Consider the following 72,089-nt stretch of genomic DNA (forward strand, 5'->3'; position numbering starts at 1 on the left):
TGTTTGTAACAATTTCATTCTTCACAGTCTTCACTGAGGGTAGTTCTCGAGATGAACATAACCCTGTCACTACCCTAATAAAATTCTTTGTGATCTTGTAGGGCTTGTTTAACCATATGAATTTGTATGCATTAGGCTCAATATGTACCAGACTTGTTTGAGTTCATCAACATCAAAAATTGAGCAAATTGTGCAAAACCCTTATTCTCCAATACTTGAAATTCTGGTTTCAAGTTGCCAACTCCATCTGTCATCTACTTGGTGTATAAATTCAGCATCTACGTGCTTCCAAACTCCTCAATATTGTAATGTGTGTAAGCCCTAACATCCTCAATATGCAAAACGTCATGAGGTGTGGATGAGAATGCGCTCTTCGAATCGTCCTCCATGGATATGAATGGATGCTTTTTGAATTTAGGTCAAGCCCTTTCAATGATGTCAATGACTAATGAGGTAGGAGTACCAGATGTAGCCATTTTGGAAATTTCAAATTTCAAACTCAAGGGTTTCACCGATAAATACCTTTACCACCGTATTCGTTTTTCATTGGGGATATCTTATTTCATGCTTTGATCACTAAAAAATTTATTTGCAGAGCTCTCTTATCTTCGTCTCTTTGAATGCAAAGTGATAAATGAGGTGATTGAAATGCCTTTTATCTTTCGCATACCTAACTTTTCATTGTAATAAATGCACTTTACCCTAATACTTCTAAACACTCTGTATCTTCGGGAATTCCCTTCCAGATCTTCAAATATGCTCATACTCTTCCGAAAATCCATCAAATAGATTATTCATCATCAAATTCAACTTCTAAAATCTACCAAAATCAGGCATAGATCTCAAACAGGGGGTTTATAATATTTTCATGGAAACTTCCACCAAGGTTGGATGCCTTAGCTCAGTTAATGGATGTAGTTCTAGCACCAAAATCAAGTGTGAATCAAATCGCTACTCCTGAATCACTCTTTTTAACCCATGTCTTCCTCATCTGATCTATGATCTCTTCAACTTTCATTTTTTCCTTCTCATCTACCTTCACATTCTTGTTCTTGTTTACCAAGCCATTCCTATTCACATTTCTACTTCTGCAGTATTTAGCAATGTGACTGGATTTATTACAAGCATAGCAAATAATATTTCCTTGCATAGGCCTGAAGTTTATCTGATTTCCTCTTGATCTGCATTGATTAGCAACATATGTAAACCTACCATATGCACAACATCTGACATTTCTTCTTTTTTTTAAATTGTTCATCACACTTCTACATTCATTTGACTTATGAAAATATTTGTTGCATTTGAAACATTGACCAGAGAAAGAGGGGCCATTATTATTCATCCTATTTTTACATTGACTAGACATATGACCAAATTTATTGCAAATAAAATAGTTACCATTGAACTTATGAGCATTAGGTTTCCTTATCGGAGGCCTTCTTGAATTGTTCTTTTGTTGTGCTGATTTGGAGCTTTCACCTTTCTCAAATCCAAGACCTCTTGTGTCATTAACATTCTTCTCACTTTCAAGCATCTCATCAAGCTTGGTTGAGCTGATTTGTAACTTCTCCTTGTACTCATTTGCAGCATCAAGATCAAATTTAAGAAGGATTTGCTTCCCAAGTTCTTCCTCATATTCTCTAGCTTCTTGCAGGTCAATCTTCAATTGTCCATTCTTACAATCAAGTCTGCAACATTCATCAAATTTGTCTTTCAATAACTGAGCAATATTTTCCTTACTCTTCTTTCTTTTTTTAATCTCCTTTGTCAATCTCATTACAATGGCTTCCATCTCATTCTTCTAAACTACATTCTCTCTAGCAAGCTTCTCACATTCTTCTGTCTTTACCTTCAAAGCTTGATCATCAATGCTTTGGCTTTCTTTCTCTTTAACTTTTCAACAAGTTACTTTCTCTTTTCTCTTGACTTGTTCAGCCGATCTTTCAATGAGTCAATGAAGTTCTCAGCATCCATAAGGTTTACTTTCACTTGTCGGATCTTAGCTTGTGATTGATCAAAATCTTCAAGAGCAACAAGAAGTTGTTGTCTAAGACTACCGGAATCCATTGATTCACTTTCCTGGATCCTCCTCAAACTCTTAGGCTTCTTCTAAGGGAGTAGACTCTGATACCAATTGTTGGAATCAAGGAACACTAAGAGGGGGGCGAATCAGTGTTCCTTGATTCCAACAAGAAGATTAAGAGAAAAACTAAAAAATTTGCCTTTATAGTTGAGGCATAACTCAAAATGGATTCTAGCTAGAAACCCTAAACCACCTACGGTTAGGTTACAAAATATCTCAGGGGGAAGGATCAGATTGACAATAACAATTTGATGGTGTGCAAAATCCCTCTACCAAATGATCATCATCTCTAGAAAGAAGCAAAAAGGTCTGCAAGAGAAGACATCTCTGTGTATGAATGCACTGGGATAGTGTTTGCAGGCACAATGAGCATGGGCGGCATTAAAAAATCAACCTTAAAGTCCTACCTTGAGTGATGGTGAAAAGATCCAGTGGTTGGACTGAAATCTGATCACAAAACGGGCATCAACTGGGTAGAAAAAAGGACCTCGACCATCGGGTCGACAACTACCCTGCATAGAGGTTTAATTCCCAATGTCTCCTGCAAGTTTAAATTTCAGTCGTTGATCTGAGAGATTTGCGCAAAGATGGATGCACAAGGTCTCTCCATGAAAGTGCCCACTAGGCCCAATTAGAGATTAATGTTGGCATTGAAGTTGTCATTGATGTCAACATATGTGTGTGTGCATGGCTAGGTTGATGAAGTTGCATAGTGACATGCTAGACACCCACTAGATGTAGATGCAGCAATCATGGAGAGGGGATTTTATTGCTGAGAGATGATGCAGAGAGTAAATATAGTATTAGAAATGGATAACTCATCATGTCGATCGACGGCAGACAAGTGAAGTGCATAACACATCGTCTTATACTACACAAATGTTGCAAGCCGTAGAAAAGATGAAATAAAATGAAATGAGTTGTAGAGGTGATCTTATGTGGGATTCATGTACTTCAGTGTTGGGATCACATTCCACATTGATCTCATAGTGTCGAATTTGATTTAAGTTAGTTGCAGAGTTAAAAATGCAAGAATCCCTAAGGTTGGCATTTTTTGGTGAGACCCTATCTCTGTCTTACTGATGTGGTCTTCATGTCACTATGAAATTGTCTTTTGGCATGACCAAGTTTCTGACTCAGCAACATCATCTATTTTAGTTGCTCATCGTGCCTTGGTGATAGGTGGTGATGTGTCAAAAGGGATCTCTTTCTCATGCGCATTGACATCTTGTTGGCACCAGTGTATTGGTTCACTCGGTTCATGATGTGTTTTTGTGGGGCCCTAGATTGTGTGGCGGCAAAGATGGCATGACTGATGATGTAATTTATGAGTCGAATTGTCTCTATGATGTGGCAGAAAAGTGGCTTTCGACTATTTGTCTACAAGGATGACATTTTGTTCATATCCATACTATGGGTCCGATGTCTTGGTGGTGGTGGCACCCCTCTATCTTGCAAAGTGGTGGATGAGAAGAGTGAGACCCTACAAGATAACTCATGTAAGAAGATAGTGTTCCTTTTGCTATCCCGCAGAGTCAAAGACTATAAAGATGCAGTCATGTGGAGTAACAAGAAGACAGAAGCTAAAGGCTTCCTACCATCTTGAGCTATGAAAAGTTGAGGTCGAGTGATCATGTAAGATAAAAATGTCATAAAGGTCGAAGATCCCCCGCTATCCTGAGAAGATGTTTGTTAATCCTTGGTTGGAAATGTGGGACAAGAAAATTAAAAGGAAAATGTGTTCCCCCGCTATCTTGCACCACGCAAAGTATGTGCATGGTGTCTGTGTGGGATAACTCCAAGTTGGGCATAGCGACACTCGTTATCCCACAGCTTTTTTGAGTTGAGATTGAAGGTCTCACGGGGTAACAAAAGATGAAGCAAGAGATGCTTCCCACCATCCCATGGCATGATGGATGTGTGAAAGGTGACAATGCAGGGTTAAGAGATAAAAGGCAGGAATTGGGCTTCCTGCTATCTCGCATCATCAAAACATGAAGAGAGATAGTCATGCAGGGCAACTCAAGGAGGAGCGAGATATTTATCCTGCTATCCCATAGTGCTAAGGAAGACAATATGATGGTTGCGCGGGGTAACATGAAGATATCAGTGAATGGTTCCTGCTATCCTGCACCATTCAAGATGGATGAGGGATGGTCGTACGGGAAAAGATAGTAAAGTGAGAGAAGGATCCTGTCATCCCACACCCTGCAAAAGGATGGAAAGTGGATCCCACGGAGTAAGTTAAGACAGAATGTCAATCATCCTTCTATCCCTCAGTGATAGAGTTTAAGATCATCATGACCATTTGAGGTGTTTTAGTTGACACATTGGCAGCCCGATAAGGACGATAGTCCACATGGCATTTGACTATGGCTGACCAGGTGACTTGGATGTCATTTTGATGACACCTATGTATGTTCATAGGCACAAGGGTTTTATGTGAAGGTCAACTGACCTTGACCATCTGATCTGGATGAAGAATATATAGACATGTGGGTCCCTGGTGAACAAAGAATGAATCAGATATGCATAAGTCGGTGATGATGGAAGTAGTTGTTGATCCTTTACAAGTAGGTCAACTAAGGATAGAGGATGCATTAATGTCAACCAAGTTGCAAGTTGGTTGTGTGTCTTGAGATGATCTATGAAGAAAAGATCAGATCTCATCAGACAGATAAAGATTACAAAAGTTAGTAATCAGTGTACAATGCAGAATTGGAAGAACGAAGCAACATTTAATGGTGGTCAAACTACAAAGTGTGTTGTAAAATTTTTGAGGCTCGATAAAATCTACCAAACCTCTTCCGTCAAGAGAAGATTACTAAACTTAGTAATCTATACACAGAGAATAATCTGAATATAGAAGGATGCCAAGAGGATGTATTTATTATTAACGGCTATATGATTGAGAAGATTACTGAGAATCCAATCATTTGGCAAAAATGATCTCTTGGAGATTGAGGAGATCAGATTTTTGAATCCAGTCTTGGAGGGAAATCCTGTAGGTACAGAGATGATCAAAAATAGTGTACAGATGATGAGATTTGATAGCTGTAAATGAGGTAGCTGAGTTGGCAGATGTACACAAGTGGTTGGTTATCAAAAAAAGGATAGTAGAGAATGTAGTTGGATGGATGTGTAGCAAGGTGAGTGGAGAAGAAGGAATTTTTGGAGTTACAGTTGTGTGGGAGCCAAAAAGTTGAGGAAGAGATAGTAGAAAGTAGTCGCAGAGTGAAGTATGTAGTAGAGAGGAAATATCCAAAACGGAGTAGAGGAAAGTTGTTGAGAAGCAAAATGGCAAGGTAGTCACTCAGAACAGAAGCAGAGTGAAGAATAAAATTAGACAGAGAAGAACACAAAGGTGTAGTGCAGAGACCAATGATAAGAGTGTGTTAAGTCAAGGCAGATAATACAGTGAATCATATACACTATGAGAGGCAAAGAAGAAGAATTGATTTTAATAGAAGTCAAAGGGCTAGATGCATAAATAAGAAGAAGATATAGAATAGAGAGTAAGGATTGATAGCAAACCTCAGAGAGAAGAGAACAGAGATTGAGAGAAGAAAAGCGTCTAGTCAATCTCAAGAGCAGAATATATGTGAGTTGCAAAACATCATTTGTTACAAGGTGCTTAATTTGCTTCAATACTTGTTCATTGTAATTCTCTGAGTGGGTGCTCAGAGAAGGGGTAGGTGCTCCTTTGGGTTGGTGCCCATAAACTACTAGGGGTTGGTGCCCATAAATGTCTATGGGCTGGTGCTCCTTTGGGTTGGTGCCCATGAAGCTAGGGGTTGGTACTCCTTTGGGTTTATGCTATAAACTTTAGGGGTTGGTGCTCCTTGGGTTGGCGCCCTAAACATAGTAATCCATTTTACCTATGAGGCTAGATTGGAGCAGTAGACTCCAGCAGCATTTCTCACTGAGGATTTTCCCCACCGTGAGTTTTCCTCGTATGTTCATGTGTTATGTGATTTCTCTATGTGTGTTTAATTAAATGTGTTGGATATCTCTGCTCATTATTTTGTGACTATAGTTATTAAAGCTTAGATCTTTTAGAGAGTTAAAAAAAATTATTACCACTAATTCATCCCCCTCTCAATGGTTCATTGTGTTCCTTCAATTAAAACATCACCATCGGATGTGGTCTTTATGAAGATCAAGCAACTGTCAATGCTTGACATGGCAGGCCAGGTCCACCATTTCTATCACTATCTGGTAGCATTTGAAAAGTCAACGCTTATGTCTTTGTGAAATGGTGAAGAGATATCGCCATTTCACGGTCTGGAATCTCCTCTTGTAAACCATCATTGTGAAACAACGAAAACCCCATGTGACTGGGCCTCACCATTCCCATATTGCTATTTTGCAGGCGGGGTCCCACCCTTGGTCTTATGTCTTTGCAAAATCGTGAAGCATTCTACTCTGACATCCGATGGCATGGCCCATGACATATCATTGGGTCCCGCCACAAGGAGGGTTTCACCAAAACCAAGCCCATCGGCAAGACCAAAACTACATCCTGTCGGCCTAGAAAATCTTTTTCAAAATAATCCTTTGCCATTTTGTAAGTCAAGTCCCACCACGGGGTGAGACCGTTGCAAAATTGTGATAACACTATTTTTGGTAACCGCTAGCTCCTCGTAGTTTTAGCCTCGCCTATCACTATTTCATTGAGTGGACCCCACCATGGGCCCCCCTCTTGGTGAAATGGAGAAAACCCTTATACTTAGCTACCAAGCCCATTTCAATGTTTCATGGGGAGAATGGAATATTCCTAGATTCTTTTTGTGAAACAGTGAAGCCACCTTCCCTTTTGCCATTTCACGGAGGGGGACAAAATGTAAGTCTCCCGCATCGTGAGAAACTCTTGAATTCACTTGCCGGTAAAAGGGAAAAGATGGGAACCGGCCCTGGGATGACTTAAAACCCTCTAGTCAGTAGGAACTTAAGTGATTTGACTGACTAGGGCGGTCAACATAAAATTAGAATTTAGAGCCCGAGAAGGAGGTAAAGGCATAAAAGCATTAGGGCTTTTAGGGGGAGTTTTAACAAAGTGTTTTGCAGTGTCCCTTAGCCATTGAAGGATGTCTGAGATCGGATATTTTTGGGCTACGGTTGACATAAAAAAGATCAACAATAACAGATCCCCTCCTCTACACATTCATTAACTCTCAAGTCATTAAATTCATATCTGCAAAAATAAAGAGTAGAATAGAGCATTCATCGCACAAGGACACCAATATTTTTATATGGAAAACCTAATGAGAGAAAAACCACAATGAGGATCAACTCACAATATATGAAACAAGTATTACAAAAAAAATTTAGGCAATTGCCAAGGAGGCTCACTACAAAATAGATTTCCAAGCTAAGGTGCATTGTCCTAAGGCAACATACAATGACTTACAGCCTGAAGATCACTTCTTTAGGGTAAAATAAAATAGCATGACAATGAACAACATATGGTGAATTGTTGTATAAGATACATCTTAAAAGTATCGATAGTGTAGTCCTCTTTGTAGCCCAAAATAGTTTTATCACTCTAAATTTGCACACTTCATACACCTCTGACATCTTTCTATCTTTACTTCACACAATATGGTATTTCACATCAACTCTCACATCTCCACCGGGATAAGTACTATTTCACTCACATACAAGTTGTTTTTTCTTCCTTATATATATATAAATCTTTACCTCCCAAAATCATCAAGTAGGTCAACTCAATAGGACCTAAAAGTGAAAGGTGTGACAAGGCATAAGTCAGTTACAAAATATAGTGCATTAACAAAAAAATAGGTTGTGGATCAACCCAAATAATAGTTTGCCTCAACAAAATGATAACACACCTTTTCCAACACAAATAGAATAGATCAAGATCCCCCTATAATCAAAGGAACACACCTAATCGGCCCTAAACATCAAAGTTGTTTATCAAAACACCTCCAACCAACATGAGAGAATCCCAACACATAATGTGGACCAAGACAAAGACGTGAAAACCAACTATAGCCATTTTATGATTATCCCATGAAAGGATTAATCATCAATTGTTGATACAAAAGAAGTAACTCACTGAGAATGTAACATTGCGTAGTCATGGCAGATTGTGTAACAATAGCATGCGAGAAATCATCCATCAAGGCACCAATAGACTTAAAATTCATGTCATGGATCAACTACACCATCCTTATCATATCCTTGTTATATGGAGCCTAATAAAACTTAGAAGTTAAAATTTCTCCACTTCCATGGTCAAAAAAAAAGTCAAATTTCCTTTATATTATTGAGAGATTGGATAGATTCTTCATAAACCCAATGTGGATCTCTCTTCATAACTATTATGTTAATGAAATTTTGCCCCTCTCTAGATTAGATCACTTCCCACTACAAATTAGCTTAGAATTTGGTAGGGCTCATCATAAACCTAAGTCCTCCTTCAAGTTTGAGAGAATTTGGTTTAGGGACTTGTCCTTCCTTCTTCTCCTCAAATTCTAGTAGCAAAATTACCCTTTCATCTAGGGTTCCAGAATGTATCAACTTTGTACAAAAACTTCAGATTTTGAAAGCTCACATCAAAGTATGGAAAAAACAAGTTTTCAAAAATATCTTTACCTCCAAGGATGATCTTGAGGATCCGCTATCTAAGATTAATGCAGATATTCTTGAAAATGGTATCAATTCAGCTTTTTACCAAGAACAAAAAAGAATCTAGCATGCCTATGAGGAGGTTAGCTCTAGAGAAGAGATTATTTGATGCCAAAAGTAAAGAGAACTTTGGCTCAAAGATGGGGATAGAAATACTAAATTCTTCAATTCCTCAGCTAAATTGAAAGCCATTAATAATTCAATATTTCAGATTAAGGATTCATCTGGGGTCCTCCTTGTGGAAAATGATAAAATCTAGCTTGAGGTTGTGCAATTTTTCACTAACCTCTTTGCAGCTCCCCAGGTTAATATAGAATCTAAAGCAAATTGGGTGAAGATAGAATCAGAAGTAGGTGATCTATGTGATCTCCTTGTCAACATTCCTCCTTTGGTATCTAATCAATATAATGTAGATCTCCTCAGACCATTTTCCCTTGAAGAAGATAGGAAAATGGTTTTTTCTTTGTCCCTTGACAAAGCCCCTAGTCCAGATGGACTAACTACCCTCTTCTTCCAAAAATGTTGGGATTTTGTGGGCCCCAAGGTCTGTTCATCTCTTGAAGAAGCTAGAAGGAATGGCAATATCCTCAAACAATTCAACACAACTTTCTTAGCTCTTATTCCTAAAAAGAGTTGCCTTGATTCTTTTACTAATTTCATACCAATTTCCCTTTGCAATACAATTTATAAGATATTTACCAAAGTTATTTCAATCAGATTTGTTACGCTAATTCCTAAAATCATCTTAGAAGAGCAAGGAGGATTTGTTCCTAGAAAGGAAACTTTTGAGGGTGCTTTGATTGCCCATGAAGTTCTTCACTCTATCAAACAGCATAAATTGCAAAGCATGGTTATAAAACTAGATATGTTAAAGGCATATGATAGAGTCAACTAGAAAGTCTTAGAGTAGTTGCTTTTCAAGTCTAGATTCTCAATCAAATGGAGTAAGTCGATCATTTCATGTGTTTCAAGCGTCAAATTTTTCATCCTAATTAATGGGCAGCCATGTGGTTTCTTTTCTTCATCCCACGGTATCAAACAATGTGATCTATTATATTCTTACTTATTCATCATTCTGGTTGAGGCTCTCAATCAATCTATTACTACTAAATACCACCTTTAGTTGTGGAGGGTTCAAAATCCCTTGCACAAAGGTTGTTGTTATGCATATTTGTTGATGATACAATTTTATTTGGTGAAGCCACTACACAAGAGGCTCAAACCATCAAATTAGTGTTGGAGAAGTATTGTGATGTCATAGGTCAGAAAATTAATGCTACCAAATCAAAGATATTTTTTCATAACTACGCTTCAGGTGTAACTTAGAGGTTATCAAAGTTTCTTGGTTTCAAATAGGAATTGCTCCTAAGTAAATATCTTGGCATTCCTCTCTTTGTAGGGAAAAATAAAAGATCATTTTGGGATTCCATTTCAAACTCAAATCCAGAATGGAGTATCATTGTGGAAAAACACTTGGCTTTCCCTAACAGGGAAACTCGTGATCAAATTTGTCTTAGCTACCATCCCTGACTACACCATGTCAATTCTTCCTATTCCCAAGGGATTTTTGGCTGACATTGAATCTAAAATTAAGAGTGTATACACATAAAATTGGCTATGAGCAATTAAATAAATATTTTATATTTATTTAATAATTATTCTTCTATTAAATAGTTAATTTGAAAAGATTAACTTATTTAATTCATTTCATGTCCTTCTATTAATTAATTTAATTGAAACATTTTATTAATTAATTCGTTATATCATTTTCTTCTAATCAATTAATTACATATCTAATATTTAATTATTACTCTATCTACTATCCTATAGTCTCATTAATTAAATAATTTCTTAATTATTTAATCCCTTTTCCAACTCACCTTTCATTCTCCACGTCACTTCTTCTTTACCAACTCATGCATCATGTGGCTAAATTAAATAAAATAAAATCATTTATTAGCCACTTATCTCCAAATTCCAAAATAAATGAAATATTCTGTACGTACACATATTTCCTAACTTTCTTCATATTCTCTCCAACATCCCTATATCCTAGGAGGACTTGAGTCCACTTATCCTCCCATTCCTACATCTTCTCCAACTATCCTATATCCTCTCAAGTCTTCAACTCAATCAAGGTGAGATGAGTGACACTTGTCTTGTCCTTCCCCCTTTCTCTCAACCTTCAACTTCTTGCTCATAGCCATCCAATTTGCAAGATTCAATCATGATCGTTGATCTATGCCACCTAAGCTCGTGCACTCAAAAATCTATAAAAAGAGGTCTCCTAAGCCATTTTGAAACTAATAGCTAATCATAGAGTCATTCTAGGAGTTTTCATCTTATGCATATCATAGTATCAGTTAACTATCAATCCATTCTTCATATACCATCTTGGAAGCTACCACTGCTTGTTTGAGAGCAAAATCATCTGAAACTAGGAACAGTGGAGTTAGGACACAATGAGATGTAAATCATGAAAGGTATAATCTTGTTTATTTCATTTACTTCATGTTACTTCATTGGTTGAAGTTAAGTTTCATGTAGCTTTCATTTTTTATATTTTATGATGGACTAACAAGTTTCAGGACATTTCTTTGGAGTTAAACTTTAACCTCAACATTTTTGGCACCCATCGTGGGGCTCAGGCCTCATACTTACCTTTTCTAATATCTTGCCTTATTCTTGTGAAATCAATTTAACACTTTTTTAAGTCAGTTTCACACATCTGTGAAATCTAACAGTGCATTTGTTGAGTAAGTTAGCGCTTTTATCACTTAGGTTAGCGTTTGTTTTCAATAGAATATCGCTTTTAATCATGAATTCACACATTCAAGTAGTAGGATAGTGCCTTCGTCACACAGGTTAGGCTTTTGTTTCTTAAGATAGCGCTTTTGCCTTCCAGGATAGCGCTTTTGTTGTTTAGGATAGTGCTTTTGCTCGTTAGGATAGCACTTTTGCTCATTGGGATAGCACTTTTGCAGTTTTAGCACTTATGTTCTGTCAATGGGTGAAATTAGAATTTTTATAATCTGAAAGCTAACAACTTTGCAGGTCCGAATGTCCAAGACTTGAAAATTTGAAAACTACTGACATTTCCTCACTTAGCTAAATTAAGGGTTTTCCAGTAAAACATCATATCTTATTCATCTAGCTTAACTAGGAGGATAATCAACGACATGCAACTTGCATTTGAGTGTTTTCCTTAAATTAGTTGCACATAGATTCTTAGAAGGCTTAAAATAAACCTTTGTCTTCTATGTTTGTTGAAGTAGTAGGCAAGTATGCTCTCACCCTCATACGGTGATCAAAAAACCAGACCTACTTTCTTTTATGTGTAATATTTAGAGGGTCTACCTTCCCGAGCTATCTTGAGGGGGTTAGTGAGAGGGGAATGACCCAAGTGGAAATGGGCTAACACCTAGTCCTTCTGATCCATTCTAAATAAATTGTGTCTGTGACAAAAGTCACAGACAACATGTGTTGATTAGTTCACACTGACACTATGTTTCCCCATAAACCTTATGGAGTGTAACCTCTATAGGTTGGGAACCTTTTGTATTTACAAAGTGTAAAGTGACGCATGTATGGCCACATGACGAGAAGCCCTTACTAAAAACCATTTGTATCTAGCTACCAAAATTGTTCTAGTTGTCAGCGCAAGAGGTCGGACCTCTGAAGGAACTCACACACATGCGGTTCTTTGTAGAGATATGAAGTTTTCCATGGGGATTTTTCATGGAAACTGGAGCTTGGTTGTCTTGGAGAAGTGAGCACCGAGGGTGGAGCCAGTGGGGTCAAGCACCTAAATATCCGCTCTAAATAGCGTAGCCTTGGGGGAAACCCATGTGAGATTCAATAATTATTATCTCGACCTACCATAGGATTCGTTCTTGCTTGTGCTTTTTGTTTTTCACTCTTTTGTGTCTATGAAAACATTCTCAAAATTGTCAAAAACTTGAAAAATAATCAATCTGAATTGAGAAAAAAGCTATAATAGGTCTTCAAACTAGTCAAATAATCAAGTTACCAATCCAACAGGCTATTTCCAAAGGTTTTCATGAGCATAAAATATTCAACAAGTTAGTGATTCAACCATCTCAAGTGCAAAAATCAACATCATTATCAGTTTCTCATCAGGTTATATCAAATCCTTTATCATGAAACTTGATCATATCAACCTTTGTTCATTATCTTGGATATATCATTCCTATTTGAACCTAGGTTATATCAAAATAAAGATTGCACTCACATTGGAATCAAACAGACTTGTAAACCATCATATGTTTATATGACTTTTAAATATTCTTAAGAAAATAAAACCTAGTTATAAGGCTACTCTAAAGAGGATAAGATTATTGTATATCAATCGTAAAATCTTGTTAAAACATAGGACATTCCTACACTGTTTTTGTCACTATTTGCATGGTTAAGGGACAGAATTTGATAGAGAACTTTTGCAAGCACGTGCCTTTCAACAACAAGACTCTTTATCACAACACACTAATAACAGTGGTAAAATTAACAAAGCTTATCTTCCTAAACCAATAATCACTTATTGAGTTGTATTTAGAAGGTCAAAACTTGGGAAGTTTTCTAATCAATCACATGCCAGTTTGGACTAGAGCTCAATAGGAGCAATTCAAAAAACAACAAAAACAAATGGAAGAAGAAAATCCAATGTTTCATCAATTTGGATACATAGATGTTGATGAAGAAGTGGTCAATAACACCATTAGAGACCTTGAACAAGATTTTAAATTTGACAAACTAATGGAAAATTTATTGGAGAAATAAAAGGAAAAATACCTTCTAATGTTGGCAAAATCAGGAGCTAAATTGCCATAAGACTTTAACATAGAAAGTTTGAAACAAGATGCAGAGACGAGTAACAATCAAAACACTGATGATCCAAATAACAAGGATGTAAATCAAGTAAATCATGAGGAAACAAGAGGAGTTAAAACAAGAAAAGACCAGGATGATACAAGGAGAGAGCGTGGTGACAGAAGAACTTATGAGGATGCAAGGAGAACCCGTATTGATAATCCTTTATTAACTCTCGCTCAAGAAATGCAAACCTTACAACAACAAATACAGGATATGCAGAATGGAAGGAGTTCCAAGAAATATTCTTTAGAGGATATCTTCCCATATCCTTTTGACAAAAGTTTAAACATGATACCATTCCCACGACATTGTGAAATCCCTAAATATGGTAAATACGATGGGAAATTTGATCCTCAAGATCACATTAGGGAATTCTGCACTATGAGTATGGAATTTGCACACGATGAAACTTACCTGATGTGTCTATTCCCTAGAAGCTTAAATGGACAATCAATGGAATGGTTCTCAAGACTATCATCTGGAATTAAATCTTTTGAATAACTTGTGAACAGATTTATCTCACAATACTCCTACAATGTAAGAAATGAGATAACAATGCTAGATTTATGCAATGTCAAGCAAAAGAAGGGTGAACCTTTCGTGGTCTTTTTACAATGATGGGAATGAATGTTCAATAGATATCCAAGAGATGTACACGACATATTCATTGACAACCTTATCAGTGAAATGAGTTACGGTCTTAAAATGCAATGTCCTCATTCTTTTGCTAAGATGATTGAAAATGGTCTAAAGATAGAAGATGCAATGGTAAAGAAAAGAGAGTTAAAATTTTACAACAATTCCTACAACAACAACAACAATAATAATGACAAACCTAAATTTTGGTCAAAGAATAGGAATGTTACCAATGGAGGAAATGATGACAACAATGCTACCAAACAACAACCAACCTTCAACTTATCAAGTAAAGTACCAAACAACAACAATCAAGAGAACAGTAGATCCAAGTCTTTTTTCTCCAATCCTCGCAGGAAATTAACAAACAATTGGGGAACCCTTGTAATCAGCTTTGAAAACTCTTCTTGCAAATAAATTGATTACTTTACCAGAAGCAAGAAATTATGAACCTCAAGTCAAACCTAATTGGTGGAATGATAATCATTTTTGCAATTATCATCGAAACAAAGGATACCAAACCAATGGTTGTCAAAGATTGAAACACCTTATTCAATATTTAATCAATAATGGAACTATTATAGTGGATGGTCATAAGACAAACAAATCACATCTAGCATTCAAAACTCCACTTCCAAACCATGAAAAGGTTGTACAATCTAAATCAAAAGATGATAAAGACAAAGCTAAAGTAAACTACACTTACACATATGATGATGTGGTAAATGTCATCATCGTTAAAGATAATGCACCTTCATAACCAATCAATGTCATTACAAGAAGCAAAGTGAAGGTTACATTTCCAGGTATAACAAATGAATCAACATCCACTTCAAGACAATACAACTTAATGGAACAATTACAAAAGATACCCACTCAAATATCAATTTTGGAGCTCCTATAAGTTTCACCTATACATAAGGAAATATTGGAGAAAGCTCTAATGGAAACAATAGTTTCAAAAGACCTGGATGTGGATCAATTTCAAAACATGGTGGGACGCCTCATAGCCCCTCATTGCTTATTCTTTTTTTCTGAAAATGATGACACGTCCTTGCAACACCCTCACAATGCTCCCTTACATGTTGAAATCACCTTTCATAAAACCCGTGTCAAACACCTACTCATAGATGGTGGAGTTAGCTTAAACATTTGTACATTAAGTTTAATAAAGGCTTTGGGATATTCAAAAAATGCAGTAGATCCAAAGAAGAAAATAACTATCAAGGCGTATGATGAGGAAGAACGTTCTTCTAAATGGATTGTGGTGTTGCCAATCAAAATAGGACCTATGGAAAGAGATACATTCTGCTAAGTTCTGGACTTGAATTTATCTTACAATATTCTTCTAGGAAGACCATGGATTCATAACATACAAGTGGTTCCTTCTACACACCATCAGTGTGTTAAGTTTTCTTATAATGGACAAGAAATCACTATAGTCGCAGACTCCAGTCAATATTGCAATAATCTGAAACCAACACAAGATGCAAGAGTTCCACATAACAGAGAATCAGTATATCCTACCAAAGAAATTCAAGAAAAATTATGGGAAACCTTTGAAAAAAATCTCAAACTAAATGATGAAGGAATGGGAAAGTATTCTTTGCATAGCTTGCCACTTTCACCTAAATCGTATGGAAAGCCTACAAATGTTCAACCATGGATCTCAGAGAAATTAGTTGAAATGTTTGATGGAGCATTTGTTAGAGTTGGAACACTTGCACAAGAAACCAAAAACAAAGACATTCCTAGTTGGTTGTACAGAGATGAAAATGAAACTATAGAAATAGATACAGAAGTTAATATTCCCATAGAACAATATGGAAATGGTTATAACATCATGCAAAAAATGGGATATGAAGGAAAAGGACCAATTGGTAAGTGACAAGAAGGTATTTCAGAACCTATTTGTCCTCACACACAATATAAAAAAGATAAATCAGGACTTGGATATCCTAAATCAAAGCAAAAACAACATAATTATCAACATCCAAGGTGGAGAAAGAAAGCAGTCCCTAAAGAAGAACCATGGCAAGAAAGGTTACACCAAGCAGCAAAAATAGTAGCTAACAAACAGAAACAAGAAGAATATTAGAAACAGTGGGAAGAACTTGCAATCAAAAGAGAAGAATAATCTTGCAAACAAGTTCAAGGAATACAAACAAGCGTGGAACCTAATCAAGATATTCTAGAAACAGTGAAAGAACAAATGGCCAAAATCATAGAACTCTTCTCACCATATAACATTCATGTTAGATATAGTTTTGTGATTCTAGACAATGGTTCAGAAATAGATTCAAATGAATATGAATGGGGTCCAGATCTATCATCTGATGTATCAAGTGAAGAAAAGGATGAAGAGCAAGTAGCTATTACAAATGAAGACTCATCTTCCACAAAACAAAGAATAGAGTTGGAAAGAAGACAAGAAGAGATCAGAATTCAGAGGAAAAAGGCATATGAAAGACAACAAAAGAAAGAGAATGAAAAAGAACAAGAAGTTACACCATAGGAAACACAAGCAGTTGTTGATCAATCATCAGAAGATAAACAAATTATTAGATCTACATCAAATGTTGAGACAACAATATTAAGGTATGGAGGAACCATGGAAGAATTAATAGATAGTCAAGAAGGATTGACTATTAGTCCAAAAGAAGCTAAGTTCGAAAGAAGACAAAAGATAGTAAAAGAATCATCTATGTCATGTGCACAAGTATGTCAACTTCAAGATACAAATGAATTTATTGAAATTGATCAAGACGGAACTTGTAGTATCAAAGATGTATGTGTTGATATAATCCATTCATTTGAGAGACAAACGTCAAATGATGAGTCATTTGATTATGAATCATAAAATACCAATCCTGATTTCGTTGGAGCCGATTGGAGGGCACTTGGGAGAGACTATCCTCAAGAGAGTTCTATCTATGGCATTACCTACATCATGAACCTTGAAACACCCAACAATGAAGATGACTATGACTTACCCCTACTTCATCCAGAAATGATTGATTGGGGTAACTTAGAAAACCCTGAATTGGATGTATTTTCCAATGATCATGATTTAGCCATATATCTTAATGTCGTAGAACCAATAACACCTAAGATATCTTCCTCCATGGAATCAAGTAACGCTTCTTGCAGTCATGAGAGTGCCAAACTTTCCAGTCGCAAAATTAAAATAAAACAAGGAAAAAGACCGAGTGCTGGAAACCATTTCATGGCAAAACTAGATCAATCAAGAGGAAAAATAAAGGACGTATCTGACGATGAAAACCTCTTTGAGGTGCCAGAAGATGGAAAGTTTGACATCCTCCCTACATATTTTTAGGAGAGATCTATTATTTTAATAGAGCCAACAGAAGAAATAAATATTGGTACATCAAAGGACCCCAAAGTCCATCCTGCTCCATCATTATCAAATGAAGAGAGGAAAGAATACATAGAATTCTTCAAACAAAGATAGATAAATTTTGCTTGGTCTTATGCAGACATGCCAGGACTTTATCCAGATCTTATCATGCATCATCTCAATGTGGATCCAAAAGCAAAACCAGTTAAACAAAAGCTAAGGAAGATGCATCCACACATCGCTCTCCTTGTAAAAGCAAAGCTAAAGAAACTATTGAATGTGGGTTTCATAAGACCTGTTGCCTATCCAGAATGGGTCTCAAGCATTGTGCCAGTGTCAAAGCTAGATAAAATCACAAGAGTCTGCATTGATTCCAGAGATTTGAACAAGGCATGTCCTAAAGATGATTTCCCATTGCCCAACATTGATATAATTGTAGACTTATCAGTAGGACATGAGATGTTTTCATTAATGGATGGATTCTCAGGATATAATCAAAAAAAAATAGCCCCTAATGATCAAGAAAAGATAGCATTCACCTGTACATGGGGTACATACTATTGGAATGTATGCCATTTGGGCTTAAGAATGCAGGAGCAAATTATCAGAGAGCCATGACAACAATTTTCCATGATATGATGCCTACATTTATGGAAGATCGTGTAGACGACATACTTGCAAAATCTCATACAAGGAAAGAACATCTGAATATCTTGGGTAAGATCTTTGATAGGCTTGAACAATATCAATTAAGATTGAATCCAAAGAAATGTGCATTTGGAGTAACCTCTGGAAAACTTCTTGGGTACATTATATTAGCTTGTGGAATTGAAGTAGATCCGGAAAAGGTCAAAGCTATCAGGGAAATGGAGACACCCATGAACATAAGTCAATTGTGTTCTCTACAAGGGAGATTGCAATCAATCAGAATATTTGCCTCTCAATTAGCAGATAGATGTCATCCATTCACTCATCTTTTACACCAGAATGCTTCATTCAAATGGGATCAAAAGTGTGAAGAATATTTTATGCAAATCAAAGAATATTTGATGGATTCTCCAGTACTTGTATCACCAATCAAAGGGAAACCATTGTTACTTTACATCTCAGCAATAAATATATCACTAGGAGCTCTCTTAGCACAACATGATGAAGAAAGGAAAGAAAGAGTAGTGTATTACATCAGTAGAACACTTGCAGGATATAAATTGAACTATATATCAGTTGAGAAGACATGCCTCGCAATTATATTTGCAACTCAGAAATTGCAGCATTGTATGCTAATTCATTCTGTGAAACTGATAGCAAAAATAGATCCACTACAGTATTTGTTGAGCAAGTCAATTTTGACAGGCCGACTGGAAAAATGGGTTATGGTACTAAGTGAGTTTGAAATAAAATATGTTGATCAAAAATCTATCAAAGGACAGGTCATTGTTGATCAATTGGCTGAAGCATCTTTACAAGATGACACACTGTTGCACATCGAATTTCCTGATGCAGACATTTTGACAATAAGCATAAAACTTTGGGAGTTGTACTCTGATAGCTCCTCTATACAATATGGATCAGGTGCTAGAATTTTGTTCATCACACCTCAGGGACACACAATTCCAAAATCATATAGACTGTGGTTTCCATGTACAAATAATACTGCAGAATATGAAGCATTGGTTATTGGGCTCAAAATGGCTATTGAATGGAACATCAAGGAATTACATGTTTATGGTGACTCATAGCTTATAATCAACCAAATAAATGGTGATTATCAAACTAAGGATGACAAGCTCATGCCTTATAAACAACTGGTTAAAAATTTTAAAGAGCACTTTGAAGAAATAACATTTACTCGAATCCCAAGAAATGAGAACAAAGTAGCGGATGCAATGGCTACAATAGCATCTCTTTTACAGAATCAAGAAAATCAACAATGTTATGAATTTCTGGTGGAAGATATCTTGAATCCTACCATTGAATCCCAAAATACCCACATGAATTGCCATATATCTAGAACCGATCAATCCTTATACAGCCAAACTTATCGATACCTAAAGGAGAATATCCTTCCTCCTAACCTATCCCGCAATCAGAGAAGAAATTTTATCCGTCAGTCATCCCACTATACAATCGTTATTGATATCTTATATAGATGAGGTCTATATAGCACTCTACTAAGATGTCTCAAACAAGAAGAATCTAAGAAAGTTCTTAATGAAGTCCACACAAATATTTGTGGCACGGACTCAAGTGGTTTAACGATGTCTAAGAAACTTATTCACTTGGGTTATTATTCGCCTACCACGGAGAGAGATTCATTTACATATGCTAAGAGATGCAAACAACGTCATATCCATGTGAATATCATACATGCACCGGCACAAGAACTACATCCTATGGCAAGTTCGTGGTCATTCTCCCAATGGGGTCTTGATTTGGTAGGTAAGATAAACCCTTCGTCTTCTAATGGACATAAGTTCATTCTGACTACTACTGAGTATTTCACTAAATGGATTGAAGAAGTTCCTTTGACAAAAGTGACAGGAAGCCAAATATCATTATTCATCCTGAATTATATAATATGTCGCTATAGAGTCCCTATGACCATTATCACTGATAATGGTAGACCATTTAAGAATTAAGATGTGAAGGAACTATGTGAGCGATTTCATATTCAGCATAGGTTTTCTACCCCATATTATCCATAGGGAAATGGTCAAGCTGAGGCATCAAATAAAACAATCTTAAAGATCCTGAAGAAAACAGTCAATGAAACTGGTAAAGACTGGCATATTTAGCTAAATCCTATTCTTTGGGCATACTGAACCAGCATTCGCACACTAATGGGGGCAACCCCATATTGCTTAGTATATGGATCAAAAGCCATATTACTAGTAGAAGTAGAGATAACTTCTCTATGAGTGTCCTTGGAAGGTCTTATACTAGAAGAAGAACAACGAGTCTCTAGACTTCAAGAACTTGAGCTAATTCAGGAACGTCGCCAAAATGATACATATCATTTGAAGGCATATCAACAAAGAATAGCGAGAAGTTATAATCACAGAGTTAAGTCACATATTTTTTAGATTGGAGATCTAGTTCTAAGGGATAATCCAAGGAATCGGCAAGATCGAGAAAAGAAGGGAAAATTTTAACCAAACTAGTTAGGTCCTTTTGTTATAGTAGCAGCATATGGCTCAGGAGCATACAAGTTATCTACACCTGAAGGTGATTGGTTTGATGATCCCATCAATTTTATTCATCTCAAGAAGTTCTATGCTTGAGATATTAAAGTCCTGAAGAAATCAGTAAAAATCATAAAAGCAGAAAATCCCTAAAAAGCATAAAACAGCAAAAACGGAACAAAAAAAATCAAATATGGAAATACAATAAATTTAGATAGTGAAAACCTGGTAAAGTGGTGCTATCTAAAAGTGAGTTCTTCCATCTATGAGATCGCTTTGAGCACCTATCCACTCCATCCTATTTGCATCTATCGCTTTCATATATCCTAGATCATCCATTTCATCTTTCGCATTCATTGTTCTAAACCATTTAGTAGGAAATATGCAACTTACCAACAATTATCAATCTTTGACATACTTAGTGTAGTCATTGTCTTGGATTTTATAAATCATATTTGCATTATATCTTGCCATGGTTTGGATTTTGATCATTTTTCGTACATCCATAATAAATTTTGTTTCCGCTGGGGGCAAAATCCTAATTCCTTTGCTAAGGTGATCTTTTAAATCTTTGAAAATTCAAAACATTCAGAAAACTTAGAAAAAAAAAACCTAAGGTTTTGAAACAAATAACGAGCAACAAAGCAATGTCAAGGCATTTTGTAGCAATTGAATTGTGAAACTCTGAAAACAAAGATTCAACCAACAAGTAATAAAGGATTATCAATGATTATTGATCAAGATGATTATATTAGTTAATGGCCATGAGAACATGTGAATGACATAGAAGATTTGGTGTTTATATCTTGATTTATTGCTAATCATGTACTCTATGTGAAGCAAGGATGTCCATGACTAGAGAAGCTATGATGGGGCATGATTAATTTCTTTGTTTGATGTATGTGGTTTATCTCTTATTAAGGAATGTACTTGTCTAAGGATATGATCAGTAAAAGATCAAGGAGGACGTTCCGAGTCATGCATGAAAGGGGATAATCCTTGTCTGTTCTGCAAGAAATACTCAGGTCAGCTTGATTCATCATATCAAGTTGCTTGTATAAACTTTCTATATCAAAATCCATGTAAGATATACTCAAGTTAACTTGAATCATTATGTCAAGTTGCTTGTATTTTCTTACAACGTTTTTAAAGCTCAAAGATGAAATCAAGCACTGTTATAAGATAGCATATGAAGAATGGAAGTATCATTTTAGTTAGATCGTTTTAGATTAACTCATTATTCATCTACATTATAAGCATTCATTGTCAGTTGCATTACAATCATTTCATTCCATTCAGAGATCAACAGTTATAAATAAAGATTAAGTATACTTGGACAAACTAAAACAATTTGCATTTAGGTTCATTCATTTCATTAGGTTTGCATTTTGATCATAATCATTTGTACTACATTAATTTGCATTTCATTAAGTGCATTTCATTAATCATATAGTATATCATCATTATTATTTGCATTAGGATCATTATATTTGTAGTTCTTTTTATCCATTAAGGTCATTTAGTTGCATCTTTGCACTTAGATTCATTTATCATTATAAGCATTACATATAAGCATCCATCGCATAAGTTTGATCAAGCATACATTCATAATCATCATTTGCATTTAAAATCATCAAACTTGAAATCAAATACACTTCATGTAGATCATTTGCATTTCAAATCATTATATGCATACACATTAAAAATTTAAAAAAATCAATATTAATTTGCATAAGTAATCATTAGAAGCATTCTCGTATAGATCATTTCATTTGCATCATTTAATTTAAGCATTATAGAATTAATTTCATTTGCATCCATGATCATCAAAATCAAATGCATTTTCATTTCATTATCATTGCATCATATAGAACATCATCATCATGAAAATAAAGGAAAGAAAAGATCATCATAACATCATCCATCACTGCATATATATAATATATGTAATCAATGCATGCAGATCATCATAAAACAATAAAAAAGTCCAAGTATACAACGATATCAAATCAAATAATAAAATACACTACCCCATCAATATAAATCAAGTCTACAAATAAAGGTTGTCCTATGCCGCTACCACCTGACTCTATCCATCTTTGTGGTTGTGGACGAGATGATCCCCCAGACAGTTGTGCACCTCGATCCTCACTCCTCTAAGGAGGTCCCATAAACCCCACCGCTGTTGGTATCCATCCTGTCGGAAACAAGAGTAGTCTAATAACTCTCTACTCTCTGGCTTTCTAAGACTAAAACCTCATATTGCCGATGCCAATATGATGTCTCCTTCCCATCCCGATATAGTGCTCTGACAGTATCAATTGAGAGAGTACCAGATCCAACCTGCTGAATATGATCAAGAAAATCCTGAGTATCATGTTGTCTCCTCACAGCTCTGTCTCTCTCAGTCATGAGTGTTTGGACCTGTGCCCTGAGCTGCTCTATCTGTGCTTTGATATCATCTAAGCTCTCCTGTTGTGGCACATCTTGTTGAGTAACATCATGTATGACCTCAACCCCACCTGTTGGAATCTCCACCTAGGTAGCTCTCAAGATCCGTTGCCTAATGAGGAGAACATGATCCTCTGTGTCCTCTCCCTCATCCCAACCACCCTAAGCTGCGATAACCCTTGGATCTGGACGAATCTGACCAAAATCAATGCCTAATCCTATAGAGGGTAATCCTCTCGCTTTCCTCATCCCTCCTTTGTTGGTATCCTGACCAATCTACCCTGCATCCCTGCTTATTGGAGGAAGTACTCCTCCTACCCTCCCAACCCTCCCTGCATCTCTCCCTGCAATGGGAAGTGGTCTCCCAATCCTGCCAACCAGACCAAAAGGTCCTCCTCAGACTCTGAATCGACCTCCCCTCTACCCAGGTCTCTTACAACCTCCATCTCCTCCATCTCCTCCCTCATCCCCAACAGCCTCTCGAGCAGCTCTAAGCTCTCGCCTCCATCTTCATCGCCTAACAACTGGATCATCTGAATCATCCTCCACATCTCCTAAGTTGGGAGGAGGGTCTATTGGATCAGTGATGCAAGGAAAAAGGTGTGCAAGCATATATTGAGTGTAATCTGTTGTGATCCCAGCATCCAAAATGTGTAATCTCAAATCATAAGCTACCATCGGAGCAGCCAAAAACTTTGCACGTGCTATCTCAAAAGATAAGGTAGGGCCCCAATCTCGCCTATCCTTGTGTCGTCGTGCATACATGGGGACACCAGAAGGCATGTGCTGAATAATCCCAAACTGTCTCAAAGTGCAATCAAATAACTGTCGCTCAACAATATAGGGAGTGCGACCAATCAAGTACCTACTCTGTAAAATCAATGGTAAAGTCTGTGTGTCCTCCATCCAAGTCTCACAGTAGATATAAGGTCTCCAAATGATGGTATCCATCGAATCCAGAACCCAACGCCAATACTCCATCTTACCCAACTTCGGCTAAGTAAAGATACCTTTGTATAAATAGACATAAGGTTGTCCATCACCGCGAACTCTATGATGAATAGGTCGGGTAACAACAATGTGCTCCCAACACTAGACCTGTAAAAGTGTGCATCCAATAGATAGACTAGCGCTATCATCATAGACAATCTGATGAAGATCGTGATATAAATGAGCAAGCATACAAACACCCCAAGCATAGCGAGTCTGATGTTGCATCATGCTCTAAAAGATCCCACCCCAACCAACAACAAAACCTTGAGATCTCCTATCTGGACACATAAATCCACCAATCAAACCTGCAAGAATCACTAGGAGAGTCTCGTAATACATAATCATATCCTTCCATCGAATCTCTCCTCTATCAATGCTCTCATCACTGAACATGGCACTGCAAGCCTTTGTCCCTCCAAGATCCTGATAGTCATACTAGACTAGCTCACCAATAATAGGGATGTGCAAGATCCTGTAGACATCCTGGAGCGTCACACTAATCTCACCAGTGGAAAGGTGAAAAGTGTGTGCTCACTATGCCATCTCTCAGCTAATGCAGTCAATAGACCCTTGTTATGCATGATAACAGGCATATACAGTAGATGGCGCAATCCACATGCATCTATGTGTCTAATCTCAACCTGTGGCAGCTCTGGAACTAGATGGCGCATGGCCAAGAATTTCTCCCGACACTGGAGAACATCGAGTTTCTCCTGTTTAACAAGAGAATTTGATCTCTATCAAACATCTATCTATCAAATCTAAGAGATCACTAATCTATCAATCAAACAATCAATCACATCAACAATCGATCAAATCTTTTCTACCAAACAAATCAGGCTATCAAAACAAGCCTAAAATCATCAATCATGGTTTTCTATCAATCAATCGGTTCAAACAAATTCTATCATGCTCTTCATTAAAGACTGAGCTGGCCTCTTAGAGCTATCTATCAATCAATCATTTATCCTATCAATCAAATTTATCAAATTTTGTATCAATCAGCATACCTATCTATCACATCCATGCATCAGAATATCAAATCAAATCATCTAAATGAATTTTAACATAGTCAAAATCTATCAATTTTCTTTTTTACCAAATGTGTTATTCCTTAAGGAAAATGCGTTATTCTATTGAGCATGGGTGCTAAATCACACATATGCGCTAAAATTTTTGGCATAAGCACTAACAAACAAAGCAAAAGCGAGAAAATTCTCGAATGCGCTAACCTTTTTGACAAATGAGTAAACACATGAAGCAAAAACGAGAAACTATCAAATGCGTGAACATTATTATCAAAAGCAAGAACATGCAAAATAGAAGTGCTAATCTAGCAAAAGCGAGAACATACAATGCAAATGCGCTAAATCACAATGCCAAAAACCAAAAAAATTTCAAACTAGCCTAAAATGTGTCGAAAATCATGTAAATTCGTACGGAAAGTTACAGACAAGTTCGGGATAAGTTACTCACCGGTGGGCCATACTCAGGAGGTCTTTGGAAATGTCGAACATGCTCAAATCGATGATTCTTGAACGGGATAACCATTTTTCCAGCTCAGCACACCAATTTCTTTTCACTCCAAAAGCTGACAAGAATGCAAATGAGAATAAAATTAACTTAGGTTAATTTTATATTTACCTTTTGAAGGGGTAATTAATGTTTGTTTGTTTTTAGTGGGGCAATTTTATTTATTTTTTCTAAAAAATGAATTTTATTGAGGGATCTTTTCAATCAATTATCGTGAGATTAATCGCTCAATCAAAAAAATTCAATAATTTCACGACCAATCTCCCTAGGGGGCGCATAGTCAGGATTTTTATCTTCATCAGATACATCATCTAGACTTGATTTAATCTTTGAAACAATGTTGTCTCAACATCATTTCAAAGAGGGGCAAAATGTATACACATAAAATTGGCTACGAGCAATTAAATAAATATTTTATATTTATTTAATAATTATTTTTCTATTAAATAGTTAATTTGAAAAGATTAATTTATTTCATGTCCTTCTATTAATTCATTTAATTGAAACATTTTATTAATTAATTCGTTATATCCTTTTCTTCTAGTCAATTAATTAAATATCTAATATTTAATTGTTCCTCTATCTACTATCCTATAGTTTCATTAATTAAATAATTTCTTAATTATTCAATCCCTTTTCCAACTCGCCTTTCATTCTCCACATCACTTCTTCTTTACCAACTCATGCATCATGTGGCTAAATTCAATAAAATAAAATCATTTATTAGCCACTTATCTCCAACTTCCAAAATAAATGAAATATTGTGTACGTACACATATTTCCTAACTTTCTTCTATATTCTCTCCAACATCCATATATCTTAGGAGGACTTGAGTCCACTTGTCCTCTCATCCCTACATCTTCTCCAACTATCATGTATCCTCTCAAGTCTTCAACTCAGTTAAGGTGAGATGAGTGGCACTTGTCTTCTCCTTCCCCCTTTCTCTCAACTTTCAAATTCTTGCTCATAGCCATCCAATTTGCAAGATTCAATCATGACTGTTGATCTCTGCCACCTAAGCTCATGCACTCAAAAATCTATAAAAAGAGGTCTCCTAAGCCATTTTGAAACTAATAGCTAATCATATAGTCATTCTAGGAGTTTTCATCTTATGCATATCATAGTATTAGTTAACTATCAATCCATTCTTCATATGCTATCTTGGAAGCTACCAGTGCTTATCTGAGAGCAAAATCATCCGCAACCAGGAACATTGGAGTTAGGACACAATGAGGTGTAAATCATGAAAGGTATAATCTTGTTTATTTCATTTACTTCATGTCACTTCATTGGTTGAAGTTAAGTTTCATGTAGCTTTCACTTTTATATTTTATGGTAGACTGACAAATTTCAGGACATTTCTTTGGAGTTCAACTTTAACCTCAACGAAGAGATTTCTCTAGAAAGTTAATAAAGACCCCAAAGAAAAACTTCATCTTCTATCTTGGGAGAAGGTATGCACACCCAAATCTATTGGAGGATCAAGTATCCTCAATATGGAACATAGAAATGTGGCTTTAGGCACAAACTTGGTTTGGAAAATGTTTGCCAACCACAACTCTAAATGGGCAACAATCATGAGATCAAAATATTTGGACTCTAATGACCTGGAAAGGATCTTCATAGCACTAAATCACCTTTGGGGTCCCAAATGTGGAACTTCATGGTTGATTGTAGAAAGGTCTTTCTTCCTTTCTTAATTTGGGTCATTCATGATGGAAGGAAAGCCTTTTTGGGGGAGGACTCTTGGAATGGTTTTCCTCCCCTAAATAATTCGGATTCATTAGCTTAGTCAAAGGTCCTCCTCAAAGAAGCTCGGGGTTACAAAGTGAGTGACATTGTAATTAAAGACTGTAATGGGATGAGATCGGCTCATTGGAAAGGCCTCTCTTCTGCTCCTATTCCTACAGACCAAAGAATAATTCTCCACGAGGAACTCAATCAGAGGTTTGTGCATTTTAAGGACTCTCAAGACTGCATTATTTGATCTACTCCTTTGGATAATTACTCAGTCAAACAAGGGTACAATATGATCACTAATCCTAGACCGGTTGCAAAGGCAAGATGTTTTTCCTTTTGTTGGTTAGATGTAAGCCTTCCTAAGGTGGGTTCCTTTACTTGGTTAGCGTTAAAAGGAAGGATTTTAACCAATGATAGTTTTTCTCGCTTAGGGATTTCTCCTATATTTATTTGTGTCCTTTGTGATTGAAAATTTGAAACTAGAAATCACTTACTTTTGACTTGCCCCTTTGCTCAGTCTTGCTAGTTATGGATGCAAGGTAAACTTTATTGGTGTGCCCCTCTGCATTCTAATTTGTTAGAAGTATTTGAATCATGGCCTCTTCTCCACCAAAACTCTTTCTTTGTTACGATTTGGAGGGTTGCTCCATCCATCCTGATCTAGAACATCTAGTGGGAAAGAAACAAGCATATCTTTAAGAATGAAAGAAATTATCTGGATTTTGTTCTTTTGAACATTGAAAAATCAATTTCAGAATCAGTGAATGCATTTACTATCAAACACAAGAAAATGGAATTTTGCTTTTCATTTGAGGATGATACTCATAATGGAAACTTATATCCCTCTCGTTCAAACGGAGTCTACTTAATGATTCTCGTAAGAAAGTTAATAGAAAAGAAATCAAATGGAAGCCCCTCGATAAAGATTTTGTCAAATTGAACTTTGATGGGGATTCAAAAGGAAACCCTGGCGTTTTGAGGGTGGGATGTATTCTTAGATATTCCATGGCATTGGTTGTTGCAACTCTTGCTACTAAAGCTCCAAATGACGCAAATAACATGTCTGAAGCAAGGGCTCTAGTAGCAGGTCTCAAACTAGCGATGAAGTATAAGGTGAGACAGCTTATCATTAAAGGGGATTCCCAGATTATTATCTCGGCTTTCAGGAGAAGAGAAGCTCCTAACTAGAAGATTAATTACATCTTGCAAGAAGCTTGGGATTGCCTCCCATTCTTTCATTGTTACCATCTCCTTCATTGCTTCAGAGAGGCAAATAGGGTTGCAGATGTGTTGGCAAATAGGGGTTGCTCCCAAGTTCTTGTAGAGGAATCCTTCAATCATTCTAAGTTTATGGCAGATCCCTTCTTTCCCCATTATTTAAGGATGACGCTAAGCATTTTTAGCTTTCTCTTTTTTTAACTGATCTTAGGTTTTGGTCTTCCCATTTTGGCCAACTGCATCGATTTTAATGTTTTTTTCAAAGATTCTCTTTTGTTCATCTCCTTGCATAATGCTCAACTTTCAAATCTATTGGCAACCCATGCCCCGACCAACTTGCAGGTTCTTGTGTCTTTGGTCTCTTTGCCTGGGGTTTCAACAAGTACGTTCTACTAATCATACTTACTATGTATGCTCCTGGCAATCTCCCTAAGATTCTCTTGGCCATTTCAAATCAATGGTTACTATTTATTGTTCATGCCTCTTTGTTGTCTATATCCATGTCAGATTTTTTCAATTCCTTACTTTAGCAATTTACAAGCCTCTATGCTATCGAAACAATTTTCTCGAGGCTACATTGATGTGTTTGTTGGTCTCACTCGTTGAATAGGTTTTTTCAAAGTTTCTTTCCATTTTTTGTATAGTCAATCTGAATTTTTTTTAGGAAAGGTGGATTTGAATGGATTTGAAGTACACATGCATGCATCTCCTTGAGTTTCTCATGAACAAGACTCATATGCCTCTTTTATTGCCTCTTCCTTAGACCTTCACTGGCTTTCAATCATACAAGCCATCTCAATATTTATCATTTGATCCTTCGCTTCCATTTTGGACCTCTTTGTGCATCTCAGCAAATTTGTCACTCGCTCAGCAATGTCGACATCCTTTGGTGTTCATGCAAGTGTGAAGATGAGTCCCTAGATCAGCAATGTTGTCGCCTCTTCCATTCTAATGATGAATCGGTTTGGGAAGCAATTTCTCTTATCCTCAAGCACATCGTTGGTCAAGGTGATTCCCATATCCATGATGGTAAGATTTTGGAGTTTTTCTTCACCCCATTGCTCCAAACAGCCCCTTATCCAGACTAGGTCTACATAGTGGCTAGTAAATTGGTGTCTGATCATTATTGGCCAAATGTAGCTCAAGCCTTGGGTGGGATAAATACAGGTCTGATCTCAAGCTCTTTAGATGAATTTTTCAATCGGAGGGCAAAGAAGATAAAATGTTGGAAGCGTGAACCCTCTTCAAATCCTATGTAACCTATGATGACTATGCACCCATGAATATCTTCTATTCAGATAACAAGGATCTCTTTGAGGTAGATTGCAAACAAAAGATTTGGATTTCTTCTCAAGCCTTGCCACAATTGTGGCCAAGTTTAACCAAGGGCCCTCATTGCTAAAACCCCTCTATTGTTTTGGATTTGTCTTAGTGTTGATCTTCAACATTTTGCTTTCTTCTTATGTCTTCAATCCTCACAATTGGTATTGGACTCTTCAATTCTATGTATTTTTCAATCTAAATCTAGAAGTGCTAGAGGTATGTTACTCTTGTCCAGATATATTTTGTTGCCTCAATGGTTGAGCCTTGCTCCCATTTTGTTTAGTTGGTTTATCTATGTATCCTTATCTTATATTATCATATTATTAATATATAATATGCTCGATTTGTTTTATCCAACAAAAAAAATCTCTCCAATATCCTAACATACATCATCTAATCGACCAATGATCCATCTAACCAACCTAATGACAATCAATAACACATATTGCCAACACTCTCTGAACATGTCTCCAACAAAGCATGCACCACAACAATCAAGACAAAGACACCAAGATTTTTATGTGAAAAACCATGGTGAGAACTATCTCACAATATATATGAACAATTTTTACAATTTTGTTTCAAGGTTCATTGCCTAAGAAAGTCCACTGCTTTGTGATGGACTTGTTGAACAAGATACAAAGATACTTAGACCCATCGAGGAGATTGACTATTTGATACTAGGACACGTGATAGTTTTAATTACAAAAACATTAACTTGAGCTGCTATTAATGAAGCATTTTTACAATCCCTTTTTTGCATATTCACTATGTCTAGCTGAATTGACACACATCACAAATGATTTGTTCTTCTATTTCTATCCTCTATTACATCTCAAAACACCAAATAGGTTGCCTCCAAGATGACCTTTGTGATCAACCCAAGGCATAACTAGGCCCAAAAACATTATAACACATCCTCCAAAGCCAACATAATAGGTCAAGATCAAACCACAAATAAAGGAAACCAAACTATCAGCCAAACAACTACTTCACCAAAATTGTCAATTATACACCTTTGCACCACCGGGGAGTGACCAAAAACATCATGTAGACCAAGAATTGAACAACATAGGCTGCCCACAACATCCCTACAACCATCACCTTAAGTATCTAATCATTATCTGCTAGCACAAGTAGCGAAACCCGCTAAATTGATGAGAACAAAGCATCTCAAGACAAACCATGACACTTCAACATAAAGGATAATGCATTGCACTACACCAAATCAACTAAGACAAGCATAGATGAACCTGTATATCTCTTTGATCATATCCCCAAGTCTACATGAGCATATCTATCAATCCGAAAGAATGTGAAGCATTCCAATACACTTCTTGAGACACTCAACTTTGTTATGATGCAATCTGGGGAACAATCTCTTCTCTCTTACAGTACAAAAGTTAATGACATAAAACCTAAAAGTAGCCTCCTTGATGACTAACAAAATTAACTCTAGAACCGCAAGGCCAAATATTGGGATGTGATGGAATGCATACCAAAATATAGAGATGGTCATTAGAAAATTCCATATCTACACCTTCGACAAATTTCCCCACCAATACAAGCACAAACAAAGACTCGATTTGTTATTTAACAAACTCTTTGAAACAAGCAAAGATCAATCAATTTGATTGCACTCCTCATCCAAAGCATAAACTAGATTCAGCTGTGTTACCATCCGAATTATCATATTGTCATGGATACATTTGTTGGCCATCTAGACTATCTTGCTTGTCCTCTATCATGCTAAACTCATGTCTCTATTTGTGTCAAACCATCTCTCTCAAATATGTCGGTCTCAAACTATTTCTCAACCTCTTAAACTATTCCAATCCATCTCTGTACATCAAACCATTTCTCAACCTCTTCAACTATACCATTCCAACTCTATACAAATATGATAGGTCATCAAGTTGGCATCAATGACAACACATTGTACATATTACCAACACTTGCATCCTATGGCACCATTGAAAACACATTCTTAGAAAAGGAAAATATGCCGAGCATAAGAATGAAGCTCAAAAGCGAACAAGCCATCCAATCAAGAGAATAGTAGGTTACCCTAGCTTCCAAACATTACAAACCTCAAAAGGCCTAAAAATCCACCACTAAACCTTTCAACAAGCTCAACACATCATCTACAGCCATTTCCAGGTGAAGGGGATTTCAAGAACGAGTTAACACATTAGTGGCATTTAAATCTTTAGTGTTTCAAGAAGGGGCCTTTGTTTTTTTTTTACCTTGAGCACCCTCCACCTAAATTGTTTTTGAGATCCTTACTCCACCCCTAGTTGAGCTTCCCTATTAAGGCACGCTTGAGCTGTCTTTCTAGCCTTTATTTTCTGCTCCAACTTAGTAGAAGGGGTGCTCTCACCCAACTTCTTTCGCAAACCACTGCCAAGAACAAGGCGAAACCATCTCAAAATCCTACAATAAGCCTTCCTTAGCACTTTCAACTTTGAGAATCGACGGAACAAGAGATCTCTCCCTTATAGTAAAAATCCATAAATCCAAAACCACGAATAGAAGCTTTGGTGTCTTAATCTCCCCCCACATAACTTCTGTTCCTGAAGCTTTTTCGCTCAATAAATTCCTCCACCAGTCTTCGCTCCATTCCAAGTTTTCCAACTGTGTACACTTGTAGGAAGACACCATCCACTGATTGGAAACACAATCCACGAACTCTTTACCTTCAAAAGCTGAGTGAAATTTGAAAGAAGCACAAGAAGGGGGAACTCAGAGCATTACAAAGGGAACATTAACGATATCCTAAAATAGAACTCTCCCATAAGTTTAGACACAGAGCTCTGATAGGCACGACAGAGTATATTTAAATTTACATGACTGAGCCAGGTGGCCACATTTATGGCACGAGTAACATCAGAAAAGAACTTTGTCAAAATCCAGTTTCTGAAAGTAGCAACCCTTGGATGAACGCAAATTTTTTTAGGAAGAAGCTGGTTTAGATCTCGCAGAAGTGAAATCCAAATACAATAACATGAGGATTAATCACTTTGGAGCCCACAACCAAAACCTTGCCTAAAAGCAGATCCAATGGCTTCTACAGACAATATTCCAGAACTCAAGGAAGAGCTTACAGCCGAACCCACACCCCCGAGTTATCTTTGATACAATTATCAGCCAAATGATCACAATGCATAAATACAAATTCTCCCAGTTTATCTAACCGCAGTCCTTTTCACAAATGTAAATTCCAGCAGAACCACTGCTAACCCCCAACAGATATCTCATGCAGATAGCATATCCCTATTAGCCCTGCCGGGAATGGGCATTAACACCACAAGCAGGGCTCAGAGTTGCCCCTAAATTCTGAATTACTTTACTGAAGCTGCATCCTCCCTTCCTGTATTGCACTGCTTGATCTTGTTGGATGGGAAAGGAATGAGAGTGCATGCATAGGGATCCCCCACCCGAAAAAATGAAAAAAAAAATCCCCATCTTGCTAAGGAGACCTCTATCAAGCATTTTAAAATTTTACCAATTGATCCAATGTTGAAATAGAATTCTCTTTACTAGAATAGAATCTTACAGCTAACTTCAGTATAGAGGTTTTTTACTAATTGGTCATGTGGATGTACAATTCTCTTCACTACCATAGGATGTTACAATACATTCTTAGAAGTAAAGTCAAATCAAAAATAAGTTGAGCCTACCTTGACCCCCACAACAACCCAAATGAAAAAATATGCCCTTACAGATGTATAGGATATATTGTGAATCCCTTTTACAGTACGGACCACCATTTAGCCAGTAAGTAATAGTTTAAAAAAAGAAAAAAGGACTCCCAAAGGTCATTTGAAATTAGAGTAAATACTCAGCTTGGAAAAAGAACGCTATGAAAGCTAGCAACAAAAGCTAAAGCTTGACCATCCTTACTGAACATACCCAGCACATCAACCCCAAGCTAAAGTGACTGTCTGCCACGGCAATTCTGTAAAAAAGGCACTTGTCTACACCTATCAATCAACCATTGACTGATTCAAGTTAGCATTTGTTATTCTGGTAAGCTGAATGTTCAGCAAAGAAAAAATACACATCAAATAACTTCATTATCTGTAAAGAAATGTAAATGCCAATTAAGTCCTTCAAAGAACCACATTTGAAATTATATCAATAACATTTGTCAAATTCATTACTATGGTCTACTATAACTTTATGCTTAATACAATTGCACATATAATAAGACAAACCCATAGAAGTCAATTGTTTCAATCCCACAAAATAGCAACCACAAAGGAGAATAACACTCATTCCAGTAAGGCAGACTTTGTTATGCAGTAATCTAGAGGCAACCGGTCCATGGATTTGGAAAATTTTGCATTGCAAAGACATTCTTGATTTCTCTTGCTATAATCAGCTGAAAAACTTCACTATAAGATTCCAATTTCTGATGATCATTCTTAAATTCAGCACACAAAATTCTGATAAAGGATTCAAAACACAAATGGATCGTATTTAGAGAGTGATTGCCTCAATATATCAACATTGTAAACAGACCAATATAAACTGCAGATACAAAGTGACATCAATCTATAGAACTAAAAGACGATCTAATCTGCATTCACATCCTGTAAAATGTTTCATGCATATGCTTTGTTTGCTAAATAGCAAACAAGAACTACCTGATAAAATTTAATTCTGTATAATTAGAAGTTAGCTTGAAAATTTGTTAATAAACATGACTTAGCCACAATGCTACTCTTTAAGATGGTCCATCTAAATTATTCTTCAAACTAACTCTTACGATGGTCCATCTAAATTATTCTCCAAAATAACTCTTACGATGTTCCATCTATATTGTTCTTCAAACTATGATACCTTTATCAAAAATATGTAAAAAACCATATCTTCATGCATCAAAATCCTGAAGAGCAGTTGTCTTTCAACTTTCTCTTCTCAAGGCTGTCATCATCAAACTGCATCTTCTGTTTAGCCTGCTTACACTTAACCTTTTGACACTCGAAAACTAATACATTTAAATGATTTGGTAGCAGATGAAGTGCATCATAGGCTATCGACTAACAGCTTGCTGTATGGTTGCTACCCTTGCATCAGAATTTTTAGGAGTTTTAACAATATTCATAATGAAAACAATGTGAATAATTAAATCACTCGGACCTGCCAGACCTGATGAAGAGTAATTGATATCTTCAACATTATAAATTAAGAATATGATGCAGCTGAAGAGATCAATGATTTGGACACATCCCAATTAATTCTAGACTGCAGAAACATTTAAATCCTGAGCTGTATCCATCCATAAGTTCCGATTCAAACCATGAAAATCGATACAAGACATCATATCTCAATTTGTTTGCATAGCTTCTGCATGATAACTTTCTAGCTCGGCATCAAGATCTTCAGCACTTTTTTCAGCACTTTTTTCTTCACCACTCTGCCTTCCACGACCTCGTCCACGTCCACGTCCACGTCCCCGTCCACGACCACCAGAGCCTTGGAATGCTCCTCCTCTACCTTGCCCCCTGCAGATCATAGAAGTATATTAATACAGAAAACAAGCAATAATTTCAAATTAAAGCTGTAAAATGTTTGCTAGACAATGAGAGTGTGGCAACAACATTAAAAAAATCTAATTAAATTCAACCTATAATCTTTCTTTTAAAACAAATTCATAAAGATTAACAACAATTCAGTGAAAATCAAGATGTAAATATTTAATTTACTTACAAACCTTAACTAAATTTTCAATCAAGAACATCAAGAGATGTAAGAACCTATCGATTCAAGTTTATTACATATACAATGATGTTTAGGCAAAATATTGTTCAAGTCATGTTGAGAAGTTAGGTGCTCAATAAACCAAACTTAAATACTCCCCTTGCGAAGTGAGTTATGCAGATCTTTCATTACATATTACCTCATTTTATGAATGCAGTATCAGGCCAAATACAGAAGAACCTAACAATCTTAAGGGCCCAAGTACAAAACATTCTGGTGACTGACAGACAATATCAAAAATAGACTGACAAAGGTAAAAAAAGTCAGATAAAGATATTTCAATAAATTATAAAATTGGATAAAAGAAGATGCCATGATCCTCAGGGCAAACCAAAGACCTCCAAAACCTCCTCAGTTCAATATCATTCCAAGATAAAGACTTTCCGGAACTCACACAACCATTGCATCCATTTATCTGATCTGGCATAAGGAACAAAGAAAAGAATAAGGACAGATCAGCCCTATCCACAGCAGCTTGCACAGGGATCAGCATGACAAACCCTTGGGTTACTTTTGGAGTTTGAAAATTGAAATGAGAGACAAAAGAGTAGGTTTCTATTTTTAGGAGACCAAAGCGGAAGGTTTCATATCTTTCAAAACTTCAGACAAAAAGCACAGACCAGAATAATTACCTAGAAGTGAAATTTGGAGTTTTCACATCAGTGGAGAACATGACAATGTTGATTTCAAACACCATGCATGGTACCAGATGCAGTAATGGAAACTTACAACATTATTTTATTTGACAGATACAGATGATTTTGTCAATAGATGCCACCAGTAGACACACAGCCAGCAAACTGAACATCTCCCTTTGATTAGATTTCAGCTTTCTTAAGAAATTCCTGGAAAAGAAGAATAATTGTCAAATTGCCTGAGCTAAATATGAGCATTTGCCTTCCCCACTAGATTTCTGCCTCCTTGCATAGTGATGGAACTCTCATGTGAATGATATCAGATATGCAAACCATGAAACCCTTCCATTTTGGAGCAACTGGCTGACATCAGATCTCCTGGCATGATGTTGCACCAGATCACAAGTTGTCTTTTCATAAATTTTAATTGTAATAGGGATCTCTCAGGCACATACCTTCTGCCAGATATTTTATGAAGAAATAAACAATTTTAATTGTAATAGGGATCTCTCAGGCACATACCTTCTGCCAGATATTTTATGAAGAAATAAACAATTTTAAATTAGTTTTGACTCTGAGGAATAAGCTGAATTGACACTAGCCACTGATCTGATACAGCACAAATCCTTTCTCCATGGCACCAGTAGAGCCAAAACCAAATATGGAAGCAGATCAAATGAAGATATAAAAATTTTGGTGAAGGGCACCCCCTATCAGACCATGTCATAGTTGAACAGACTGCAAATTCAACCAAGCAGAACCATAGCAACCACAAGACAACATTAGCAGGTTTATTGATTATTTTATATAGGTTTCTATGTGCTACGGGTCAGGATGATTCTGCTTTTATTGTGCCTGCCCAGGCATCAATGAATAGAACCACTGCTTGTCATCATCTGACCTACTAGAAAGAAGAAGACTTTCAGCTCTCGAAATAAGAAAAGGAGCCCATTCAGACACAGCTTGTCACAATGTAACATTTTGAACTCTGTAAATGCCAAACAGAGAATGAGGGCAAAGGAGTTATACAAACATGAGCATGAGGACAATACCAATGGGAAGTCATGAACAAAATGGTGATATTTTGATGTAGGAGGGTATTATGAAAACAACTCTCATCATTACTTTTAAATCTCCAAAAGGATGATGGAAGGCTTTAAAACCCAAAATTCTCTAAGTATGTGCTCATTATAGGGGAAAATCTATCTGTTATTTGCACATAACCCCATGTTTGCTACAGCATATGCCACCTGGTTGCCCTTCCATCTAAATATAGCAAAGTTTATCTCATATTAGTGGTTACGAACTACCAAGACTTCTTGGACTCAAGGACTCAGCATTCATTCTCTGAGTCTGCACTCCTTTCTCTTCATTGCTTACACGATATTATTTAAGATGCCTTACAAAGCCAAAATCTTTTTTCCACTCTTTCATCCCTACCAATTCTCAGCATTCTTAGCAGAGCCAAACATTCAACACCAACATTCATTGTAATCCCAACATGAAATAGAAACACACAAAGAATTGCCACCCTCTTATCTGAAAAAACCATCTTCGACCACCATTAGACAAAGTTGCTCCTCCCAGTGCCATCAAACTTCATCTTCAGAATTTCTCAAGTTCAATGTCATCAAATGACTAGAGGCTTGCTGAGCCTATTTGATCTATCTCCAGTACCAGGGAACCCTATTCTTTACCAATATATAATGTACAACTTTTGTAGACTATGAGGTTTCAACATCACGACCAATCCACCAGCACCCCCATGAAGTAATCAACCTGCACAAGGCAAATCTCATGCTAGTTGCAGTTCCAACTTAGATTATGAAAATTTTCATAATATTTTACTTGTTGCAGGAAAAACAGTCATTCTCCAGGTCAATGAGTTCAAAAAAAACAAAATAACCAGAACAGTATAAACCTACAGATGAAAGAAAATAAAAGGAGTGAATTTGTTTCACAATAATTCAAGTGTCAATGAAAGTGTTAAGTGACAGTTGTCAAAATACACAATTTTGAATTTTCTTCATGTAGCTGCACTACAAAGAATCTCCTTTCAGTTAGTCAAGACAGATTCCAGGTGAATAGTCTAGAATTATATGTTGATAAGTTCAGTCAAAGACATAAGTAACATAATAGTTGCCATAGGTGAAAGGACAAATGACATCTATTGTTTTTAAGGCATAACAGATAAGCAGCAAGACTCTATTTCCAATGAGTCGTTAGATAATCAGCTTTGCCGTGAGTAGCACGGCCATAAATTAATTCTTTTGAAGCCTTCTAAAATAAATCATTCAAGACCTGCCTGAAATTAAACAAAATAACAAAAAAAAAAATTAACTTGCAAACCAACGAGACACCTATAAATTTGAAGATGGCACAACAAACACCATTGGCTCAACTAAGTCACACAAGTTTATGAAATTTTAGGAAATAAAATTAATAAATGGAGAAAAGACTTTTTAGTTTTTATATTTCATGGAAAATTTTGCAAGGTATGTTCAGATGTACTTCTTAAGACTAAACTTTAGGATGATAAATAACAAGTGTATTCCAAAACCTCTGTTTGAAAGAATAAAATCAACAGCTCTTCTTTAGTGGAGAACAGATTCAAAAAGAGGCAACAACCTCCTATACAACATAACAAAATGAGCATGCATAAAAGCAAAAGCAGATGATAAAGGAGATGGATTGCTGGATTATAATAGCATCTAATTTAATAAAAAAAAATAGGCATACGGTTGTCAAATAGCACATTAGAATCAGATTACAAATGAGACTATTCATAAACTTGAAAAAGAAATGGAAAAGCCACTTCTCATTCAAATGTTTGGGGACTGACAGCAAGCTTCACAATATAAAGGGATAAACTTGATAAAGAGCAATAAATACACTAATACAACTAAATATAAACACTTGAAAATGCCCCCATTCATGCAAATGTTTGGTATTGTAGGCAACAACCTCCTATACAACATATCAAAATGAGCATGCATAAAAGCAAAAGCAGATGATAAAGGAGATGGATTGCTGGACTATATCAGCATCTACTTTAATTAAAAAAAATATAGTCATACGCTTGTCAAATAGCACATTAGAATCAGATTACAAATGAGACTATTCATAAACTTGAAAAAGAAATGGGAAAGCCACTTTTCATTCAAATGTTTGGGTACTGACAGCAATCTTCACAATCTAGAGGGATAAACTTGATAAAGAGCAATAAATACACTAATACAACTAAATATAAAAACTTGAAAATGCCCCCATTCATGCAAATGATTGGTATTGTAGGCAATGATCACATTCTAGATATACCCGGCTGTGTTACCAGGTTCTTTGCATCAGGCTCCAGTGCTGGTCCTGGTCTGTTATGGGTACTGATCCATAACCAGTACACCCACGGATTTGGCCAGGGTACTGCCCGGGCACCCAAGCAATACCCTGTAAACAAAAAAATAACTTAAATGACTAATTTCCAAGTTTACATCATAATTTTGTTACATAAAATATAGATGACGATTTCTTAAATAATGTCTTCTTTGTTTTTCCCCTCACACATGATATTGCTTCGCTAAATGACGAATACATATTTCAAGCAATTCATGGTCATCACCTTAATTCTTCATTATGTGATGATTATATGCATCATGTTTCTAATACACATTATTTATAAGGGTTTATGATTTACTAGATCATTCTCTTACACGTACTAATGGAAGTATGGCCTCCTTGTCTCTTGATCATTTATCAAATGAGGATATTCATTAGTCTTTTTTTCTTGAAGGTGATGTTTTATTCTTATTATCATGTGATGCTGCTATAGATATAAATGATGAACATTCTTTCCAACTAAAATATTCTAGTGATACACATGTGGTCAATATTTCAATATCTCAAGATTTTTTAGATCCCTCTTTATAGTTCACATCTCTTAGGAAATCTTATGATTAATGATTTTATGAGAGATACGACAATTGAACTAACTATGGAGTCCTACACTGAGGACATCGGACAACCTGCTCTTAAAATGCAAACAACTTGCTTTGTTGATTTACTTTTGGGATTTTATTGTTAATTAATGGTTACCATAATATCACTACTAGTAATAGCATGTATCTTGAGCAAGGATAATTCACGAATAATTGATGTGCATCTCATGATGATCCTGTAGAGCTTACTACCTATGTCACAACATTCGCCAAATTTCATGTATGAAATTCAAAACTCGGCGAAATCCTATAAAATATTAAAAATTTGTTCTAATTCACCCAAAGTTCGTCGAAACAAAGCTAGGGTTTTTTAGTTGAAATTCATCTAGCGTTTGATACACAATCTGGAAGAAGAGGCACAAATCTCGGGCGGAAATGAAGACGTGGACAAAAATCAAAAAAGAAATGCACACTAGTGGATGGCTCACAATGCGTTGGAACTAGGGTTTCTACCGCACAGACTCATGAAAACCGCCACAAATACTACCGTGATTGGAAGGTATAGCCAAAGCTCAAGGTGTCGCTATGAAAACTCAAGAAGATTGCTACAAACAATGCCTTTCATCGAAAAAAATACTTGATTTCGTAGTGAAGCCCAGAGGAATTTTTAAGGAACCCTGACGCCATGTATTAAATAAATAAATAATGAATATATTGTAAGCTCAAGGTGAATGAGTTTCGCATCCATCCTGAGCTTATGATATATTTATTATTTAATAGTTAACATCTTTATTATTTATATATTAATAAATTAGAAAGTTAAAATTTTAAACGTATTTATGTTTTTTCAAATTCATTACATTGTATTTAGAAGATTTCATCATATCGTTTTATTTTTTATAATTTTAGTTTAATAAATGTAAAAAAATTCTATTAGTTTTTATTAAATTTAATATAATATTATTTTATTTTAATAAATATTTGATCATTTTATTTCAATTCTATTCTATTTATTAATATTAATTTAAATATATTTAACTGTAGCGTCCTAAAATTGCGACACTTGCAATTTCGACTGCATTTGGGTCTTCACGATGGCGGCGCAACGTTGAACCTGAATGGAGACCCCGAAACCCGTTTATGACATCAAAAACTGCATATTTCTGCGCCTTGGCCTGATCCTTCCTTGCACCCTGCTGTCCCGGGAGGTGGGACCATGGCACCCAGCACCCTGGTCCCTGGCCCTATTTTGGGCCCGGTCTCCTTTTGGGCATCAGGTCTTGAAGTTTGCAAATTGGAAAATAATGCTGCTAGGTCGGCCTAAGGTCGGAAAAATCAATCTCTCAACCCTAATTGACAAGTATATAAACTACTTTTCCTCTCCTAGAAAGGGAGGAAGGAAATGAGCAAGGGCAAGACGCGGAAACGATATTCAAACATTCAAACATTCAAGCATTCAAGCATTCCTTCAAGCAATTGAGCATTCTAAGTCTCCATTCAAGGCTAAGTGTTGCACTCAAGACAAAGATTCAACCATTGAAGAGGAGATCACATACAACATACAACATACTACATACATTACACCTTCGCATGTAAGAATACAAACATTCTTACAACAAGGTATCAGTACTTGTTTACATTACAAACATTTACATTTACAGCATTCTCATTTCTTGGTTAATTCCAAAACCGGGGTTTGACCTAAAGGCAAACCCCTAATCCCTAACCCCCCAATCGTCCTCTCTTTTCTGTGTGTAGGTTGCAGGTACGCCGCTGTAATTGAAGATCTGGAATCCTTGTGCAGAGACGAACAGATCCCCCTTCGTTTCGCGGATTTTTCGGAGGACCGTGTGCACTCCGGGCGCCATCGTCCCGTCAACTTTCACTCAAATTTGCAGAACAGCACCGTCTCGACATTTTACTGCTAATTCCAGGTCCGCAACTTCATCCCGTATCCCTATCTCTGTTTATAAGCGAATCTTTCCTACTTTACATGCATTCCTAGTTCAATCATTCTATCTGCATTCTTTACAAAAGAGGGTATCCTTGATGTCTTAACCCTTGAAACTCATTTAGAATCCGATCCTGCATTGTGTGGGATTGGATCTTGTGGGTTTCAACCCCTCTTTTGAATGTAAAGTCTCTCCTAAGTGAAAACCATCATCCCTAGTGACCTCCCTTCTCTCTCCTTGGAGTTGGGGAGGGGAGAACAACTAGGGTTCGATTTTTCCGTTTTACATTAACAATATTAAATTATTTTGGCAATTTAATGAATTTATTATTTATATTTTAAAAAATATAAATTTATATAAGGCGAATTTAATGTCGAATTTTTTTTTGAATTTTTACTTTTGCCAAACTTCATCCGAATTTCATTGTTGTCAAACTCGAATTCGAATTCAAATTCGAACCTTGTGACTTAGCTTACTACTATAAAACAACCTAGGGTATTTTGGGCATAAGTGAGTAATCTTCATGAGCTCTTGTGCAGAATATCCAAATCACCCACCTCAAAAGAGAATGAATCAAATACAAGTCTTGCAACTTCTAATTAGCTATAGATTTGTGACCATGAGGAGTCATTAATTTTTAGATACTTTCCTGTATTGGCTAATTAGGGGGCTGATGAAAGCCAGATGCAAATGGTCTAGCGTAGCAGCACTCATAACTGTTTATAATTTTAATATATTATAAAGAACAAATTTCTGCTGCATCAATTACAATAGACTGTTAATGACTATAGCAGCTGAATTTGGAAAATAATCTTTGAGGATGATACTGATTGCCTTTTCCTACTTAATATTTGATTGATTAATATATATTCCTGTGCCCGTACCCAAGGGAGAAAATTGTCATACTGGGTTCCGATTCCCATACCCAAATCAGAAACTTAGATACCTGGCTTAAACTTGATAAAGAGCAAAAAGTGTACTAATAGATTTACTTAAGACCTATTGTAAGTTATTTAGAAGAGGTGATGTTTCTGACAATAATTTCGGCCTTCACAAAAGATGTAGGAGGTTTTTCTTGGGCATTACCTTGAGAAGGTGACGTAAAATGACACCAACGAAACAATAACCAAGAAAAGAAAAAGAAGAATTGCATACGATGATCTTGAATCATTATTTAACTAAAAATTAAATCCATACTAGACCCCCAGTTTTTATGTGCATTACGTCCTATATGATATGTTAACACAGTAATCTTAAAACATTTTAATCATGTCCCATTTGGTTTTTTAACACCATAATTTCCAAAAATTTTAAACAATAAACAAGGGCCAAGGCAATCCACACTACAAACCCAAAAAGTGAATTTCAACTTGGGCAAGACATTGGCCTGTTAACAAGTTCAATTATGTCTGTTAAGTTTGAGAATGTCAACTCTCTATTCAATTACATCTTTTATGTAGGATAATAAAAGTAATATTCAAGCCAAGAATTGCATCTTTTATAGCAAACTCTGCCCTAGATTTTTATTTCTCAAGAATTTTTACAATGTTCTTAAAAAGATTATTGAAAAGTACTTAGTTTGGTGCAATTTATCTTAATTTTATGTGTTTCGCTTGACCATTGCTGGAACATCATCATTTTTATTTTTTTAGTTGCTATTACACTTTGATATCATTGTCATGATATATGGCCAATTATAGAAAATATGGTACACACATACCATTCCAAATCCCTAGAATCATCAACACCACCTTACCAAGTAACAAATATAATGCTTTTAACTTTTTATATCAATCTTATATCTTCTCTTAAATAGAACACCAAAATGAAATATTCTTAATTCTAATCAGCATTCCGTATCAGGTAATGGTTGAAGTCTGAAATCATCAGAGCTTAATGTCAAATTTCTCATAATTGTTAGACAGACAGCAGCACACAAGGCACTGGTAGAGTAGTCAAACAAGATGGCTTGAAAGAACATGTTGGCATTTAATTAGAACAAGCAATACAAGCAGAAATTCAACAAAAATCTAGAACATACAGAATATTTAATGCTTTCTACAGTTATAGCACGTAATAGAATGTGAACAGAAGCATATGAAAACGGGCTACAAATATTTTATTAAGTTGCAGATATAAATAAACCACCATCTAGAGAGGACATCCTTATCCACTCAATGTTTCAAAAAAGGGTATCTTTGCAACACAAGAGGACAAAGAAATATGTACAACACCATAAGCCATTATTTAGAGAGGCTAACACTGTCAGGTCATTACTCCTTACCTCAATGGTGCCCAGATTGTATTTCCTGCTGTCCAGTTTCTAGGTTGATTATTTGGAGCTGGAATTGATAGGTTTGTTCCAACTATATCTAACTTCAGTGGTTTTCCATCAAGTTGCACATTATTGTATCGCTTCACAGCCGCTTCAGCATCTGCTCGCCTTGCAAATACAACTTCTGCTGAACCCTACCATCGAGTGAAATACAATAGTAGTGAATAAGCACGTCATCCTTTCTTGCATGAACATGCAAATTAATCAGAATAATGGATGCAATAGGACATTTTTGCAAGTACCTTTGACCTCCCACTCCTATCATAATGAACCTGATGCCGTTTAAGATCGCCAACCTCTGAAAACAGTTCCTGCAGAAAAGATGGCATGAATTTGAAAATGAGAAAAGCAATTTCCATGTATAATAACGGGCAATTAAGGTTATAACTTATAAACTAAACACGTCTCTTGATATTTTCTATTTTGTTTTAGAGATAGATAAACTTAAACTCATCTTCAAATGCTACACTAGAGTTTCAAATAAAAAAGATAAAATACTTGAAATGATGCAGACAGAGAACTGAATGGTAACAGAAGTTCTCTGCTTGCTTCCCCTCAAAGAGAACACAAGGAAAAATAACAAGAATAACAAGCAATGCTCATCATTGAACAAAAGTAACAAAAGTAGGCTGGAAATATGTAATAAATCTCATAATAATAAATAACACAATAATGAGCGCTACCTTTATATCATCGTTAGAAACACCATAATCCAAGTTGGATATAGTCACTTTTGTTCCAGTCTCAATTCGTAAAAGTCGAGTAGATGGAGCTGCATCAGTCATCTGTGTATCAAACAGATCATGTTGCCAGGTAGACTCGGGAGCTTGCTGGAATGGCTGCTTCAACACAGAATTTATCAGATAGTCAATATTCCCGAACCAAAAGAATAAATACTGTAAAACAAATATCCTTGGAACAGGACTGCCCCTGTGAACAGAAAGGCTATAGTCTACAATATCACTTCTTGCTTAAATAACTTTTTTTTTTCAAAATTCTCATTTAAAATTAGGTATGAGTGAGAAATTTGGATTCCACGGAATATATTTATTAAAATCCTGCAAATATTGTTTGATAGCATCTTAGATTCTATTTACATACAATCTATCCCACCATTGCATATGTAAAATAGGTTAAGAGACTGACTCTTCGTAAAACCCACTCAGTTCAAGTCAAGTGAGCCCTAACAAGTCATCACTCGTTTAAAAATGTGTAATAAAGGGGGTAAAAACTCAAAGATAGTCTCTCTCCTCCCTCCCCCATTGCGACGTCCAAATTTCTGTCTTACAAAGGCACACGAGAAAGTAAGCAAGATGGTGTCCCTCCTTCAAAGATAGTGTCCCTCCCTCCCTCCTCCATTGCAACATCCAAATTTGTGTCTTGCAGTGCCACGAGAAAAAAAAGAAGATTTGCGGCCTGTAGGACTGTATTTTGACAATTTTGGTCAACTTGAGGGTGAATGGCTTTAACTAAATTAATTTGACAGCCATTTTGTTTGGTTGGGTCTGAACCCATAATGGATCTGCCCAGTTCGAATCTAGTCGAAATCTGAAGACTACGATGTAACCTCCTAATGGGTCTGTCCCATCCAAGCCTAGTCCAAATCTTAAAACTGTGTGTGATCTACCGATATTATAATTTTCAAGTTTTCTAAAGTCTGCCGTATTTCAAGGCTTGTCGAGACGAGAAATCTGTTTAATTAATCTGATGTTTGGGGTTTTCCTGTCTGTTTTCATCTTCATACTAAAAATTCTCCAAAATCATATCCACAGAGGACCAACCAAATAGAGAAATTATTCAAGAACTCTGTACATCAGAAAGATAACAGATCCAAAGACAACCTATCGCTCAAAAGATACAGGCAATCTATAGACACATAATAGATGATAGTTTCGACTGTATTCAAAGAACAAAACACACTCTATATAACCAATAGTGATGTCCACAAGAACTGAAAACTGACGTCTAAACCCTCCTCACCACTTAAAAAACGAAATTTTCACATAAAACAATAACTACGAAAAAGAAACAAGAAAAATCCAACCTCAAAATTTCACTTGCTTACCTTTGAAAGAGAATATGGTACTGCCCGATTCGCTGATCGAAGCAATGCCCTGTTGCGTAGGGGGCCTGCAGAGGCCCCGTTCGCCCTTCCCCTGCCTCGCCCTCCTCGCCCAGGCTGCTTGTTCTTTTTTATCAAGTCATCGAGAGACATGTCCAAAGCATTCGCCATGCTGGTTACTAAAAATGACACAGAGGGTTACGGCTTCAACCCTTCGTGGGGCGCAATAAAGAGACGTAAGATTGAACTAGGGTTCCAAGCTGCAAAACTAGTAAATAAAGGAAAATCCTTTCACAGAATATACAGTAAAGACCTCAAAATAGGCTTGTCTAGGGTTTGAGTGACCCGTAAATGGATTGCAATATACCAAACAGATGCTCTGTATATCAAAATCTCACGGGAAAATAAAAAGTGAGACTTCTGAGTCTTCACCTAATTAGCGAAGAAGAGAAGAATGAGATTCTCTGGAATCTCTGCAGCTGGATATTTTAGAAAAGGCGTGGACTTCATTCAAAGCTGCCGGCTCCGCTAAATTTGGAAAGGCAACTAAGGTGCAGGTATATAGAGTAAAGTAAACCCTAAAGAACTCTTCTCTGATTTCTTTACAACTTCACAACTTTTAGCCGAACCTTCGCCGCTAGAACAACATAAAAATGGCTGAGGGCAGTCTGGCAAAGAGGAGAAATTATTGTTATATTCTGAATGCGCGCAACTCCAGCTATGGTCAGCGATCAACTATCAAGGTTGAACCACCACACGTGTCAAATGGTCTCTCCTTCTAAACGTGTTGTACTCTAAACTTTAAATTTGTTGATCTTATATATTCATTTTGGAAAGGCCCTTTAACATTATGTCTCCTCACACTATTTTTGTTCTAATCGTTACACACCTCTCACATATAAGGGAGGGGGACGCGGCTAATGTGGTTTCAAGACGGCTGACTAAATTTTGTGTTATACACACAATTAAAAAATGAAAGATACAATTAGTTCTATTGAGGATGGCTGAAATCTGTAATTTTCGACTTACCCTCGTGTTATGGAGAAATCATGACATTTTTAGAGCCAAATTAGCTACAGCGTAGGGAAGAGGGTCCTGTAATGGAATAGGCTCCCAATGGGTATAGGAGTTGATCAAAATGAATTCTTATTCGAGCACTTAAATAATCATATAATACTTATTTCAAAAAGTATTTCTTGAATTTGAAAAGTAATAAATTATGTGATACCACATAAGCGCACCAATTAAATATGACTTGGTGCACGACTATCAAACTTACATTTTTGGGGGGATCGTTTTGGAGACCTCAACAAAAATCATGTTGATGTGGCATCATATTTGAGCACGTGAACTCAAAACCAAATGTTATAAGGAGACTTGAGAGAAGTAAATTGTTGTACAAAAGTGAGAGCGATTTGAAATACCCGCATAGAATAGAGTGATTTGAAATACAAATTAGGGTGCTCCATTATAGAGCCCTCTCCCCTACATAGCACATTATGTGATCCTTTAGATAGAGATTGACTATGGATGACATTCTAGATTCAATGAAAAAGATTAAATCTATTTTCTCTACTTAATGTTTTTATTGTGTTGGATTAAAGTAGTGGAATGGTGATTTTTATATATTTATATATACATTTTTTATTTTAGAAGATTTTTTTTAATATTTATTGAAGAAGTTGAGAAATACAACTTCAAAGATCCCAAGAACACCAAAGTGAAATTTTCACATAAAACAATAACAACAGATGAATGGAGGCAAAAAAGCAATAATGGCTCTGAAGAAAAAGATTATCATTCAGAGAGGGAATGAAAAAAGAATACAATACAATCCTTATAAAAGGAGATTAAGCAACCCTAAAGGGATAAAGTGTATTTAATAATAATTAAATACCTACAATATTATTAAATGCCTAAGTTTAGCTTAAGCGTACAAGATAATAGACTAATAATTAAATAAATAATCATTAGCTAAGACATGATAACTCTAACACCCCCCCTTAAGATGAACTTAGGGAGTAGCTAAAAAATTGAATGCATGAAAGCAACTGCAACTACATGATGAAGGCAAATTTGGGTCCCGGCAACAAAGCCTAATGAGGTACCCAATCACAACCAAAACTCTATAAACCGGAGAAATAGAGAAAACCACATGGGAAAAAACTCTACCCCGAAAAGAGATGAAGCTTAGTGAAGGACTGAAGAAGCCTCCAAACTAGAGAATGATCCAGAAAATAGGAACAAAGGATGAACATGAAGAACACCACTGAAACATGAAGCTGCAAACATTGTCGAAGAAAAACTATCGATCTGAAGAACCTCCACTGAAATAGAAGATGAGCAGGTAGAGAAGACTGTAATCTGCATGAGTGCCCTCAAATAACACTACTCGAATCAGATGGCAAACAAAGACAAACAACTAAACTCAAATATATAGATGGCAAAAACACCAAAGTTTGAAGAGTTGATCAATCGAAGATGAAAGGTTGCCTCCAAAAAAACAGGAATGAAAGAGTGTCCATATGGTAAATAATCCATCTCATCGAAATGCATAGGTAACAAGCAACTACATTCACCTAGTACATAGGAACAAATATTGAATACATAGCTCACTCGAACAAACCAAGGGAGCATTAGCATCAACAGTAGAATCCCCCATAATACTGACAAGGGAGAGATGGCATGTACACTGAAACTAAATGCCAAAAAAAACTGCATGACGAAGAACCAGGAACATCGAGAGTGCAGCAGAAAGTACAAACACATATAAAGGCTAGTGTCATAGAAGGAAAACTCACTTGACACACATCATGAGGCTAATATCATGGAAGGAACACTCATGTGACAAAAGTAGATGGCAAACAAAGGCAAACATCAAACCCCCCCATGGCACTTTATAATGGAGTGCGAATATAATAAGGCACAAGATGTGCAAGATCCCAAGCATGCAAGGCATAGTGGCACTTTATCTCAGTGTGTTTACAAAGAAGAAAAATGCTTACAAAATGATATATTCAATGCTCAAAGAAGACAAAAGGTTGGAAATACAGGAAGAACAGCCAAAAAGGAGTCATCCCATGCAAACGAGAAGTTTCCACAAGCTCATATGTCCAAGTAATTCACTAAAGTGTGAAAACACAAAAAAAAAAAAAAAAAAAAAATGTACCTAAAGTAAAATCTAAAAAAAGTACATAGATGGTTGTGAAGAGCTCTGAAACACAATCCCAACGCCACTAGAATCGCGAAAAACGGAGAAACGGGTGAAAAGTTATGAGCTCGGAACTGAAAACAATACCTTTGACTTCAAATGGGTGTAGAATGTACCAATAGCAAAACCACGTAATAAAACCCATAAATTTGGAAAGTAGACGAAACCAGCTTTTCGACAATATCTTGTTTGCCAAAAAATGATATCGTATGCCCAAGTTATGGCTAAATGAAAAAAACACCTCTTTTAGGGCACAAAGAGGGTTCAAAGGGGCCATGCACAATTGTTTGTACCGCTGACGTCAGCGGAATAATCTTGAAATATTCCCTTGCTGCCTGAAAAAAAAAAAACCTTGCTGGAAAATTTTTGTCTCGCCGAAAAAAGATGTCGGCTGCCAAAAAAGAGTGACGATGGTCGGAGAAGGAAACCGACGAGCAGGCGACATGGGCGGCAGCCAGCTCGGGCAGTGGCGACGGCGACAGCCGACTCAGGCGGTGGTTGAAGGGAGGCAGAAGCCAGAGGGTGAGGGATGGACAAGGCGGAAGGCACAGGGTCGGCGGTGGCAGACCCAAGGCACAGGGGTTGTGCAGTAAGGCTTCTATGGCAAGCGGTTGGTGGGCCAGGGGCCACAGCTTGCTGCAGGTCGTACGAACCTGCAAAGGCCATCGCCCCCCCATCAAATTGCTTTTAAAAAAGGTTTTTCACAATTTTTTTTATTTTGGCTTGGATATGCCATAAAATTTGCAAAAAAAAAAAATTATTTTTATTTTTATTTATTTTTAACGAATTTCGAGGCAAAAACCCAAAAAAAAAAATTCAAAGGCCAAGTTGTCAAAATTAGACAAATTTTATATGAAAATGGGGGTTTTGGGGTGTTCTGAGTTCAACAATAAGGTCTGTTTGAGCCCAAAATGCCCAAAAACAAAGAAGTACCCCAAATCCAAATAAAAAGCTCTGAAAAAACTTGAAACCCTAGCCTCCAAAAATCTTCTAAAAAATCAAGAACAAGCAGCAGCAGATGAAGGCTCTGATACCATGAAGAAGTTGAGAAATACAACTTCTGAGATCCCAAGAACACCTGCAAGCAAAATACCTGTCACAAGAGAAGAATGGAGGCAAAAAAACAATAATGGCTCTGAAGAAAAAGATTATCATTCAGAGAGGGAACGAAAAAAAAATACAATACAATCCTTATAAAAGGAGATTAAGCAACCCTAAAGGGATCAAGTGTATTTAATAATTAAATACTTGCAATATTATTAAATGCCTAAGTTTAGCTTAAGTGTAGAGGATAATAGACTAATAATTAAATAAATAATTATTAGCTAATACATGATAACTCTAACATTTATAAATTGCTAAAAAGTGTAATAATCTCTCTCTCTCTCTCTCTCTCTCTCTCTCTCTCTCTCTCTCTCTCTATATATATATATATATACATACATACATATTTTAATATTCATTATACATACAATTTTATCAATTCTTTATGCATCCATTACATTCAATTTTGATGGATATCTATCTATCTATCTATCTATCTATCTATATACATACATACATATTTTAATATTAATTATACATACAATTTTATCAATTCTTTATGCATCCATTGCATTCAATTTTTTCCATCAACTTAGCCAATCATCACATAGAATTAAAAAAAATGACCAAAAAATCTTATAGTTTATATTTATTTTATATTTCAAATAACTATAAAAATAGCATTTCTCTTTCTTTATATTGGTTCACATTGAAAACAATGAATCCAAAATTCATTTTGTTTCTTTTTTTCAATTACACATTTTAATGCATTAGATAAAATGTCAAACTATATTAAATTTTTGAATGAGAAATTGATTATTGCATATGTCATATATTTTGACATATGCAAGACATGTCATGTCCACTTTTAATAGAGTAGATTTGTATATTCTTTTAAAAGTGTACATCCCCAATCTTATAATAAAAATTTATGTTTAAATTTATATATTTTACCTTAATGTCTTTTTATATTTCTTATTTGTTAATTATATTTTCATAAATAGATATAAAATGTTTTAATATATATTTACAATACATTTTTTTAATCAATAAGAGGTTTGTTTTGCATTACAATTCAAAAAATTTACCATAAATTCAACCACCAACAATCCAAATATACAAAAATATCGTACTACTACCACAAAACAAAAACACACCACCCACCTAAGATTTACATCATTTACATTCCAACCCATGATCGCAATCATCTTAACAAAATTTATAATTTATACATCAAAGTCATACTAATTTACTTCTTTCTTCTTCGTTTGTGGTCATTCACCCCAAAAGGCTTTCCTTTCGAACTTCAGTTGCTTTCTCATTGTCATCTTCCCCTTGGAGCCACTAGCTCTCTCCTTTGCTTCCTTGTCTCGCAAGTATTCTCTTATGAAATTCTACCCCAACTGCACCTCAGCTCAGCAATCTTCCTTGTTGCATGATGTGCTCCTGTTGGTAAACGGATTTGTTGCTTTAAGAAACTTTCTTGAAAAACTCTGTTTTGCCCTGTAATTAGCAACAAAGCGTTCACAACAGTTGAAGAATCACAAAAACAAAAGAATGGTAATTCTTCTCTGCGTTTGAGAGGGGCAGCTCCCTCGTATAATGGGGGTATTTGGATTTTTCAAAAATTTAAAGAACGAACAATAAAGAAAGATTGAACGCTATACAAGGTATGAATCTAGTTTAAAATAAATTCCATATAATCAAGTTTGAGATACCACAACTTGAAATAATCTCCTTCACATTCAATGTTAAAGGGAAAGCATTAGGTAATCATCAATTAAACATAAGAACATTGATAATAACCCATGAGAATAACTTGAACACACATCCAAATTGATCTCTATTGCTTAATTTCTCGAATAATACTATTCAAGTCTCTCATACAAAGCTTGTGAAAAAGTGGAATCCCCTACATTGAATAATAATGAGGTATATATAGGTGAAGTGGTAACCACCTAAGGTAACTACCCTAACCACCTTTATAACTACTTTATAACTTCCTCAACTACTTGAAATAACTTCCTCAACTTTGGAAGAAATAACTACTTAGAAAAACTACCCAAAATGAGAACTTAGGATAACTACCTCATCCAATGCTTAGAAAAACTACCCCTTACAGATAAGTTGGGATTGACCTAACTTTCACAAAAGAAAAGCCCAAATTCTAACTTTAATTACAATAAGTGACTTAGGTCACTTTTACAAAGAACAACTTGAAACATTATAACATTAAAGTTATGGATCTTGCTGAAGTACATTTCTCCATCTTTGTCTGCTCCATTTGCCTTTGTAATCATCTTTTCATATAGCCATTCAAGGACGTGACATGTATGTCTTTCCCTTCTAATAGAAAATAAAACTCCAAGGGTCTCCATAAGAATGAAAATCCACCTTTCAAACGAGCACTATCATGGACAAGATGGCCATGTTTTGTTACTGCAATCTCTATACTCTATGATATGATATTTCCTCCAGGCGGTTTGTCAAACTTTCTAAGTGTATTTCCAGCAATTGCATTCCATATGGCGACATCTCTTTCGATGGCTCTTTATGAAATATTTCAAGTGCATTTCTTTTGTTTCCATATTCAGAATGTATATCTTTGGGAACGATTCCAACTACAATATCTGACAAAAATGTCCCAGCCTATGTGTTTTGATACATGTCGATAACCTACCCCAAAATTATCGTTCTTGAGCATGGTAAGATGCCGACAAAGCTTGTGAGGCATGGATTTATACTTGCGCTTGCATTCTTTTGAAATTTTCTAAAGTGCTTTCAGTAGACATTGTGTGAAGATCTTTGAAACCACCTTTTTCCTCATCCATTTCTTGTGAAACTTTATATTTCGAAAGGCGGCTTTTCTTTAAGATAATCTGATAAACTTTTACATGATTTATCTTTGATTCCTCATGATATGCATATCTACCATAGGCAACTGCAACTCAAACATCTGATAAAACCCTTTTACCGGTAATGCTCCGCTCCATGCTTCACATTCAAGAAAACACGTCCTCACAATGAATCCATTTTCTGCAAATCTTGCAATCATTACGTTCCTTGAGATGACATCTCCTTCGAGCTATTATGATAAAATATATAAAGGCTCCCATTTTATCATTGTCGTGGAGGATGCTAGAATGGATCATGACAGAAAAGTCTACCAACTTCCGAGCATTGCTGTTATAGACAGAAAGGACGATTGTCATGAAACTCGAGTTCATAACTACCTGGTTGCATGCGCTTGAAATATTTATGAAGCCTTTTCAACAAAGCCTTTTTATTGTATATCATGTTGGCCAAAGCGTTTCTAACAATATTATTGCACAAAATCCTCTATACCGTGATGTTTTGATGGACGCATATAACCTGTTCCAAAGTTTTTTTTAAATCATTGCACCCAACAGAATGGCATCTTTCCAAGGTCTTCTGTCAAACAATTCATTCATATCGACCTATATATTTTCTGTCAATAATATCTGACAAAAATCTCCCTTCCATACCGTGACTTTGACATGCTTCGATTTGAAATTTTCTAAAGCTATCAACAAATCCATTTTGAGAATATGCTACAATCATGCATTTGACAAGAGAGATTTCTTTGGAGTGATTCTATCCTATTGTTCAGGTGATTTGTTTATATGAACAATGCATATTCATATATGATCTTCAGGCACTAAAAAGATATATCCACCACAGCTTCAACTCACAGCTAATAATAGGATATGGAGTGTCGTCAAGAGAGTCGTGTGGGTATGAAGTTCAACATGCATATACAATGACTAGCTATAGGCGTAATTAAATAACCATTGCTCATGCGATCAAAATATGAATGACCTCCATTCACTGAACTTGTGTTGATACCTTTATATAAAGCAAGGGTAATAAAATTTATCTTTACGCCTGCTAATTGCATTTGCCTTGAAGCTTCTAAATTCATTTCGACAAATCCATTCTCTACATGTTTTTTTTTGATGAAATCTCTCTGCAGCATTTTTTAAAACCATTATCATGCCTTGTCTACGCATCCACACATTTCATTGCATGAGATGACATAAGTTTGAAGCATTCTGACTAACAGTTCACATATGCTTTCCATTGCTATGCTTTCCATTTCACTTCTGCATCGAAAAGAGTGTTCCAACTATAAACCTGACCAAACTAAAGCATTCTTTATGCTTTGACGGGTGCCCATTACCGGTTCTAAAGCTCTCATTCCACGACAGGGAAGATGAACAATATCCATGAGAAGTTACCCTTATCCTTATAACAAGTTGGTTATAATAACCAACTTTTTCTTTCAACCTTTCCTTTCACAATGAAAACTTATCAACTATTCATTCATCAACATCTTTGGATTCTTGCGTAACTGGCTGAAAAGGCCGATTCCTATACTGTTTGATCATCGGCATGCTTGGTGGTAGCAATAAGTTTGTCGGTCTCTTTACACTTGTGAAAATTAGTGAATGGCCAACGTCAGTATTTTCACCCATTTCAAAGTTAGTTATATTAACTAACTTTTAAATTTACGAAACTTGACCAAGTTGCTGAAATATGAATTGTTGTAGTCAACTCTTGCTTTCGGTGATTTTACAAAGGAAGAAACTTTTGAATGCTTGTGAGGTTGGGATTTATTGGCAACTTGTGAATCTAGCACAAAACACCAATGACATAATAATAACTGACTTACTCTTAATAATGTATCGACTCTTTTTGCAACTCAACCAATATTGCCAAAAATGAGTTAAAATAACTACATCTTCTATGAGTGAGAATGCATTAGTGTCTTTGAAAAGTAAACAACTCATTGAAACGTTAAGAGTTGAGTGTATCGGCCCCTTGGATATGTCGACAACTTTATAAACAAAACCAACTTGCCGCTAAATATTTTAACTCATTATACATATCGACCGTTTATTAATGTGAAGGAATTTGCTGAATGTTAAATGCTTAACCCAGATAAAAATGGTGTTTCAAAGACCGATGCAATATTTCTTTTATCGGCATGGAAAGGTTATACACACAATTCATCAACAACTTGTAGAAGTTTTAAAAACATCTGACTTGGTTGACATAACTTAGAACTTCAACATTCACGAGTAATTGAACATATTATTGACCAAGATGTTACCAATTTGTGGAGCTTCACATAAAAGTTTAAAATTTGCAAATTTAAAAATGGGGCTAATAGCTCCAAATCAAGAAGGGACACAATAGAGGAGAGAATTTAGCTACATGGAGCTAGTCTCCTCTATGTGCCTTGAAACCCTCACCTAGTATGGTGACTGCAATGAACGTGTCAACCCCCAACACCATTCTTCTTTGACACACTCGTGCATGAGCCAACAGATTTCATCCATGCAAAAAACAAAGAAGCCACATCAATATTCATTCTGTATTTGTATTTTGCCTCCAAATACTCCTCTCCCAGCATCATTTTCATCATTTGGAGAAACATCGAGTCCTCAATCTTGAAGATGTTCTTCATTCTATCCTTTGTGATTCTTCCCCAGAACACAAGCATTTGCTTCCTCATTCATAAAGAGAAATTGGCCTCCATTCTACGCACCTCAATGTCTGACTGTCTCAACCATTGCTTCTAGTTTGTGATGAAAAATGTCATCTTTCTACCTCCATGAACCTCCCACACACGCTTCATCTGTCTTAGGAGTATCATCTCAATCAATAGATTACACTCTCATTATACTTCTTTTGCAACCCCTACCTCTCTGCCCTCGAAGTTCACCTCTCTCAAATCTTCCCAAATATCATCTTTCTTGCCAAAAATAAATGTGGATGCCCATTTAGATAGTGTCTGCCACTTCATGCCCCCCTCTCAATGTATGATTTTGAAATTTTTAAAAGAATTTAGTTTTTCTCTAATCATTTTAATAAATTTATTTAATTTCCACATTTGTATTTCTCCTTTGATGATTGCTTTAATAATGATTTGTGAATCTCTCTCTATATGGATATTCATAACTGATAATTTGCTCACCATGTTTGTGATGAGCAAAGCAACTTTCACCTCGGCTTCGTTGTTGGTCTCATCTTTGAGCTTTGAGCACCCAATGCCAAAATGTTCCCCAACCAATCTTGAGCTACACATCCAGCACCTAACGGTCTTGAATTACCTTCGGACGCCTTGTCAACATTTTTAATCCATCCCTTTTAGGTTTAACCCACTCAACTACCTTTGTCATGCTGCAAAATGGATGAACCCAATTCAACCTATTAACAAGCCATTTTTTTTACTTATTTTTTGATAGGTAATGAGCCAAAGCCCATAAGGTGTACCATACCCTACCCCCTTGTGGGATTTGAACTTGTAACATCTTTTTTAAGAGCACAAGTTCTCCACCACTAGGCCAACTCAGGTTGTAACATTAACAAGCCATATTTATTAATACATTAGTATTAACATTTTTTTTTTAAATTTTTAAAAATATAATCTATATACTTAATAAATGAATATCGGATATGTTTCTTTTTTTTTATCAATAAATGTTTCATATTATATTACTACATCAAAAAATGTTACAATTGCAATCTCTGATATTCGGCTTCAAACCCCACTATACAAAATTCTAATGCCAGTATGTCAACAAAAATTTATAGTATTTTGCTTACCATGCAACCTAGCATTGACACTAGTCTCTAATTATCAATTATAAACCCCTCTCTATAAAAATCTTTCATCAATATATCAACAAAAATTACAGTATTTTGTAAACCATGCTTCCTAATATCAACACCATACAAAATTTACATTGGAAACTATTGTACCCATATAACAGTATTGACATATTTCTAACAAAAAGTGTGGATGACACATAAGACATATCTATCTAGCTTTCTCTGTGTTCTCCTTCTATAGTCGCTCGTCCCAGTAGTCTTGCTTCTCGAACTTCAAGCGCTTCTTGGTAGTCTTCCTTCCCACACCACCACCATCATTCTCCTCGTCTTCCATCTCTCAAAGATACTCTTTGGTATGTTTCCACCCAATTTGGGCCTCCACCCTTTGGTCCTCCTTATCATTGTTGGCACTCCATATAAGGAAAGGGCATATTGGAGGAGTGAACACCACTATGTGAAGACAATTGTCACCTAGAGAAACAAAGCCCTCCCCTAGTCTGGAAATTGCTAGAAAGGAACCAACTCCCCAACACCAATCATCCTTGACACAACTCATTAGCCAGTGAGCATTTTCTTTATTCCCTAATTCAAGGCACCAAGCTAGAAAGAGGGATGCAATATCAATATTGAAATGATACTTATATTCTACTTTAAAATACTCATCGCCAAGCATCATCTTGACCATCTCCAAGAACATGGGGTCTTCTAGCTTGAAGACATTTTGCAGCCTCTCATTTGAGATCTGACCCTAGAATGAAATCATTTATTTTATAGTTTGCAATGAGAAGTTGGCCTCCATGGCTCTACATTTTTCACTACCTTGCAACACCCTCCTTTTTTTTACCAATTGGAATAGTAATAATGCCCACCAACTCCTTATATTAACTACACATGCAACAAGCAACTTGGGTAGCGTAGCATCATCAACCCCTGTCGGTTCTCATAAATTCTTCTATATCAGATATGTTTCTTATTTTAATAATTTTACTAATATTTATTTTGACAAATATTTGTATATAATTTCAAACTTTTATAGTTCTTTTCTATATATTACTGTATATTAATCTATAAGTGTCCTCAAGCTTCTCCTTTTATTTTATTCCCTTTTTTATTTTTCCTTTCTCTTGTGTTGTTGCAGAATGCACTAATGCCACATGTTGATCAAGTGGAATTTAGAAAGATGCTTTGACCTAAGTCTTCCTTGGTGGCGTGCACAACCACCACATGTTTGAACGATGTGCAAGCCTTTTCACAAGGTTGAAGTTCCAAGAGCTCCTCTGAAATGCCACCACGTGTTGCTCCCGCATGACCTTTAGAAGATTGAACTTGGAAAGGCAAAGAATGAAGCCCCGTTTTCCTACCATGTGTTTGTATTTGGTTTTAGGCCCCAACAACTAATATGAAGTTTTCATTTTGCAACAAGTTAAAGAGGTATTTCCTAAGGAGGTTGGATAGTGCCATGTGTCAAAGGGATATCAACCCACGTTTTTGTGATTCTCGCATCTTTTTTGTTGCAATGGAAAGGTGAGGAGGTGTGCTGGAGAGTTTTTTATTAGGAAGGTGGCACGCTAATGATGAGGTTTAGATCATTTTGCAAAGGTGGTTACACTAGCCATCATGGAGATTTGTCATGTGCCAGATATGCTAAAATCTTTTCTATTTAAGGTTTGATCGATTCCAGATGGAGGATCCTTTTAAAACCCTTAAAGGCTTATTTAAAAAAAAATCTTCTAGAGAATTGGGAGTAGAAAGAATGATTTTCCTACCAATATTGTGATAGTCGTTACTCTGACTAATTTTATTTCATTTCATGAAGTGGAAAAAGAAGCATATCAAACTGTGTTGTTAATTGCCTTTGTTTTGTGTTTCAATCTTAATGGATGATTAAAATTCTATATGCAAGTGAGTATGTCAAATTGCTTGAATACTACATAGCTCTTATAGTCTTGATTTAATTGTTTGGTGTTTGAATCATGTGTTATCTCCATTCGCTTATCCTGATTAAATGGATGTTATATCATGCTTATTTGGAATATTAGTAAGAAAACCCAAGTTAGTAGAGTATGCATTATTCTCTTCAACCTTAATGCATGAATTTCATGGAGAGATTTGAATCTTTTTTATGAAGGAAAATCAGGTTTTAATGGACCCGAAACCCGCTTACATATCGAAAAGAAAAGCAATAAAGAAACTAGAGAAGACAGAACAAAGAGAGAAAGGCTGCAAAAGAACAACACAAAAAACAACAGCCAAAGAAAAGAACAACAAAAGGCCAGCGAAAGACTGGCACACCTAAAACAAAATTACATTTCAGGTGAAAATCTTTATAGTCTCTTCTGCATCCCTGACCAGCATCATCATCGCATTTGTTGCCTCTTTCAGGTCTTTATTTTCCTGCACCTGTTGATTGCCTTTGGTCTTCAGCTCCAGCTCTCTTGCATTTTGCCTAGTTCTGTGTCCAGAGGAGTGTTGAGCAGAACTAGAAGTCGGCTCGTCATCAACAATCATAGTGTCTTTATTCTGCTTATCCTTCTCTAGGCAAGCAACCAACGCATTCATGTTTTGAGAAGACACCTTCAACACAACCAAACTATGCTCCATGAATTTCCTCAGAGCACTCTCAGTTTTTTGAATCCGATTGTTTATCATATCGTTATCAGCCTCACCCTTTTCTTTGAGAGTCCTCACCACATCCTCCAAGTGCTTCAAATCTCCCTTTATAATCTCACTTTCCGTCCAATCCAGAATTTCTTTTTCATCCTTTGCTGCACTATTATCCTCCGCATTTTCCTCTTTTCCTTTAATGTTGATATCCTTAACCAAATTATCAATTTTGAAATCCAGCTCTCTATGTTTTTCCTGAATGTTGGTAATGTTATCAACCACCCACTTTTGGAAATTGAACATTTCCAGAGTGTTGTTTCTAGCAACATTCATAATGGAATCCGCATTCTCCATATCCTGGGCAGAATCCTCAGACCTAGGGTTGCCCTCCTCCATATTATACTGAACATCATCCTTGTTGTCTGAATCATAGGGATTCTCCTTCGCCTCTGACTCTTTGACATCCTCTTCTCTCTGCTCATTAACCTTGTCTCCTTCCTCACCCTCAACCTCCTTCTCCTGCTCATTCTCCGCCTCTTCTTCCACCTCCTTCTCTTGCTCCTACTCAGAATCAACCTTCTCTTCAGTGTCTTCTTCATATTTTTCACTAACCCTCGATTTCTTTTTAGGAGGAAGATTAGAAGAATCCTCATTAGAGTCAAAACCGTCATAATCCTCAGAAATGTGGGCATTCTCCACAACGGGATCATCCTTATTAGCCTTAGCTTTACCCTTAAGATGCTCATATATTAACAAAATAAGACCTTGGTGAGCAATGGGGTAGGAATTAGGTTTATTAGCATGGTCAGCCAGACTATCATTAAGGGAGGAGGCCAAGTAGAAGGGCAGAGATATCTTAGAGACATGGCGAAAGTGATTAAGGATAACAAAGTGGTAATTGTAGACTTTCGAAAACCTACCATCAACAGTAAGATACTCCATTAACACTTTCAACATTTTCTACCAAAAGGATTTTACCTAGTCGGGGAGATAATAGGAAGTATTATCCTTTTTGGCGAGGCGAGCCCTTTCTTCTTTGTTTTTGGGGAAATTCTTGATGGCTTCCACCGAGAGAGATTTGAATGTTGTTTAAATGTGCCTAAATGCCTTTATATGCTTTGTCTTTTCTCTAAATATGAAGAAGTTGTGCTATTATGTGCTTTTACCATGAGATGATATGTCTTTGGCTCCAGGAGGTACTTCAAACCACTTTAAGTTTTGGCACAACGCCTTCGATTTAGATTGTTTAACTCTTTCTCTTTCCCTCCATTTTTGAAGAGCGGGCTTCTAAAATCTTAGAGGTTGTTCAGTGAAACACATTAAGTCCCACACACTGAACTTCCCATAAGACTATTTTCTGAAGTGGAAATTTGAGAATCAACAATTCCGTTTTTTGGCACACATGGTGGGACAGAATTGCAAAAAATCCGTAATATTCAAGGAAGTGTGCAAGTGTATGAGCCATAGGCTAGTCACCAAATATTAGACTTCACAAAACCTAAGGTTACTTTTACCACCTTTGATATCTATAACATAGGCTAGAGCAAGTAGCCAAGCTTCAACTCAGGCTCAAGCTACAAATATGTTAAAAATTTGAACAATTTTGTTTGTAACAAACAATATTTGTCATAATATTTATAGTTGTGGTAAATACTACAAAATTTCAAACAAAATTCTTCAAATTTTTAACATATTTGTAAAAATTTACAAATATTTTTTGAAACGAAGGAGAATTTAAAATTTTAAACAATTTTCACCTCTTCCTTCATTTGAATTGAAAAACTTTGCATAAATCTCAAATTTAATTTAAATTCTATTATTTGTAAATTTTTACAAATATGTTAAAAATTTGAACAATTTTGTTTGAAATAACCAATATTTACCATAATATTTACTATTGTGGTAAATACTACAAAATTTCAAATAAATTTCTTCAAATTTTTAACATATTTGTAAAAATTTACAAATATTTGTTGAAATGAATAAGAATTTGTAAAATTTTAACAATTTTCACCTAATCGTTCACTTGAATTGAAAAACTTTGCTTAAATTTCGAGTTGAATTTAAATTTTGTTATTTGTAAATTTTTAAAAATATGTTAAAAATTTGAACAATTTTGTTTGAAACAGCCTCAGAGATATATAATTTCTTAGTATCTGCCATAATATTTATTGTTGTGGTAAATATTGCAGAATTTCAAACAAAATTGTTCAAATTTTTAACATATTTGAAATTTTTTATAAATATTTGTTGAAATGAAAGAGAATTTGTAAATTTTAAATAATTTTCACCTAAATATTCACTTGAACTAAAAAACTTTGCATAAATCTCGAATTGAATTTAAATTTTGTTGTTTGTAGATTTTTAAAAATATGTTAAAAATTTGAACAATTTTGTTTGAAACAGGCTCAAATCCGTATAATTTCTTAGTATTTGCCATAACATTTATTGTTGCGGTAAATACTACAAAATTTCAAACAGAAATCTTCAAATTTTTAACATATTTGTAAAAATTTACAAATATTTGTTGTAATGAAGGAGAATTTGTAAATTTTAAATAATTTTCACCTAACCCTTCACTTGAATTGAAAAACTTTGCATAAAGGGTAAATGCACAAAGTTGGGTCCCAATCCCGCGAAAGTCTGCGGGTTGGGAAAAGAGCCTGCTACCGTTTTGCTTCAGGTGCCTGAGCCATTCAAAAGGCGCTAAAAGCTAAACGGGCACCCGATTTGCGCTTTTTTCAAATCGGACGCCCGATTTGAAAAAAACGAGCGCCCGTTTCTTGAATGTATTTTTTTTTAAAACCATTTCCCATCATTTTCACTGTTTCAAAAATGGGTAAACGTTTCAGAGGAGCATGGGTACCCATTTTTTTCATCCCAACTGACCCCCTAGACCATTTTTTACCTCCTTCCAAGTACGTAGTTTTATTTTTTATATTCTATTTTATTTATTTTTATTATTTTTCATTAAAAAAATGTTAATTTATTGTTATTATTTTTCATAAAAAAATGTTAATTTATTGTTATTTTTTAATTTTAGTGTTTTAAAGTTTGAAAAATGTTTTTTATTTTATTTTATTTCATGTTTAAAATAGTTTTTAGTTTTTAAATATTGCAGAAAACATGAATAGTAAAAACCGTAGGAAAAAAACAAAAAACAAAAACATAAATGAACAATAAACATTAGACACAAAAAACAAACAATAAACCCTGAACAAAAAAACGAACATTAAACCCTAGATAGAAAAAAACGAACAATAAACCCTAGAAAATAAACGAACAACAAACCCTAAAAAATTAACAAACAATAAACCCTAGATGAAAATCAACAATAAACCCCCCTTCTCTCTCACACACACACGTACACATTACCATCTCTATCATTACGCTCTCTCTCTCTCAATCTCTCATTATCCCCTCTCTCTCTCTCTCTCTCACACACACACACACATTACCCCACCTCTCTCCCTCTTTCTCTCTCTCTCTCTCTCTCTCTCTCTCTCTCTCTCTCTCTCTCTCTCTCTCTCTCTCTCTCTCTCTCTCTCTCACACACACACACACACACACACACACACACACACACACACATTACCCCCCTCTCTCTCTCTCTTTCACACGTTACCCTCTCTCTATCATTACCTACTCTCTATCTCTCAAATTATCTATTCTCTCTCTAACTCGTTGTATCTCAAATTACCTACCCTCCCTCTCTCTCTCTCTCTCTATTCTAATCATGCGTAAAAGTTTGAATGTTTAAATTTATATTTCTAAATGTTGTATTTAATTATAGGATTCTTTTGTAAAAGTTAGATGTTTAATTTATGTTTAAATTGAACTTTAAAATGATAATGAATATGAATGTGCTTTTTTTTTTGTGTGAAAAATAGGGTTCTTAAATTTGATAATACTCCATCACTATTAATCCTCACTACTTCCTAACTTAGCCCAATCTCTAAAGATATACTATATATTTACAAACATGATAACATGTCATTTACTTTGACTTAATAGTGGAAAGAGAAACCACAACCTGTCACCTACTCATCCAACTAATTGCACCACCACATAGACTAAATACATAGTCAATGTTAGACTTCCTAATGTCAACATCCCATATCCAATTTGAGTTTGCAAGTCCCTATATTTTTAATAACATGTGGAACAATCCTACTACTAAACTTTCTTCTTTCCAAACTTTGCACTTTGAAAACATGGTTGTTGAAAACATGGATTTTTCTTCTTCTTTTAGATTATTCCACGAATCACCAATCATTTTAGTGATCTCCCTATCCTTGCCAAGACGCAATGCTTTCAATTGTTTATATTGTTCAGCAAAGAAAAAATTGTAGCCATTCCTATTTTGCTTTGAAAACATGGTTGTTGAAAGCATTTTTTCTAAATTTTCAAGTCATTGAGATGGTAGATATTAAATTCCAACCTAGAGGTAGTATGTCCATAAAGTCCAATGGCTACCAAAGTGATAGATTTCCACTAAATGTTAGCTCTTATTGAAGTAACATTAAGTGTTGTTAAAGTGTCATAAAAAGTTGTCAAAGATTCAACTTGTCATCAAAGTGACATTATTGATGAAGTATCCCAATTGTTTCTAAAATGACATTATTATACTAAATTTCAACTACTCCTAAAGTCCACCTTCTACCAATGTCGCAATGTGCATCTAAAGATGTTTTTGAACTTAAAAAATATTACACTAAATGTAAAATTATGCCGAAATGAGAAATAGAATGTCATGTGGAAAGAATCTCTATATTTAATCATCCATGTATCCTCACATATATGCATTCCAAATATATAACAATTATATCACTATTGTCATCCTAATAATTTATTGAATCTAAATAATCATTTAATTCATTCTTGTAATATTTTTCTTGCTTTCATTTTTATGTGGATTTTCTTGACATAATTATAAAGCTTAACATAGGATTTATTGAGAGACTTAGATCTTACTTTAGATTTGGAGCTTTGTCCTTTTTCTTATTTTTTCTCTTTGCTTTATCCTTTTATCTTCCTCTAATAACCAAAGCCTCATTTAAAAAAAATAGAGTTTTTTTTTGTTTTAACTCCTCCAAGAGTAGAGAACCTACTATTTATTCAAGCTTCAACTTAGTGTAGTACTACTAGTTGCGATCACTAAATCATCCCATGATTCTAGTAAAGAACACAACAAAGCAGTACATATATTGACAAGTTCATAGATATAACTTATGACTTTATTGAATTTAGTTAAAACCAAAAGAGAGTAGTTGAATCAATTCCTATCAGGTTGAAAATATAAAGTGGTAGCCTAATTGACGATAATGGTTAAATATTGCAAGGGTACTAAATTGTAATTCCATGGAAGTTACCTTCTTTGAAAAGATGAACTACATGACGCTACCATTAAACTATGATTAGAAGCCTCTCATGACAAGATGGTCAACTATTATGGGTCCCAAAGTACAACTATCATAGGTATTGTAATCATCCATCTCTCTATAACAAACATACAAATGCACCATGATGGCCCAAAATGCCAACTAAAAAAAAATCTTAATCGAGAATGAGCCCTCAGTGGAGTCTAGAGGAGATGATTATTCATTATCTAAATCAGTGGAGTCATTTTATTCATTATCTATTCTCTCTCTCTCTCTCTCTCTCATGATTATTTTTATGATTTTGATGGAACTTATACTAATGCATCTTTAGATGTTAAAAAGTATTGTTTGATTTGCATGAGCATTATGATGTTTTATTTTGTAGAATATTTCTTATACTTTGATTTAAGTGGATGATATTTCTTAAATGATGCTTATTATTAAAATAGACCCACCTATTAATAATATTATAGATCTATGTGAGTTTCCTTTTTTATATTTAAGTTGGTAAATTGTATTTAATTATAAGTTTTTTTGGAAGGTGAAATGTAAATTAAATAGTAATTGTAAATTTTCATGTTTGTATATATATGTAGATTATTTTCATAGAATGGAGGAGTTTGAGATAGATGAGCTATTAGGTCTAGTGTCACCTCCACCTCCACCTCCACCTCCACCCGATCAGTTGAGGCAGACCATTAGGAGGAATATTGATTCTTTGATTAGAGATATCCATACCATTAGACATGAGCCTCATCCACCTTCGTAGCTGTTATGCCTTGCAGATAGTATGCAAGGGATTGTATAGTCTATGCAAGCTTTAGATAGCGAGCTAGATAGCTATCGTAGTTGGTGGGAGGGATTGCGTGCATTTTACGTTGATGGCCTAACATGCAAACAAGTCAATGAATTAAAAATAACAAAAATTGATTTGAAACAATATTTTGTGAACCCTAAGACGGGTAAAGAGATAGATCCGAAGAAGCCACGAATCTCAATTTGATGGTGTAGGCACCCAGGCATAGCTAGACACTTTTGGGAGTGGTGACCATCCACCACACTCCAATCATGAGGTCCCAGTGTATTTTTTGAAAAAATTATGGGCCGAATTTGAATTAGGTAAAAAGCCCAATTACTTTGATATTAGATCATTTCAGGGGGTCGGGAGAGGCATTCCCCAGGATAGGTCGAGGGCCAAATTGAGCGATAGAGTTAGAAACTGTGCGTGCAATGATCCCTTGGTTCCTCTTCTTGCACCAATTGTTCCAGTACTTGCCCATCATTGAGCAGTGGATTATGCTCTTGGTTCATTGAGTGCCCTGTCGGGCAATTTGGTACAGCAGTTGCGCAAGGTGAGGGTTGCCCCCAGCTTAACACATGTTTGCACGAGCTGCAGGAATGTATGTACAGGTCCATAAAGTGAGGCTGCCCCTGGAGGAGATGATGATTTTGATGATGCGGATGCTGCCCATGGTGGTTATGATGATGCTGAGGAGGCTGCACATGCTGATGTCATCTCTTCATATGTTGATCTCCTATGGGCAGACGATGATCAGCCTACAGAGGTACAAATATATTTATATAATTTACAGTGCAATATTAAATTCCTTATATATACACATATGAACCATAACATGAGTCAATTTTTTTTGAACAGAGGATGGATCATACCACGTCATTGAAGAACCAACATCATGTTACCTCGATACATAGAGATGTTGGTTCCCCATTTACAGTATGCACTTTCATCTAGATACATTGTATTAATATGTACATATAAAATAAACAATAAATTTTTTAATGTAATGATGTGTATGATATGTTTTTTCAATTTTGTAGGGTGCTTCGTGTAGCATCGAGGTGGGTAGTTCTTCATGTGACCCGTGGACCATTGAGGCTCAGCCTCGTATACCACTAGTATGTTTTTCATCCATTAATTTGAAGTGTTTATAAGCTTACTAATTTATGTACACCTTTGATTCATGTTTGTTATTTTTCGCAATTGTAGGCTTCTGGATTGTTTGATGGTGCATCACATGTACACCTTCACCCATCAGTTACTTTGCCTGCATCACATGTATGCTTTTCTGCGATAAACTTGTAGTCTATATATATACTTTATAATTTATGTATATATACAAGTTTGATTCATGCTTTATATATGTTGTTTTCGTCGATACCACTACCAGTATTGGTATGGCTATGGGATTGAGCCAGATGCAATCGTTGACATTGTCATTTGCGGTGATGATTAGAAAAATAATTTCTAATTTATTTATACTGTGTACCTGGCTTTTATAGGGATTATCAAAATTGATGTACAATGTTTTTTTTGCAGGACTTGACTACAACCACTTTTCTTGTTCATGATAGTGGACCACCGCGTACCAGTGAGGGCGTTGTAGAGCACGGTCGTATGGTAATTTATTTTAAATTTTTAGTATTTAATTACTTTATAAGTGAATTATGCAAGTAACTTCTTCTCATGTTAAATATTCTTCTCATGTAAAATCTTTTAATAATGTACAGGAGGGTGGAGACACTGATACTGCATAGGAGGGTGGAGACACTGATACTGCACACACACAGGATGGTGCATCTTAGGACCACGTGCAACATGATGATTCATCTCAGCCACCTTTAAGTGGAGTGAAGAGGACTGGGGATGAGATGCACGCGAGTTCTTAGATTATATATTTTAGATCATGCCATGTTATTGTATTATGGACTCTTTATGATGACACTTGTTACGTTATCCTGGGACTTGTTATTATGCGATTATATATAGGACTTGTTGTTATGTGATTATATATAGGACTTTTTATTATGGCATTTCATTGCTATTATGATATCAAGTCGTGTTATGTGATTTGGCGCACTCTAGTGATTATATATGTGATGTTGTTTTGTTATTATGTTATTTGGACTTGTTTTAATGTCATTTCCTTATTATTATTTTTTCAAGACTTGTTATTATGTCATCGGGAATTGTTATGTGATTATATATAGGACTTTTTATTATGTCATTTCATTGCTATTATGATATCAGGTCTTGTTATGTGATTTGGCGCCCTCTAGTGATTATATATATATGATGTTGTTTTGTGATTTGGTGCCCACTAGTGATTATATATGATCTATTTATGACTTTATATTTTAACATTGTGATTGATCATCTTATAGTGCAATAGTTTATAATTCAATAAAATAATTATCCCAATTTACAATAACATCCTATTCTTAAAATAATAATAAATCAAGAACTTACAATTAATCTATGAAGAGATTACGATAAAATAAATATATCATAAAAAAATAGAATGATTGTAACACAATTACAATGTGCACAAAATAACATTAAGAATAAGATAACTAATACAATGTTGTTTATGAAACCAAATTTGTATCAAATGTAGGCAAATACAATGTTAAAGGGACAAAGAAAAATAATTATCATGATTAAATATAAAATAGTTCACACAGTTAACACAAACTTACATGCATATAAATTTGATTCAACCTAATGTACCATCTGCATCCTCTCTCTTCTGCAATGCGTCTATGATTGCCTCATGCTCTTCTACTGAAAGTGTCCACAATTCCTTATTAGTAGGTCTACCTTTGTATCTTTCTAATTTGATGTTTGTTGCCACCACCAAATGAGAATAATGTATAATCTTCTTTTCTGATTGGCAGTCTTCATAAGCTAGTAAGCCATTCCTTCTTGTTAAGTATTTGCGTAGCCATGTGCCAACTACCACAACATACCCAACTAGATACTGAAAACCATCATCATCTACTTGATCACATATCAACTTTTTCTTAGATTCTATACATCTAGCTAGCCAATACTCAACCTGCTCATCATTATCCTTAGGTGCAACAACAACATGCACATTTAAGTACATGTAGAAATAAAACTTGTTAGAATTTATAATTCAAATACAATCATAAATTATATGACAATACATAAAAATATATAATTTAAAGTTATAAACAAGAAATTGAATTAAATTACCAGGTTGCATGAGGTCTGAAACACGATCATAATCTTTTGATGCAAATGCATGATCTGGGTCTTCATTTCTTCTAACATCTTGATATTGTGTCTCACTAGGTGTTAAGGATTTGTGTTACCATTCTTCGACCCATTCCGTATTCTCGCATTCTTCCCATTCACCTGCAACACAAAATTGACAAAAACATGCAAGCTCTCTAGTCCATATAGTCCAAGTGTTAGAATTAGAACTCTTAAATGAATGCCATCTAGCTGACCCATTGATTGTATCACAATCATATCTTGGAAGGATATTCTCCTCTTTAACTAGCCAGAAGAAATGTCTAATTGTAGAGTTCTGACTTGATCCCATGGATAAAGTTGCGCTACACCAATCCACAATTGCACTTGCATTTTTAAATTTAGTCGTTTCCTCATATTTGAGTTGCTCTCTACAAAGGGCTCTCTTAACACATGCATCGACACCAGATCATGTTCTCCTTTCCCATGTCCAGCCTCAAAAAAACTCCACATGTGTTTGATACTAGTTTTCTTATGAATCCTACTCAACCAATAAAACATTCTAGCATTCTTGAATTGCCCTGTGCAATTATCAGTCCATATTAGATGTTGTGTCATCTGAATTTCTCTCTCCCTCAAATTCTGAAAAAAGGTCTTTCAAAGCAATATTGGACAAACTCAGATGAGTGTAATTTATTATCACTCATATAGAAATGGTACTCTCTCAAAATTTTACGATCCTCTTATGTACTATCTGGTGTATGCCTATAGACAATATAGACAAAAATCGATACTTGCACTGAATTGTAGTATTGTGATTGGACGTCATCTTGTGGTGCAAGCATGTAGTTCTCTGCAAAGTCAACGACCAAAAGTATACTACCAACAGGAAATGTATCCTTACATATTCGAAACTGACCATCAAGCTATCTAGCATTTTGAGTGTGTTTAACATATTTAGGTACGATGTTACTCTTAAATTCATTCATAAATGCATGAATACTAACTTTTTCAGTGATTAGATCGCACCGTCTTCAAACCTTTCCATCCTTCAATGGATACTCGACAGTTTTAAATCTTTTAACATCAACTAATTGTTGTCCAAAATTATTTGAAATATTTTCATGCATACATTCATCCAACAATGCAAGATTGCCACATATATCACATACACCGGAAACACATGTATTGAAAAGAAAATTTTTCTCATTTGGTGGGTTGCAAAAAAAACTTGATATAAACTCCTTTATAGTTTTAGGTGGTATATTTATACCACATTCTTGGAACATTCCATTACTATGCATGGTAACATGTATATATCAAAATACATCATAATGGTAGCGAAATTGAACATGAATTTTGCAACAACATGTGACTCTTTCCTTGTTAATTCGAACATACCAAGGTTTACACTTTTCAAAAGACCTTTGACAAAAGCTAATAGTCAACACCTTATCATCCAATTTTTTTTTTGTACAATTCAATTTGAGTCATGTCCAATAGGTGTTTTGGATGTGGATCATGAATTTTTTACCCAACTCTTAATTTAAGAACATCTCTAACATTAGGTGATACTCTCGTATTATCGTGCCAATATTTTTCAATCAAATTTTCAACTTCACCAGTAAGTTTCATATCAGACCTTGGTAGTTTACCACTAAAAGTTCACAATTTGTTTTCTGGATCACTTTCAAAATTAACTCTTCTTTTTACAGCTTCTGACAAAGTTTTACGATGAATATTAAGATATCCACTTATGTTACTCATCATTCTTTTATTAGAAGTTGTTTGGCTTACTAAAGCTGTTGTTATTGCCTGTTGTGCCGCATTTTTATATTTAGAATGACTTTTCTTTCTGATTGTATCAAAGGCGCTAGCAACAATCGATACAACTTGTTTTAAAGATTCGTCCTTCTTCTTGGGTTTGACATAAAAGCCTAACTTCTTCATCACTTTTCACATTTTAGTCATTTTAATTAGTTGTACCATTAATTGACATTGAAACCCAAATTTCTTATTATAAAAAAAATGTCTAAACAATCTATTTGCATGTGTCCTAATCTGTCTCCATGAAACCAAGCCAGGAAGGTTGTCTAGTACATCACTTTTAATTTCAAAATTTTCATTCATTTGATTATCATTCAAACATGTTTCATTTTCAATTGGTGTTTCCATATCTACATACACATTATTGGTTTTAGTTGCAGGTGGATTTTCAATTTCATTTGGAGTTTCAAATTCGGTTTCAATTTCAGTTTCAAGTTGAGATCTAGTTTCATATGGGGTTTCAATTTGGATTTCAATTTCAGTTTCAACTTGAGTTCTAATTTCATTTGGGGTTTTATTTTCAACTGGCATTTGATTTAATAAGTAACCTGCTTCTACTAAATCACCAATTTCTTCATGAGAAAAAACATAGGGTTGTGAAGACATACATGTATCCAAAAATGG

General features: G+C 35.5%; 1 protein-coding gene across 3 annotated transcripts; it reads right to left on the minus strand.

Annotated features, from left to right (window-relative positions):
- Positions 1 to 34,709: 34,709 nt before the first annotated feature.
- LOC131057140 (THO complex subunit 4A) lies at positions 34,710 to 47,527 on the minus strand. 3 transcript variants are annotated; one of them, XR_009108914.2, is made up of 6 exons: positions 46,745 to 47,527; positions 45,363 to 45,518; positions 44,922 to 44,990; positions 44,629 to 44,813; positions 36,555 to 38,239; positions 35,434 to 35,569 (listed from the first exon to the last, which is right to left on the minus strand). XR_009108914.2 is itself a non-coding variant. In XM_057991319.2 (5 exons), exons 1-5 carry the CDS (start codon positions 46,910 to 46,912, stop codon positions 35,392 to 35,394), a joined length of 756 nt encoding a protein of 251 aa, XP_057847302.2. In that variant the 5' UTR covers positions 46,913 to 47,527; the 3' UTR covers positions 34,710 to 35,391. The 3 variants fall into 3 exon arrangements, 1 of the variants encoding a protein (XP_057847302.2); XR_009108915.2 differs by having other exon boundaries at positions 35,437 to 35,569; positions 36,458 to 38,239; XM_057991319.2 differs by lacking the exon at positions 36,555 to 38,239 and having other exon boundaries at positions 34,710 to 35,569.
- Between the last annotated feature and the right edge of the window lie 24,562 nt (positions 47,528 to 72,089).

This window comes from Cryptomeria japonica, chromosome 7 (genome assembly GCF_030272615.1).
Source record: "Cryptomeria japonica chromosome 7, Sugi_1.0, whole genome shotgun sequence".
NCBI lineage: Eukaryota > Viridiplantae > Streptophyta > Pinopsida > Cupressales > Cupressaceae > Cryptomeria > Cryptomeria japonica.

Excerpts from the sequence above, each read along its gene's own strand:
- LOC131057140 (XM_057991319.2), bottom strand. The coding sequence starts at position 46,912 with ATGGCGAATGCTTTGGACATGTCTCTCGATGACTTGATAAAAAAGAAC. Across the intron at positions 45,519-46,744 it reads TACCATATTCTCTTTCAAAG|CCATTCCAGCAAGCTCCCGA; the intron begins GTAAGCAAGTGA and ends GTGTTGAAGCAG. Across the intron at positions 44,991-45,362 it reads TTTCTAACGATGATATAAAG|GAACTGTTTTCAGAGGTTGG; the intron begins GTAGCGCTCATT and ends TCTTTTCTGCAG.